This window comes from Harpegnathos saltator, unplaced genomic scaffold (assembly GCF_003227715.2).
Source record: "Harpegnathos saltator strain DR-91 unplaced genomic scaffold, Hsal_v8.6 scaffold267, whole genome shotgun sequence".
In the NCBI taxonomy this organism is placed as follows: domain Eukaryota; kingdom Metazoa; phylum Arthropoda; class Insecta; order Hymenoptera; family Formicidae; genus Harpegnathos; species Harpegnathos saltator.
This window is the reverse complement of record NW_020230058.1, coordinates 189194-261282: the sequence shown is the minus strand read 5'-3', so window position 1 is coordinate 261282 and position 72089 is coordinate 189194. Positions and strand designations below refer to the sequence as shown.

The 72089-nt window shown below is 41.6% G+C and overlaps 2 protein-coding genes and 2 pseudogenes across 2 annotated transcripts; 3 read left to right on the top strand and 1 right to left on the bottom strand.

Moving 5' to 3' along the window:
- The first annotated feature begins 39787 nt into the window (after window positions 1-39787).
- Window positions 39788-40309, top strand: LOC105192073 (uncharacterized). The gene has a single exon (XM_025299345.1). The coding sequence runs from the start codon at window positions 39788-39790 to the stop codon at window positions 40307-40309; it is 522 nt and encodes a 173-aa protein (XP_025155130.1).
- Window positions 40310-46539: 6230 nt separating this feature from the next.
- LOC105192072 (uncharacterized) lies at window positions 46540-47215 on the top strand (annotated as a pseudogene).
- Window positions 47216-48241: 1026 nt separating this feature from the next.
- On the bottom strand, window positions 48242-49760 carry LOC105192068 (uncharacterized). Its single transcript, XM_011155944.3, has 4 exons — window positions 49702-49760; window positions 49524-49619; window positions 49322-49435; window positions 48242-48655 (listed from the first exon to the last, which is right to left on the bottom strand). The coding sequence occupies exons 2-4, from the start codon at window positions 49614-49616 to the stop codon at window positions 48395-48397; spliced, it is 468 nt and encodes a 155-aa protein (XP_011154246.1). The 5' UTR covers window positions 49617-49619; window positions 49702-49760; the 3' UTR covers window positions 48242-48394.
- A 746-nt stretch (window positions 49761-50506) lies between these two features.
- LOC109504687 (uncharacterized) lies at window positions 50507-55965 on the top strand (annotated as a pseudogene).
- Window positions 55966-72089: the final 16124 nt, after the last annotated feature.

The following is a 72089-nucleotide window of genomic DNA, read 5'->3' as shown; positions in this document are numbered from 1 at the left end:
ATAAAAATTTCACAACTCAGCATTATATATCAGGTGTAGTAAAAAGAAATCCATTATTTTTGCATGAAATTGAAGGCTTTAATTACCATAGTTAGAATGATCCGATTTAGGTCAAATATGCGCCGTTTTGTTCGATAACTTGTTGCCATTTTGAAGGTAATTTCATTATGCCTCTCTCATAGAAGCCCTCGTCCCTATTGGCAAAAAATTGAGACAGTCGATTTTCACAAGCCTCTTTTGAAGCGAATTTTTCACCAGCAAAATTGTTCGCCATGGACAGGAACAGATGGTAATCACTTGGTACCAGGTCCGGACTATAAGGTGGATGCATAAGAACCTCCTAACCAAGCTCCCGGAGCTTCTGGCGAATCACTATCGATGTGTGTGGCCTGGCGTTGTCCTGATGGAACACAATTTCTCTCCTATTAGCCAAAGCTGGCCACTTCTGGGCGATTGTTTCCTTCAGACGGTCCAATTGTTGACAGTGCAGTTCCGAGTTAAGAGTTTTGCCGTTGGGGAGCAGCTCATAGTAGATAATTCCCTGCCAATCCCACCAAACACACAGCAAAACCTTCCTGGCCGTCAATCCTGGCTTGGCCACCGTTTCCGCCGGCTCACCGCGATTCGACCACGACCGTTTTCGCTTGACGTTGTCGTAAGTGATCCACTTTTCATCACCAGTGACCAACCGCTTCAGAAATGGGTCAATTTTGTTGCGATTCAGCAGCGATTCGCAGATGGAAATTCGGTCCATGAGGTTTTTTTTCGTTAACTCGTGTGGCACCCATACATCGAGCTTCTTTTTGTATCCAGCCTTATTCAAATGGTTCCAAACGGTTTTTTGTACAATCTTTAGCTCTTGGGCAATCGAAACAGTGCTTACATGACGGTCGGACTCGACAATGTCCATGATTTTATCGATATTTTCGACAATTGGCCTTCCAGTGCGTGGTGCATCTTTGACATCGAAATTACCGGAACGGAATCGACGAAACCAAAATTGCGTGTGATTGGCTGTTACAGTATCAGGACCATAAACACTATTCACATTTTCAGCCGCCTGGCTTGCGTTTTCGCCTTTATCGAAGAAAAACTGTAAAATATAGCGTATTTTCTCTTTGCTAGTGTCCATCTTTGACGCGCGCTCAAACAAAACTGAGTCAACTAATCACAAAACTGTGAAAAAAGTTTTTTTAGTACGAAATCTCATCTTTCTAACGCCATCTAGTGGAACCCGATCGGACTGATACAACGCGAGATACAGATAACTAAAGCCATCTATTGGAAAAATAATGGATTTCTTTTTACTACACCTGATATATCCCTCTAAATCTTCCAAAACATCATTTCTGTGGAATATTACTTATTGCATAAATTTTTCTGTATTTTGTTATACCATATATAGTCTGTAAAGTAAGAGCGTGTACGGGTTAATGTGTAGAAAAATTTATTTTTAATGATTTTTAAGTACATGGATTTGTTGTACTCCATGAGAAGAAAATGCTATACCATTAATAATGAGTTCAGTCACCACCGGCATTGATAATTGCCTGGCATCTCCGAGGTATACTTTCCACTAAGTTGACTGCGTATTCGTTCGATAAAGACCTTCAAATGAGACGGATTTGTCTTGTCAGTTGCTTCAAAGTGCACACTCTTTTTCCTCGAAGCTTGTGCTTGAGATATGCCCACACATTTTCAATGGGATTTGCATCTGGCGACTGCGATGGCCAATCAAGTGTACCGATGCCAAACTGCTCTTTATACTCAGTGCAAAGCTTGCTCCGGTGTTTTGGGTCGTTGTCTTCCTGTAAGATCCAATCTTCGTTTTTTTTATGAAGCATCGTTCAGCAGTCGGCAATAAACACTTCTCATAAATTTCAAGCATTAAGATCGGGTTCCACTTAAACAAATTCACAATTTTTTTTCCATATTCGGCGTCACTTTGCCTATCGAGCCACATTCTGGTAAGTCATCGACATTTTTATCTTATATTGCTGAACCCACATAGCGACGAACGCTTTTGACTTTCCCATGTATTTAGCAGCCACTGCATGACACTTTTGGTCCTTTGGGGTGGGAACAAAGGAACACAGCCTCGTAGCGCGATGCGTATGCGGCATTCATAGCGGTTAACGTGTTTCTCAGGTTAGAGTTCGACGCCAACTTAATCTTTTGTGACAAAGCATTCACGACAAAGATTTCATATATCGGCTCACAAAAAAACTAGGACGATATTTGAAGCCAACTGCCATTTATGCCGTACACGCTCTTACTTTACAGACTGTACCAACAAGTCGAAGAATCGGAGAAGCAGTAGCAAAAAGCATATTTCGGAGAAGAAGAAAATATTGGCAGCGCCGCATTCGCATTCATATAAGATCTATGTGTAGAAAAGAAGAATTGACAACGCAGCATACATACGTTTGTCTAAAGTCTATGAGAAAATATATATATGAAAAAATACGAAAAGGAGACAGTGCGTATATGTCGCCGTTTATTGAAAATCTTGACGATTGCTTAACCTCGCATATATATATAAATAGGGTGTACCAAAAGTCTGGAAACGGCCGAATATTTCATAAACTTTGCATTTTAGAAAAAAATATTTCTGACAAAAGTTATTTTGTTCGAGGGGGACATAAGACGGCATCATTGGATTGACCTTGAATGAACGTTCCAAGGTCATACTTTGTTCAACTTTGTTTTTTTAAATGGAACTCCCTATTTTTCATTGCATATTCTTGTAGCTCATCTCGAGAGCTTTCCAAAATATTATAAATAAGTTATGTTTTATTAAGTATTTTCCGAATTATGAGGCTTGAAAGTTACAATATCGCCGGCATTAGTCAAGGTGTTCCGCGTGAAGGTTGCACGATCGGATTTACACCTCTTGTGTATGTGTATACACTTACTGACTTTTGGAAATTTCAAAATCATCAAATTAACAAACATCAGGACGCTATTGTAACAATATATTCTTGAGACTAAATAAAGCAAGAAAATCTAATACCACTTTTTCTTCTGACAAATAGTTAGCGAGATATCGTAAGTTAAATATTGAAAAAGTTATCAAGTTTTCCTCAAATGTCTCAAAAATTATTAGACAAATTGAAAAATGTTTTAGACAAAAGTTATTCAAATTAACTAGTAGAAAAAAACTGTAATAAAAATAAGGGTTTCCATTTAAAAAACGCAAGTTGATCTTCAAATGGCCTTGAAAATAGAGGTCAAGGTAAAAATCAAGATCATCATAAGGTAGCTCACTTAAATCCCTACAACTTTTATTCATATCATTCTCCTTGAAACTTCAATACTAAAGAATTATTACGGTCGTCCGTTACTTTTGGGACACCCTGTATATATACTTATACAAGTATATATTTGTACAAGTTTGTCCGAAATATTATACATATAGTTGTATCGATACATTTATTTTTCAGCTTTTGAAGTGCGTTAAAGGAGCGCGCTGTCAATGCTAACACGTTATTCTATCTTTATCGCTCATTACATGTACAAGGATTGAATGCCGCGTTCCCCGAGCACATCTTTAGTAGGCACCACACAAATGCGCCTTATGATCTCAACGGTCCTGAGGTTGCGAGCCGCGACCGTCAGTTGCTGGATTCGCCGCACGGTAAGGGAAGATAGGAGACGTAGCTCCCGAGAATCGGCCAAAAGTTGTAAACTTTGCTGAGCTCTGAAATATAAGATGCAGAATATGAAATATCTCCTGCAAAGTGTACTACTAAATTTCAGTCCTTAAAAAAAATTTATAAGACTGTGACAGATCTTGACAAAAAATCTGGAAACAGTAGGAAACATTGGGAATATTATGAATTAAGTTATTAATTATTGTAGGACAATATTGAAAGCTTATAATTTACGGTATAACTATTATGTATGTATCTCTTTATTGTTCTCCTTTCGGAGTCACAATTCGTTTTTGCATTTTTTCCACCTCGCTTCTCCACCTCTGTATTACACTCTACGCCCCATGCATCTTTCTCCCCTCCTCCCTCCCTCCCACACACACCTTCCCCCTCACCTCTCTCTATCCCCTCCCTTCCCTTCCTTGGCTTAATTATATATTATACTATATATTATACTACTTAATTATATTTTATACAGGGTTCTCAAAAAGTCATCGAACGATAAAATATCTGGAAAACAATCAGTTTTTGGAAAAAATGTTTCAGGCAAAATTTTTAAGGTTTAAAATGGTCTATTTACTGATTTTATCAGTTTGACCTTGGCTAGCGTCAACAAGGTCAGGGCAAAGTCACCTTGAACTTTTCAAACGGAATGCCCTACTTTTTTTGGCATATTCTTATAACGTATTTCAAGAGCTTTCCAAAACACTACAACAAAGTATTTCTTTGTTAAGTACATCCCGTGTTATGACGCTTCAAAGTTACAGTACCGTCGGCATTAGCATTACCCAAGGTGTACCACGTGGAGGTTACACGATCGGATTTACACCTCTTGTGTGCGTATGCGAACACGCACGTGCGCGCGCGCACACACGCACACGCACACGCGCGCACACACACACACATACACACACACGCACACAAGAAGTGTAAATCCGATCGTGTAACCTCCACGCGGTACACCTTGGGTAATGCTAATGCCGAAGGTACTGTAACTTTGAAGCGTCATAACATGGGATGTACTTAACAAAGAAATACTTTGTTGTAGTGTTTTGGAAAGTTCTTGAAATACGTTATAAGAATATGTCATAAAAAGTAGGGCGTTCCGTTTGAAAAGTTCAAGGTGACTTTGCCCTAACCTTGTTAACGCTAGCCATGGTCAAACTGATAAGATCAGTAAACAGATCATTTAAACCTTACAACTTTTGCCTGAAACATTTTTTCCAAAAACTGATTGTTTTCGAAGATATTTTATCGTTCGAAGACCTTTTGAGAACCCTGTATATAGAGCAACGTACAACCGGCTTAGTCAACCAGCAACATCCGGCAAGTACCCAGGTAGAACATAAAAGTCATAATGACTTTATTTGTCACTTAAACGTCACTGACAATAAATGACACAAAAATGATATAAAAATGTCAAAAGTATACAGGGTGCACGATTTATCTGAAGACATTGAAATATATCGAGAACTATGCATTGGATAAAAAAAAGTAGTTAATAAAAGTTGTTAGTCTCGAAGGGGGACATCTAATGATACCAAACTCGACCTCCCACCCCACCCCCTGGGGGTGGGGGTTAGGGGCAACTTTGAAATCTTAAATGGAAACCCCCATTTTTTATTGCAGATACGGATTCTACGCCACAAAATACGTAAATTTTGTCCGAAACTTTTTTTTTGATTCGTGATAGATGGCGCTGTAATCACAAAAAATTATATTTTCCGCAATTCTCCAGAAATGATCATTGGATTGAGAAATAAAAAATACCTGTTTAATATTTTTAAAGAACATAATAAAAGTTATTCCCCCCATCCTCTCGGGGTAGGGTGGGTGGTAACGTTCAAATCTCAAATGGGAACCCGAATCGAAGAGGGAACTGCTAGACGCGCCACTGTGGGTGCATGGCAAACTACGGCTTATAAAAGGCAGTGCAATGCCTTATTATAAAAGGCAGTGCAATGCCTACGGCTTATTATAAAAGGCAGTGCAATTGAGATTTGAACGTTATTACCCACCCTACCCCGAGAGAATGGGGGGGAATAACTTTTATTATGTTCTTTAAAAATATTAAACAGGTATTTTTTATTTCTCAATCCAATGATCATTTCTGGAGAATTGCGGAAAATATAATTTTTTGCGATTACAGCGCCATCTATCACGAATCAAAAAAAAAGTTTCGGACAAAATTTACGTATTTTGTAGCGTAGAATCCGTATCTGCAATAAAAATGGGGGTTTCCATTTAAGATTTCAAAGTTGCCCCTAACCCCCACCCCCAGGGGGTGGGGTGGAAGGTCGAGTTTGGTATCATTGGATGTCTCCCTTCGAGACTAACAACTTTCATTAACCACTTTTTTTTATCCAATGCATAGTTCTCGAGATATTTCAATGTCTTCAGATAAATCGTGCACCCTGTATATATGCTGCATTATAAATATAAAACACTTTGAAATAATCACTTTAGTTTCTGAAATATTTATATCGCTTGACTATATCATTATAGTTGTGTTAACAATAGAATAAACAAGTATAACCCAGATAACACACGGACGTCCAACGGACGTTCAGTGGACGTTCGAATTTGGACTTCGGGACGTTCATAAGACGTCCAAAAAAATCCGACGGACGTGTTTATAGGACAGCCATAGGACGTCCGTTTTTAACAATTCTGGACATCCATAGAATATCCAAACCAAGGATCTAAAATGGACATCATTCTCAACTCTCCACTATTCGTAATTATTAGCAAAATAAACATTCAAAAATACGTAGAGGAAAGGTTTATCAACAACAATAAAATTCTGAAATGCAAAAAATATTTATTTTTATATCATTATATAAAACTTAATTACAAAATTTTATTTCTCTAATGCGTTTATCGACCTTTGATAATTTCAAAATTATTAAATTAACAAAAGTTAGGGCACTATTATAGTAATATGTTAGATGTTTAAATTAATTCAGTCCGCTTTTTTCTTCCAAAAACTTTAGTATGAAAAAACACGAAAAAATACACCAATCAAAGTATTTGCCATCGCTTGCTATTATTTCTTCCCATCTGTCTGGCAGTTGTTGCATTTCGTGACGGAAAAACGACTTGTTCTTCGAAGCGATCCATTCATTGAGCCATTTCTCTATTTTTTGATAATTGTTGAAGTGCTGGTCCGAAAGCTTGTGTGCCATCGATCTGAACAAGTGATAATCGGATGGAGCAATGTCAGGTGAATACGGCGGGTGAGATAAAATGTCCCAGCCAAGTGCCTCCAAGGTGGCCTTCACAATCTTTCCAACATGTGGCCGAGCGTTATCGTGCTGGAAAATCACTTTGTTGTGTCTCTTTGCATATTCCGGCCGCTTATTCTTCAATGCGTTGTTTAAACGGATCAATTGATGTTGGTTGTGATGGTTTGGCTCTGTTTTAATATCATGATACACTACACCTTTCTGGTCCCACCATATATATGTAGAGCATTACTTTCTTGCCGTGAATATTCCGCTTTGGTATCGATGTGGATGAATTTCCTGGGTCGCTAATGGATTTCCTTCGTTTGGGATTATCGAAATATATTTAATTTTTGGTCTCCAGTCACAATACGATGCAAAAGACTTTTTCTTTTTTGCCTGGCAAGCAAGATTTCAGACATGGCTTTTTGCCTCTTGATGTTTCTTTCTTTCAGTTTGTATAGTACCCATCTTCCTTCTTTGTAAATATTTCTCAAACTGGCTGCCAAACGCACAGAAATTGTTGGTCGATCAACATTCAACAATTGCGCGAGCTCATATTGTGATTAACACGGATCTTTATCGATTAGTGCCTGCAATTCCTCGTCCTCGAACTTTTTCGGCTAACCTGGACGAGGTTTGTCATCGATACTGAAATCATCACTTTTGAAACGTCAAAATCATTCTCTACATGATTTATCGGTAAGAGCACTTTCACCATAAGGTTCTACGAGCATTCGATGAGCTTCATCGGCTGTTTTCTTCAAATGAAAATAGAAAATGAGAACTTCCCGGAAATGATGCTATTTTGGCTCGAATTTCGACACTTTCGAATCAGATAAACACGATGTTATTGTTACAAACCCAAACGTTTATCAACTGAATATTATTGCCAGATATCAAAACTGAAAAAATAAAGCCTTTTGCAGACATTAGAGGTTAGAAAATTACATAGTACAGCAATTGACCGCCAGATGGACCGAATTAATACACACCTAATATTCTTGATAGTAAATAAAGTAAAAAATCTAATACTATTTTTTTTCGACGAATAGTTAGCGAGATATCGTAAGTTAAATATTAAAAGAGTTACCAAGTTTTCCTTCAACATTTAAAAAAGTATTAGGCAAATAAAAAATGTTTCAGACATAAGTTGTTAAAATTAATTTGTAGAAAAATAAGATATAATAACAAATTGGGCTTTCTATTTTAGAAAATTAAGTTGACTTTCAACTGACATTGAAAATGCCCTCCAAATAAAAAACTGACATTGCCATTCTCTTTCCTCTTTGAAATCATGGAACACGTGTTTTAGCTTTTTTAATATTTTTCATAGTTTTCGAGATTTTTTACCTATTATGTTTGAAATTTAGCACCCTGTATATATTTACAAACGAAATCTAAACCAGCCGTAAAGCACACTTAGTGCGCATTAGTGCAAACAATCAAATTCACTATAAAAATTTTTGGATAATGACTATTGACGTCCAACATTGAACATCCTATGGATGTCCTAATATGGACGTTTTGATAAGTCCAAAAACAGATATACGATAGACATCCATTTCACGTTCATGGACGTGTGGACGTAAAATGGACATAAAATGGACGTCTATAGGACATCTTGTGCTGTCTGGGAAGTAATGTGTAAGAAAGATGATGACGTTGTGACTAAATCTTGGAATTTCGTTTATCGTAATATTCTAGTGACATTCATACCCAGACAACACACAATATTCTATAAATATTCAATGCTGCATCCAATATACTGCTACAAGAATCTTCTCAACGAAATCATGTATAAATGTTAATAGAATATTTTTATTTTGTAGAATAGTCTATAAATCTACTTAAAATATGATAATAATCGTCGGTAGAAATATTATATTAATATTCCATAAATGTTCACTGAATGTAACAAAACTAGTCAGAGCAACGAATTCAAACGAGCACGCCACTCTTGGTCTGTCTTTCTCAGCTGCACTGTTACACTGGTGCGTGTAGCAGTGCAGCTGAAAAGAACAGACCAATAGAAAGCGTAGTACAAGGAACGGTATAATAAACAACACTTCACGGTCCGCTGTGACTAAAGTTAGTCTGATGTTATATTTATATCTTATGCATTTTCTTTGTTTTCCTGCAATCAAAATATACTTGTACGCTCAAACGCAAAAAACCCGGTACACTAAAAATTTGGGAAAAAATTACAAAATTTCAAATGATCATAACTTGGTAAATAATGAAGGTACAAATATGCGCAGAAATGCAAAATGAAGCTTGAAACGTCCTCTTTAAGAATATCTGAATGGCAATTATGCTCGGCCATTTTTTTCAAAATGGCGGATGATAAAGTGAGAGGATGCAAAATTGATAATCGAAGGTCCGTGTTTGCGATGGTGCATGGTGTGCATCAGGTATCGCAGCGTAATGGGACCAAATGCACATGAAAGTATAGAGTGTTATCTTTAAAATGCTACTTTACCGAGCTCGATGTGATCATTTTTCACTGAGTTGTTCCAAATTTTGCTAAAAATGCGGTTTTCTTGTTAAATTTGCATAATTCAGTGAATAAGTATCGCATCAAGCTCTATAACGAAGTATTTTAAAGAAAACATTCTATACTTTTAGGTACTTTTCGTCCCATTGAGCTGCGACACTTACTTTGCTCCATGCGCCGTCGCACGCTCGAACCTTTTTTTAGCAACTTTTCATGTTCTCCTTTTTATCACCCGCCATTTTGAAAAAATATCGCTGCGCACAATTTCGATAGATCTTTCGAAAAGTACGGTTTCAAAACTTTCAAACCGTTTTTGAAATTTGCTGCTAGGATATTTAGGTGTCTAGATATTCAATTTCGAATTTGCAACAAATGTCGATTCAGCGAGGCTTAAGGAGCTAAGAGGCTCTGCGGTTCGTTTGGCTCTTTCATAATTTCAATAGCTGTGTTCATGTTTCTCTATATAATAAATTACATAACCAGCACAATATATTCAATGATTTGCATTTATTATTTTGAAAGCCAGGGAAATGAAAGTAAAATTCAATTTAGGTTCTTCATTTTGCGTAATCGATATTACGTAATAAAGATGAATTGCGTTTTAAGATACCGCTGTCATTAGCTCAAATTATGGTTGTAAGTCTTCCCAATATAAACCGCATGGAGTTTTACTGGTAGGAAAAGTCCCATTATATGTGTGTGTGTGTGTGTGTGTGTATGTCTTTGTATACCACAAGGATAAGGACCCCGTGGTTCGTCAGCTCCACAGTATTTCAAGATTTCACACCCTCCTTGTGGTGTGTGTGTGTGTGTGTGTGTGTGTGGTGTTACAGCAGAGATAAGGACCCCGCAGTTCGTCACTCCTACAGTAATTAATGACTCCAAACCCTCTCTGCTGTGTGTGTGGTGTGTGTGTACTAATAGTGGGTATGACTGCCTCGTGCGCGTATTTCCTCATTCATACGATCAGGCATACTCCTTATTAGTCTTTTAATTTTATCCTGCGTAATTGTATTCCATTCGTTTTCGAGAATTATTCGCAGTTCTCGCAGTGACTGAGGAGCAGGTACGTGATTTCGTAATTTCCTGCCGAGGTTGTCCCATAAGTGTTCGATTGGATTTAAATCTGGACTATTTGCTGGCCAATCGAGTCAATTTATGTCAACTTCATCGGAGAAATCAAGCACTCTTCTCGCAGTGTGTGGTCGAGCATTGTCTTGCATAAACAATAAGTTCTCTCCGATGAAGGGTGCGTACGGAACAACATACGGAATGAGTATGTCTTCCACGTATACATCTGCGTTCATATTCTTGTCAAAAAAGTGCATATCTGTATGAGCATTAGCTGAAATTCCTGCCCATCATTACAGAGCCTCCATTGTAGCTATGCCTCTCACTTACCGTACAGTCTGCAAATCGTTCTCCACCGCGACGATAAACTCGTTGTCGTCCATCTGGAGAATAGACACAAAAACGAGATTCATCGCTAAAGAGTACTTTGCTCCAGTCTGCGTAAGTCCAGTCTCTATGCTCAACTGCAAAATTGAGTCGAGCTACGCGATGGTGACATTTAAGCAAAGGTACAGCTGCTGGCCTGCGCGAATGCAGATTTTGTTCCTTTAATCTTCTCCGAACGGTGTTAACGGATACATTAATGTTGCGGACATCCCTTAAATTATTTCTAATTTGAACAGATGTTCGATGTCTGTCTCTTAACGAATTTGAAACAATAAATCGGTCATCATTGTGATTGGTACATCGAGGACGTCCCGAACCAGGCCTTCTATGGAAAGACTTTGTAAGTACCTGGCATAAGCACGTTGCACAGTTGACACTGACAAATCAAGTGCCTGAGCAACGTATCTTCGACTTCTGCCATCTTCAATTAAAGCAATAACTTGAGCAGCCTTTTCAGGATTTATCGTCGCCATAATCGACGCAATAATTTCGATGCGAAACAATCAATTATGGTTTAAATTGATGAAGTTGCACGAAGCAACGCGCCTCGAAAGGAAAAGATCACGGAAAAAGAAAAGTCGCACGAGGCAGCGCTTATCGGAGTGAACACGTTCAGAAAAGGAAAATTGTTTGTCTTTGTTTATTGTCTTGGCACATACATTTAAGAAAAATCCAGTCAAGCCAGGCGTTAAAGCCCGGCGCACCGACAGAATCTCAGTCAAGCCAGAACGTAAGCCCGGCGTATTGACAAACTCGCGAAGTCCAGCGTACAAGAGATAGTGCCACTATCGGTGGTGGGCCGTACGAAGGCCAAAAGCTATACGAAGGCAATCTCTGATCGTCTCCGTGGGCACTCTTATATGCCCTGGGCAGCTCGAACTCGCGTGCGAGCCGAGGGGCTCGCGCGCGCGACAACCCAGATCGCCGCGTCGCGGCGGCTCCGTGGACTAGGAGCGCCAGAGAATTTCGACGTTCAGGTGGCGTCCAGCGTCTCGGCATCCCGCGCGCCGGGTCACCGCGAAGTCAGGTGCGATCCTGAACAGCATATTCAAGCTGTGTACCATAATGGCCAATCGTACGGAGAAGATAGAGAGCTAGGGACAGCTTCGCGAACTAAAGTGTATACCATAGTGATCATGCCTAACTGAAGGGTAAAGAATGATAACTTTTGATAAAAATTAAATTTCCAATTCGCAAAATTGTGTAAATTATTGTATAGAGAATAATGAACGCGGCTATTGAAATTATGAAAGAGCCAAACGAACCGCAGAGCCTCTTAGCCCCTTAAGCCTCGCTGAATCGACATTTGTTGCAAATTCGAAATTGAATATCTCGACACCTAAATATCCTAGCAGCAAATTTCAAAAACGGTTTGAAAGTTTTGAAACCGTACTTTTCGAAAGATCTATCGAAATTGTGCGCAGCGATATTTTTTCAAAATGGCGGGTGATAAAAAGGAGAACATGAAAAGTTGCTAAAAAAAGGTTCGAGCGTGCGACGGCGCATGGAGCAAAGTAAGTGTCGCAGCTCAATGGGACGAAAAGTACCTGAATGTATAGAATGTTTTCTTTAAAATACTTCGTTATAGAGCTTGATGCGATACTTATTCACTGAATTATGCAAATTTAACAAGAAAACCGCATTTTTAGCAAAATTTGTAACAACTCAGTGAAAAATGATCACATCGAGCTCGGTAAAGTAGCATTTTAAAGATAACACTTTATACTTTCATGTACATTTGGTCCCATTACGCTGCGATACCTGATGCACACCATGCACCATCGCAAACACGGACCTTCGATTATCAATTTTGCATCCTCTCACTTTATCATCCGCCATTTTGAAAAAAATGGCCGAGCATAATTGCCATTCAGATATTCTTAAAGAGGACGTTTCAAGCTTCATTTTGCATTTCTGCGCATATTTGTATCTTCATTATTTACCAAGTTATGATCATTTGAAATTTTGTAATTTTTTCCCAAATTTTTAGTGTACCGGGTTTTTTGCGTTTGAGTGTATTTTTTGTAGAATAATAAAGGCATGATTTGTGTATCACATTGTGTGAAAAATAACCAAGGCACCACCAACCACACACACACACTGCACAATCATTTTTAGAGGTTAAACAATATCATTTTTAAGATTATTATTATTAAACGTAGATTTTCTAGCAACATTATATAGAAAGAGAAAGAGAGGAACCGCAACATGTTTAGATTTATCACAAAAGTATTCAAGTGTTTCTGATAATGTATCAATATGTAATACTAAAAACAATATTTCAGAACCCAATGCAACAGTCATGGGAAATATAGAATTGCAATGTGATAATAGTGAAACAGACTGTTCCAATACTTCAGATTCCTTGGATAATTCTGATGATATTACAGAATGCAATGCTTCAATAGATGTAAGACTAAATGTAGTAAAAGATAATGAAAATAATTTTATCAAAAAATTACGATCATGGGCAATATTGCATAACATTTCACATTCAGCTTTATGAGATTTGCTACAATTATTAAAATCAGAAGCTATTGGGTGAGTGCAAAAGTTCGTGCGGAGTTTGTGAGTAAAAGTCACACAGTGATTAGGCAAACAAAAATCTTTATTCAATCAATGATATATTCTCCATCGTTTTCTATAATCTTTTCCTAACGTTCTGGCAGCATACGGATGCCTCGATCATAAAAACTGCGCGGTTTAGATTCGAAGAACGAAGAGACGCCGTTTTTTAAGGCCTCCAAAGAATCAAAGTTTTTTCCATTTAAATAATTTTGCAATGACCGGAACAAGTGATAGTCAGATGGTGCGATATCAGGAGAATACGGTGGATGCGTTAAGACATCCCATTTCAGGCTCTTCAGTTTGCGCAACGTCTTTTTCGAAACGTGTGGTCTGGCGTTGTCGTGATGAAAGACGACTCCCTTGCGATTTGACAAAATCGGACGTTTCTCTTTTATTTCTCGATTCAGATTGGTTAATTGGCGACAGTACTTGTCCGAATCAATCGTTTCGCCAGCGGGGAGAAGCTCGAAATAGATTATGCTCTTGCAATCCCACTAAACAGAGAGCATCACCTTCATTGGGTGCAAACTGGCCTTTGGCATTGCGTCACCATGCTCACCTGATTGTTTCCATGTCCGTTTGCGCTGAACATTGTTGTAGAGGACCCATTTCTCATCGCCCGTCACTAGTCGATCCAAAAACGACTCGTTATTGAGCCGCCCGAGTAAAGAAACGGCTGCAGAAATTCGCTTGATTTTGTTCTTCTCGGTCAGCAAATGGGGCACCCATATATCGATCTTCAAATCGAATCCTATCTTTTTTAAACGCCGAAAAGCGGTTGATCGGTCAACGTTTAGTGCTGTAGCAACTTCTTCTGTTGAAATTCGCGGATTATTGAGCACTAAAGTACGCAAAACATCGTCATCAATGTCAGAAGGTCGACCAGAGCGTGGCTCGTCTTCAAGGTTAAATTCTCCGCGCCGAAATTTAGCAAACCATTTTTCCACAGTTCGTTTAGCTGGTGCTTCATCCTGATAAACATCCTGAATGTTTTTTACGGCTGCGGCAACGTTTATTCCCTTCCGAAACTCGTAAAGCATAACATGCCGTAAATGCACCTTATCGATACTCATTTTTAAAGTGATATTTCTCGAAGCAGTTTGTATGAAAACAAATGATTTTTTTTTTAATAACAGCTGAAGACGTCACCTTTCCAACGTTATATAATATGTAGATGGAAGTATTAATGACAACACTTTACGACGCTTATAACTCCATCTATTGAAGCTCCGCACGAACTTTTGCACTCACCCAATAATATGTATGTCTCAGGATCCCAGAATTTTGCTCCATACTCCTCGACACATATTCAGCAAACCTGTAGGTTCTGGCACTTATTCACACATTGGAGTTTAATCTGCAGTTGAAAAGCTTATCAATTTGTTACAGGAACAACCATAAAAATTAAATTTATTAGTTAACATTGATGGTTTACCTCTTAGCAAAAGTTTTAACACTCAAATATATCCCATATTATGCTGAGGATACATGAATATCCTCAATATACAGAGTGTTATAAAAGTCCCGGAAGAGCAGAATAACTAGAAAAATATGAGTCCTAGAAAAAATGCAAAGTACTAAGTTTTTATTATTTTTTCCTGGCTATCTGACGGTGACCTTGGATTTGACTTTGACAATGACCTTGAAGGTTATTTCAAGGTCAGGTGAATTTTTTTAAATAGGGTCCCATACTTTTGACCCCAGAAATGGAAAGAGCGGAAAATTTTACGTTCGGATATGACCTTGAACACTGCCAAATTTGACCTCTGAAGGTCACATAAAGGTCTAAGCTTGTTTTAGGCTGAAAACGCGAATATCTTCGAAAATGCACCTGCTAAGGAGCAATGCTACACATAAGAATAAGAATGTAGAGGTCAACGAGGGACATTCAGCCGTGACCTTGCCCTTATTCTCAAGGTCATGAGTTAAGATTATTATTAAGGTCAAACCGGACCTTTTTTAGGACTGAAAATCCATACTTTTGACCTAAAAGTGTCAAGATTGAAAAATTTTACGTTCTGATATGACGTTTTCAACCTTGACCTTGTTCTCAAAATTATACGTTTTACGTTACTTCACTGATCGTGAAGTCTACTGAAAGTAAAGCGTCTCGGAACCCGACCACTGAAGGCAAGGTGTCCCAAACCCGACCACGGAAGGCAAGGTGTCTCAAACCCGACCACAGAAGGCAAGGTGTCTCAAACCCGACCACTGAAGGCAAGGTGTCTCAATCTCGACCACTGAAGGCAAGGTTCAGTTAGTCCCGGCCGCCGAAGGCAAAGCATCTTGTAACTCGGCCTGAGATTACAAGAGATGTTCAAAATGTTCCCCATTGACCGTTTGACAGTGTGCTAAGCGGACGTACAAATTGTCAGTCGCACACCTTATCATTTCTGGAGGTATTGCAGCACATTCGTCTATGATCCGTTGTTGAAGCTCACCCAGGTTACGAGGTTTAGTGAAATAAACTTAATTTTTTATGTAGCTGCTAAGAAAGAAATCAAGTGGTGCAATGTTGGGCGATCTCGGTGGCCATTCGATTGTTCCTCTTCTACCTATCCATCGATTAGGGAAAGTATCGTTTAAATAGTTCCGAACAATGCGTCCATAATGTGGCGGTGCCCCATCTTGCTGGAACCAAACATCATCAAAATCAAAATTATCACCAACAATCTCCTGTATAGATGGAACAATTTGGTCTGTTAGAAGCTGCAGATAGGTTTCTGAGTTCAAATTCCCATTATAAAAGGCCCATAAAAAAAGGCCCAACCACTTGATTATCATAAAGACTTGCCCAAACATTCAATTTTTGAGGTCGCTGCGTATGTGCTTCAAGCATTCAAGGAGGATTTTCGTTGTCCCAATATCTAAAATTATGACGGTTTACTTTACCAGTAATTTCAAAAGACGCTTCGTCTGCAAAAACGATATTATGCAAAAAGTTCGGTTGCTGATAAATTCTTTGGATCATAACTTCTGAAAATTGCACCCTGCGATCAAAATCATCCTCATTCAACTCATGGTGGAGATGAATTTTGTAGGGGTGGAACTTAGTGGTCTTTAGATTTTTGGAAATTGACAATACACTCATTTAAAGCTGTTGAAATGCTTTTCTAATTGACAACCTGGGATTTTCAACAAATGATTGGGCTACTTCAAATTGTCGCTTTTCTGTCGTTTGGGACCTTGGCCTCCCAGATTTTTAGCGGTTTTTATTACTCCCAGTTTCTACAAATCGTCTGATGGTGCGAGATACAGCCGATATTGAAATACCTTCTTCTTCATTACGAAAGTTTTCATTGAACAGCAATCTCACTTCACTGTGTGACCTTTGTCTATCCCCCCATTCTCTCATCATCAATAGCGAAACTCCCTCATGCTCTGTAAGAGAAGTCATTTGGAATTGAAAACAAAAAATTTGCAAAAATTTGGTATAAAAAATTCGGTTTCTTTACCTTTAAATAAAAATAATAAGTAATGTACCATTGATCGTTAATAACGATATGATAATAATTCAAAACGGACTAGAATGACATCAAAACTTGTTAAATCGATAAAAACTCAAAAACAATCTGTTATCTGTTTGATACTGATAGAATCGAGACAAATAAAAACCTTGAAGCATACATTTTATCGATGGCGAATAACTTTTTCGGATACCGACCTTGGGAATTTTGAGCTCGCTAAAACCGAATCCGACGTCGGATTTTGCAAATTCAAGATGGCCGATTCAAGATAACGGCCGATATTTAAGAATAACAAAAATTGAATCTCGTTTAAGGAGTTTTTGAAGTCGTTTCTGAAATCGAAGCGGACGTTGGATTTTACAAATTCAAGATGACCGATGCAAAATGGCGCCCAATATTGAGGAATTACCAACAATCGAAGTGTGATCTCGTATGTTACGTAAAATCTCACTCTTCACATTATGAGGGAGTAAAAGTATGTGTTTCCAGAAACATCTCGTTAAATCTGCTTGTTAAATCTTGTTAAAGCCTGAAAAGATTAATTGACCTTAATATAACTGATACATAACCTTAAGAACAAGGTCAAGGTTGAAAACGTCATATCCGAACGTAAAATTTTTCAATCTTGACACTTTTAGGTCAAAAGTATGGATTTTCAGTCCTAAAAAAAGTCCTGTTTGACCTTAATAATAATCTTAACTCATGACCTTGAGAATAAGGGCAAGGTCACGGCTGAATGTCCCTCGTTGACCTCTATATTCTTATTCTTATGTGTAGCATTGCTCCCTAGCAGGTGCATTTTCGAAGATATTCGCGTTTTCAGCCTAAAACAAGCTTAGATCTTTATGTGACCTTCAGAGGTCAAATTTTGCAGTGTTCAAGGTCATATTCGAACGTACGATTTTCCGCTCTTTCCATTTCTGGGGTCAAAAGTATAGGGTCCCATTTAAAAAAATTGACCTGACCTTGAAATGACCTTCGAGGTCATTGTCAAAATCAAATCCAAGGTCACTGTCAGATAGCCAGGAAAAATTATAAAAATCCTACACTTCGCATTTTTTTCTAGGACTCATATTTTTTGAGTCATTCTGCTCTTCCGGGGCTTTTATAACACCCTGTATAGGAGTGATAGGTGTACATCGTTATGAAAAGCCTAGTAACGTAAATAATTTCTTAGAAGACTTTATAGTAGAAGCTATAAAATTATCAGAAGAAGGTTTTATTTATAAAAACCATATACTATTTGCAATTAAAGCATTAATTTGTGATGCTCCAGCAAAATCACTTATTAGTTATTGTAAAGGCCATACTGGATTTTTTTCATGTACAAAATGTACGCAAAAAAGAAAATATATAAAGGGAAGAGTATATTACCCTAAAATTAATTGTGTTAAAAGAACGGATGAAAATTTTCGTAACAGAGTCCAACCAGAACATCATATAAGTAATTCAATTTTAAAAAGAATACCTTTAGTTGATATGATTAGCAGTTTTCATTTAGAATATTTGCGTTTAATTTACCTTGGTGTAATAAAAAAACCAATTTGCATATGGAACTTTCGATCCAAATTGGATATGGAACTTTCGATAAAATAAATTCTCCTGTTGGGCCATCGGCTATGATTCAAAATTACACTAAAAATAAATGGCAATACTGTTTTGCAAACGACATAGATAATTTGTCTTTCAAACATTCTATGAACATTCTATGAACATTTTTGACATGGTATCAATAATCTTCCTCGGATAATATTTGAATATATTACTGCATGTTCTCTTCACATATATAAAATATTAAAACTAGTTTCATTTTAACATTCTATATATATGCATAACATTTTTTTCATCTTATCGGTATATTGTGCGAATATTCTAATGTTCTCGAAAAATATTTATATAATATTTACAAAATATATTTGTGTTATCTGGGTAAAATAACATATGTGATACTTTTTAAGAATCTTTGAGGTTTGATGACGTTATTATCCTCAGGAATCTTATGTGTAACGGAAACTGTAGATTTTCGTACAAAAAATTGTTCATATATTGGGAGTACAAATTAGTTTAGTCCGTTTTTTATGTTAAAAGATGTATTTATTTCAAAATAAAATGAATGAATAGATCAATTAAAGTATTTTCCATCGCTGGCTACTACTTTCTCACATTTCTCAGGCAATTTTCGAATTCCATCTCAAAAAAATGACTCGTCTTTTGAGGCGATCCAAGTTTGGAGCCAATTTTCGATATCTGCGAAAGAAGTGAACCGGTGACCTACCAAATCGTGCTGTATCCTTCGGAACAACCAGTAATCAGAAGGAGCAATGTCCGGAGAATACGGCGGGTGCGGCAAAATATCCCATTTGAGCGTTTCTAAATATTTTTTTACGACTTTTGTGACATGAGGCCGAGCGTTGTCATGAAGAACGCCTTTCAACGTCTCTCGGTTTCAGTTCATAAGGCACCCACTTTCCTTGTTTTTAAATAATTCCTATATCTCTCAATCGTACGGAAATGGCTTGTTGAGTCACTCCCAATGATTCTGCAAGCTCCACTTGCGTTTGACTCTGATCCTCTTCGAGTAGTGCCTCTAATGCTTTGTCCTCGAACTTTTGGCTGTCCAGAGCGAGGCTTGTCTTCGACGCTGAAATCTCCATCCTTGAAACGTCGAAACAATTCCCTACATGATTTATCAGTTGGAGCAGCGTCATAAACTTCAACAAGCATTCGACCCAAGCAAGCCTACCCTCCGTCGCGCCGGGCCCGGGTGTACTCCCTCCTGGCCTGGACCTGCGTCCAGGCCAGGCCTGGAACAAGTACGGGGAAGGGCTTTGACTGCGTTTCGCCCGACGCGGTCAACCCGCCGCTCGTCGTCTCCAACTTTCTCTTCGCAGCACTGGTGGCCCAGGTGATGGTGGCCCTGTTGTTGTTGCTGCTGCTATTGGCGGCCTTCGAATCAGTGGCCATTACCGTTGCCCTGGAAAGAAATCTTCCACTACTGTCCGTGATAACAGGGATTCGCGAGCCCTGAGAGAGGACAATATCGGAGCGGACCACCGGTTTGCTGGTGGTACCTTTTTCCCCGTTATCCCTGTTCGCGCTCGTGCTACCCCCCATTCCCCGGGTACCCCTCTTACCACAAAGGGGTCCCGGCTTGACAGAACACAGCGTCGGGGCTGTTGTCTCTGACCTGTCTCCTGTGGCCATTACTCCCTCGTCGGGCGACGGCTTCCCGCGCGTCGAGCCCACCTCATAATTCCTCCGGTGAGGGGAGTGCTTCCCGCCGTCAAGCGGGGGTTCTGTTCCCCCGTTGGGTGGCCGCCCCGTTTCTCGGGAGCTCACCTTGCGAGTCTCCCGGTGGGGACCGCACTTCCGGCCGGTGTTCGCCGGGGTTTTGCCTTCCTCAGTGCGCATCCGCCCTGATATTTTCCCGACAGGGCCGACGACTCGCTCCCCGGCGGGAGCGGTCCCTCCGGCGCTCATGTTCGAAGGAGGACCCACGGTAATCCGGGTCCTGGTCGGAAGACGGAGAGAAGCTAGAGCTACTCCCGTCTGCGCTCGGACTCCTGCTCCTGATGGAGCAATCTTGCTTTAATGGCCTGTCGTCTGTTGACGACATGTCAGGAGTCAGGCCTGAGCTCTTGCCACGACACATCGCAGTCGCCATATCAGTGCAGTCGCCTGCGGAGCACTCCTGCACCAACCCGTCGCTCGATGATGACATAGGGAGAGCCGGGAGCTACTCTCCCTACGTCGGTTCTCGGTTCGAGTGCCGACAGGTTTTTCGCTAGGGTTATCATATTGTCCATCCAGTGTCGGATTGTTACGAGCCAGACCCACTCGGGTTTGAATTCGGGGTTTTCCTTCCCCTAGACCGGCTGCCTTCACCAGGCTAACGAGCCCGCTCTACCCGCGCTGTAAGAACCTTTGGGCCGCACGAGTGTGACCCACCAGTCCTTGGTTAAAACCTGGAGGCAGCTGCCCATCCAGGAGTATTATGGACGCTCTTAGTCTGGTCCCTCCGTACAGGCCACCCCGGCATGATACAACCTGCCAGGGGTCAAAACCCCTGCCGGTACAGTTCTGTACGTCATTGGGACACGCAAGCTCCCCCACCACGGCAAGGTGGCGTCCACGGGGGAGCAGCCGGAGCCATTTTTTGAAAACGGACCGAACTAATTTGTACACCCAATAACATACGAATTTGTTCGTATGTTCATATAACATGTACATTAGCCTTTATGAAAAAACCCTCAATTTTGATTAATACTTAAAAAACGCTTAACTTTGGACATCGATAAAAAACGCTTCATTTTGACTGTTATGCACCGAATAAATGTTCAATTTTGGATGTTATACTGAACAAACACTCAAATTGGGTGTGATTTCGGACCGTCAATTGAAGGTTACACCCAAATGAGGGTTAACGCTCAAGGAAAACCCTCAAAATAACATCCAAATATTCACATTCACATTTTTTACCATATATTTCTTATCCATACATACACAAATACATGTACAAATACATACATAAATACATTTACATGTCTAAAAAACATTTAAGAAATATGATATCTTTAAAATGTTTTTCGGATATTGTATACAGGGTGGGGGTTATAAGTTTACAACCCGCAGTGTGAAGGTAGATTGGGTTAAGACAAACATTAAAGTCCCATATCGTTTTACGAGATTCGCAATAATTATCGAGTTATTAATGACAAAAATCTAAGGAGTGGGAGTACACCGGCATAGATGATTGGAGAAGCGTTGCAGCTGCTTAGGCCGCAGCGCGGCCCAGTTGACCCAGTAACTGTTGCCGGTGTGCGGCGATGGGAAAGACAATGCGCTGCTATTCGTTATTTTATCTTGCCGGACCTACGTCTTGCCGCAAGTCGCTAACAGTTGCTAGGTCGAGTGGGCCGCGCTGTGGCCTAAGTAGCTGCAACGCTTCTCCAATCATCTATGTCGGTGCGCTCCCATTCCTCAGATTTCTGTCATTAATAACTTGATAATTATTGCGAATCTCGCAAAACGGTATGGGACTTTTATGTTTGTCTTAACCCAATCTACCTTTACACTTCGGGTTGTAAACTTGTAACCCCCCACTCTGTATGTATGAGTATAGCTATATTATCATTTAAACAAAAAATCACGCTATATTATCATTTAAACAAAAAATCACAATGACTTCGAAATGAGTAATAAAGACTATAAAACTCACTTTGTAATCATGATTAGATAATTTTTTGTCATTTTGACGTCACGTTGATGTTATTGTGACTTTCTATTTTAATGTACGGTTCTAAAAGTCACCATAACATCATTTTAATAGCAAAAGAATATCACCAAACCATCAATCACGAAAACTATATCGAATGACATCATCCTGAGTTGTCTTGAAATGACTTATTTTTTTATCATAATTATGTTATTATGATTCTTTGCTGTACCTGGGTAGGGATACTATAAAGTCTGCTCTTTTCATATTGTATTTTTTACTTTTAAAGTAAAATATTTAAATAATGGTGAAGAAAAAAAAATGAAGTCGCAATGTAGCATTAATTCAACTAAAAAGAATAGGTCCATAGTTTATGTTTATATGAATAATGTTAACTTATTCAATTTAAATGTATCATTCTCGAAATGTTAACTATTAATATTATATTTAATATAGTATATTTACAATATAATTACAATATAATTACAATATAATTACATGACACATGATATCGATAATCAACAATGTTGAATTATTAAATCATTTTTAAGCTCTTGATATAAATGTAGATTAAGATGTTATTACACTTGTTTTAAATTGCTGTGTAAACGTAGTTAATTAATACACTTAAACAGTTTTATTAAACTTAAACAGATAATATATAACATAGAGAAATGAAACAAAATTCTTCATTTTATATTAGGTGTACAAATGAATAATCCAAATTGTATTAAGCAGTTATGAAATCAATTTTAAATTGAATAGATTTTCCCGCTCTTTTGTGATTATGCAATGTTGACATGTAGCTATTAAAAAGAACACATAGTTTGGCGAAAGACCTAACATAACCTTCAAAAGCATTCAGTTCAGTACAGTAAAAAATGGCAACAAATAAGGTGCATATCCGACACTGCATTCTTTACGAATTCCAACAAGGAAAAAATGCTGCAAGAGCGTGCGAATCGATTTATCCCTTTCTTGGCGAAAGTGTTGTATTGTACGATGTGTGCGCATTTTGGTTTAAGCGGTTTAAAAGCGGTAATTTCAGTCTAATCGACAAACAATGCCCTGGAGGCCCTCCGAAGTGCGATAATGATGATTTGGAATAACTGCTCGCTGAGAATTCGGCACAAACACAAAAGGAGCTTGCAAAACAGTTGGGAGTAACACAGCAAACGATTTTCAAACGCCTACATGAGATGGGAAAGATCCAGAAAGAAGGAAAATGGGTTCCGCATGAACTCACTAAAATCAACAAAAATCAACGAGTGGCAGCGTGTCTTTCTTCTCTCGATAAGCAGCGTCGAAAGTCTTTTTTGTGGAAAATCGTTACGGGCGATGAAATGGATATTCTATGACAATCCGAAACGCAGAAAGTCATGGGTAAATCCCGGCGAATTATCAAAATCGGTCGCAAAACCCAATCGCTTCGGAAAGAAGGTTCTTCTCTGCATTTGGTGGGATATTAAGGGCGTGTTTTATTGTGAGTTGTTGGAACCGGGTGAAACAGTTACTGCGGACTGCTACCATCGTCAATTAATCTGCTTGAGTCAAGAATTGGAATGAAAACGCCCGTATACTGGCAAAAGAGAACGTCCCGTGAAATTGTTGCATGACAACGCCAGGCCACACATTGCTTCCAATACAAAAGATACCATAATGAGTCTTGGCTGGGACGTCTTGCAGCACCCGGCATATTCACCAGACATTGCTCCATCCAATTATCACTTGTTCCGGTCGATGCAACACGCCTTGTCCGATATGCACTTCCAATCAGTGGATGAGATCCGAAAATGGCTTGACGACTTTATCGTGTCCAAAGACGTTTTTCCGAGATGGAATTCATCAGCTGCCTGAAAGATGGCTTAAAGTTATAGAAAGTAACGGCGAATACTTTGATTGAACAATTTAATTTACCTCCTTTTAAAATAAACCTTGAATGTAGCTGAAAAAATTGGATTATTCATTTGTACACCTAATAGAAACAAAAGATTATTATTGATTTATTTCGTTATGCATTATTATGGCATTATTATGATTAATGGCTAATTGTAAAAAGCCTTACCTGTATAAATTAGACGTTACCGTCATCCATATTGCTAATAATAATGTTTTTTCATCTGATATCGTATGTCTGCTACGTCCTTAAGATTGCTTTACCAATTGGTGACTCAGTAGTTCTAATAAAAATTTAAAGGTTGGTCGACTAGGCTATACCAAACATATAAATACATATTAATATTATATTTATTCTATATTTAAATTGTATACATTAAAATTTTTATTTTCCAAAATAATTTTTGCATTATCGCAGATAGCACAACGCATTCTAAGGTTAGTATTCATAGTTAAATCTTATATTTAATACTATCTTAAATTCAGGTACTTTTTACAGCCAATGAAATAGTCCATGTAGCATCTAAAAATAAACTGAAACACTCTTAAATATAAGATCTGACTATAAATAAAAACCACCTAATATTCTTTAATTTCTCAAAACTTAGGATAGTTCCTAAGATATTATAAGGATATTATAACCATGTCTAGGATGATTTAGGAACATTGTGCCATTGAGGTTAATGATATACATAAATATTATAATTTATTGTAAGATATTTCTTTATTTTCAGCTCTAAGGTATTGGATAATGTAGAATGGCCTTCTCTTGGTAAAGGGAGAGTATATATAACTGATAAGTGTCTATTGTAACAAACAGCACAAACTTCATTGTAACGAACGTAAAGCTGCATGAACCAGAGATCGCCTGTAAGTAGGACGACCGTTATACACGGATCTTTCACCCGCGTTGTATTATGTCCAAATGTTCCTTCGATTCCGGGCTCACAAATATCCTGATCTTAGTAACTCGCGCAGACCTGGTGACTCTTAACACTCGTTCACGACTACGAACTTATAACTCACGTGCGAAACGTTCTCTTACCGTCCCTCTCAGATCTCTACGGTTCTTTCTCGGATAACTCCCCTTTTTCACATAACGCAGGGTTACCATCTACGCTTGGTAAAGCTTGACTTACAACAACGCGTCAGCCAGTACCAACCGTTTACTACGTTTAATAATCGCTTAAAAATACTTCTTACAGCTCGGCCAGTCTGACTTTGCATTCGTCCTCGAATAACCGAACTAATCTAAAGAATCAAAAGCTAATAAACCTCAAAGAAATCACTCTTCCTAATCTACTCGGTATCACACTATTCGTTTATCACAGTACATCAGTATCAGTAATCACAGTATATTCCGTCTTAACGGACGAAATTAATTTTAGTCCCATCTTGAACATAAACTAATTAACGAGGAGATCAAAATAAATATACTATCGAGAAATAAATCGAGAAATAAATAGAATAATTCATTCTAGAAAGAAACTTAAATCTATCCTTTCTTATACTATATAGAAAAATCGCAACGCATATCATACAAAATTATCGAGATCTTCGGGTTTATCTCAAACCCTATATACTAATCATTAATTGGATTATGGTAATACTACCGGTTTCACCTATGGTTTGAACTTGTCTGACGATAAAATTGTATTATATGGCTTAGCCGTAATATTGAAACCAGGGATGTCTGTCACTACATACCGATTATTACTCAGTACTTTTGCAATCATGTACGGGCCTTTGGTTTGAGTTTCTTACTTTTGCCTACTCTAGATTGTAGATCTCTGACTAAGACATATTCTCCCTCGCTATATTTCGTCGGAGTTTTGTGTCGACCATCATAATACAGTTTGTTATATTTCTTAAGCTTGTCCGTAGTTTCCATGACTACATCTCTAAGTCTTTAGCGTTCTACCATTATATCTTTGTCTAACGACGCTAAATGGTGAATTAATTGTGTCAGATTAGTGTCCCGATGATTCCTCTGATCATATCCTAATAAAAGCTTAGAAGGTGTCGTTTTAATAGACGAATGGCATGTGTTATTAACCACGTACTGAATCTCGTCCAAACGAGATTTCCACTCGTTTGCTTCATCAGTTAATTTGGTTAGGGACGATCTTAAGAATCGGTTCGACTTTTCGACAAGACCATTAGCCCATGATGAAGCTACTACCATCATTCGATGAGTAATATGATAGCCTTGCACAAACTCAACAAACTGACGCGATATAAAAGATGTATCTCGATCGGTAACTATTTTTTTCGAATTTCTGAAGATATTGAACAAAAATCGCAAAACATTATAAGTTTCCTTAGACTTAGTGGAATGAATTCCCATGAACTAGGTAAAACGAGTTAGCTTGTCGATTGTAGTTAGTACAAATTTAGACCTGTCAATTGCCTGAAGTAATGGTCCATAATGATCTAGATACACGATATCAAACGGCTTCGAAACAGTCGTGGTAATCTGCATCTCACCCTCATGAACATTGCTTGCGGAGTTAGTTACTAAGCAAGTGGACGTTATTTATTTAGGCGTGGATGAGAATTCGCTGGCAGGCGCCCTCTCTTCCGCCCCCCAGGAGAGTTGAGAGGTAGACCTCCGCGGACTAGCCGCGGAGGGGCCATCATCTAGGGACAGTCCACCGTCCCTCCCGGTCCTACGGGACCGGAAGTACGGCCTTGACCGCGGGGCTTGTGAGGTGAGCCCTCGAGATAGGTCGGATAGGGCGGCCACCCATCGAGGGATCAATCTCGGTGAACTAGCACCGGAAGAGGCATCCCTACCGGGGGGTAGCCTTGGTGAGCCTCTGGTCAACAATAGGCAGCCACACATCGAGGGAAACACTTCCTCGGGCTCAGGATGCGTCCGGTCCCGAAGCCCGAGGAACAGAGAAAAGGGCCCTACATCCACTAAGGGGCCCAAGACTAAGAGTAATAAGACTAAGAGTGGTAAACCAGTGGTGGTCTCCGATATTTGTTTGTCGCAGGGGTTCAGGATCCCGATGGTGAGCCTCGGCAGAAAGCCAGGAAAGTCACCGAAGCCAGGGGGACCAGAGGAACCGGGACCACGGCCACGGTCACGAACATTAGGACGGCGGCAAAGAGAGAGAGAGAGAGAGAGAGAGAGAGAGAGAGAGAGAGAGAGAGAGAGAGAGAGAGAGAGAGAGAGAGAGAGAGAGAGAGGTGACTCTTAGTAGCGGGAGCTCAAGCCCAAAGGTGGTAGAACCTAGGCAGGAATCTAGGTTGGTACACAAATTGGTGCCGATAAAAAGGCCCAGGGGGAGGCCAGCTACAACCGGTGAAAGTGTGGGAATCAGGGAAAGGAGAGAGAGAGAAAGAGAGAGAGAGAGGGAGGAGAGGAGAAAGAAAGAGCTAGAGGAGCTAGAGTAGGAGGCCGAGGACCTCCTCAGCAGGAGCCTTCTCCGAACGGAGAAGGATGGCCGTCCTACTGAGGAGGTCTTCAAGGACCCTGCATCCAGGGCCTTGCTCCGCTAAGCCGGGGCGCCAGAGCTGGCCTCTGAGGTTGGTCGCGCACTCGGCGCGGTCCGATTGGTGACACGAAGGTCCAAGACGCTAAAAGGGACCTTCGCGTCACTATTGAGCCGGGCCGTCGCGACCTCTGAGGCCGCTCTGGCAACTCTGTTAGCAAGGGTGGCAGCTCAGGACCAGAGCAAGGACCTCCTTCTCGAGGTCAGGCGGGAGATGAGGGAGGGAGATGAGGGAGCTCTGCGAGGAGCTTAGGGGCATAAGGGTAGAGAATCGGCGGCTCCAGGAGGAGCTTGCCGCCATGAAGGCCGCCACTGACTCCATCCTCGTGTCCGCACCCCTGTCTCCCGGGAGCCTCGGGAGGAGGACCTATGCCCAGGTGGTGGGTTCATCGTCCGAGGAGGGAGTGAGGCCACTGTTGCCACTGCTGGGTTCGCAACCGGCTAAGATGCAGAGGACCAGGAGGAAGAAGATGACGAAGAGGAGAGTCGTTGCTGACTGGTCTACATTCTCGGAAGAGGAAAGGAAGGAGGAGGATGTCGAAAACCTGAAGGTTCTTGACGACAACTTGCCGGAATACGCACCCTCTCCTGTATGAAGGCCAGCGATCCAGGGTGTTATGGAGGAGCTGGACGACACATATGCCAGCAAGGGGGTCGACAAGGACGATGAGGCCGAATACTATCGGTATACGGCCCAAATTAACGATCTCGTTGACAGGAGGGCAAGGTTTCAGATCGATGGGAGGGCGAAGGCCTTAGGACAGGGCCCAACCCCGAACCAGGTGCCAACCATCGCTCTAGGCCCAAAGGCTTCCACCTCCACTGTCCGGGAGCCTCTGTTTGGGGGAGAGGCAGAGGCTAGGGAAAATGGAGGGAGGAGGACAAGGACACAGGCCAAAAAGGAACAGAGAAGTAGGAAAAAGGAAAGGAAAAGGAAAGCCCTTCAGAATGGAACAGGTACCAGGAACAACAGCTGCAACTGGTCACCGGGAGACAGCCCTCAACACCAGACCAGGGGGGATCCAGACCGGTCACGACGAAGCCGAAGCAGGCTGAGGCGGGAAACCGGGGAAGGGAAATGGGGAAGGACAGGAAGCCAGGTCGGGAGAAGCTAGGTCTGGACACAACGCAGAAGCAGAGAGAAGAATGAAAGCGGCCACCGGCCGTATTTCGGGGGATACGGCTAGGCGCATTTCAGATACGCCATCTGACCAAAATGCGCCTAGGTTCGTGTCCGTACTACTTCCATGCAATGGATAGTAGATTAGAAAAAGACAGACGACAGACAATCGTTCCGTCTTTGTCTCACTACTGAGCGGCGCGCGGCAGTAAACACGAGGCGAGGTAGCGGCGATCTTATCGCTAAGCGAACATCTCTCCGCTTTTCTTTCATCTTTCACGCTCCAGAGACATCAAAAGACGCGGTAGCGTCTCGTGTCAAGGGAACGTGCGAAGCGAGGAATTATTTTTCACGCACGCGAGGTAGCACATGGGAGACTAGACGATCGTCGACATATTATCTGTTTCTTTCCTGCTCGTCTAGCTTATTGACTGCGTGAACCGCGAGATTCTTCTCGCTACTCCTATACCTCGCTCATTCTCTCTCTCGCTCGTTCTTTCTCTCTCTCGCGCACTTGCTCGCTCTTCCTCTCTTCTCATGTTCTTACGGCTTGATTAAATATATTAATTACATGACAATATATATATAAATAAATGATACATATATAATGTATATGTATATAAAGAATATTTAGTATTAATGCACAAATAAAGAAGAGAGAATTATAATGAGAGACGAAAAGTTAATAGAAATCCACTCTTAGCCAATATATACATCTTTTGAAAATGATTTGTTATTAAAGTACACTCAAACGCAAAAAACCCGGTACACTAAAAATTTGGGAAAAAATTACAAAATTTCAAATGATCATAACTTGGTAAATAATAAAGATACAAATATGCGCAGAAATGCAAAATGAAGCTTGAAACGTCCTCTTTAAGAATATCTGAATGGCAATTATGCTCGGCCATTTTTTTCAAAATGGCGGATGATAAAGTGAGAGGATGCAAAATTGATAATCAAAGGTCCGTGTTTGCGATGATGCATGGTGTGCATCAGGTATCGCAGCGTAATGGGACCAAATGCACATGAAAGTATAGAGTGTTATCTTTAAAATGCTACTTTACCGAGCTCGATGTGATCATTTTTCACTGAGTTGTTCCAAATTTTGCTGAAAATGCGGTTTTCTTGTTAAATTTGCATAATTCAGTGAATAAGTATCGCATCAAGCTCTATAACGAAGTATTTTAAAGAAAACATTCTATACTTTCAGGTACTTTTCGTCCCATTGAGCTGCGACACTTACTTTGCTCCATGCGCCGTCGCACGCTCGAACCTTTTTTTAGCAACTTTTCATGTTCTCCTTTTTATCACCCGCCATTTTGAAAAAATATCGCTGCGCACAATTTCGATAGATCTTTCGAAAAGTACGGTTTCAAAACTTTCAAACCATTTTTGAAATTTGCTGCTAGGATATTTAGGTGTCTAGATATTCAATTTCGAATTTGCAACAAATGTCGATTCAGCGAGGCTTAAGGAGCTAAGAGGCTCTGCGGTTCGTTTGGCTCTTTCATAATTTCAGTAGCCGCGTTCATTATTCTCTATACAATAATTTACACAATTTTGCGTAATTTTTATCATTCTTTACCCTTCAGTTACGCATGATCACTGTGGTATACACTTTAGTTCGCGAAGCTGTCCCTAGCTCTCTACCTTCTCCGTACGATTGGCCATTATGGTACACAGCTTGAATATGCTGTTCAGGATCGCGCCTGAGTTCGCGGTGACCCGGCGCGCGGGATGCCGAGTCGCTGGACGCCACCTGAACGTCGAAATTCCCTGGCGCTCCTAGTCCATGGAGCCGCCGCGACGCGGCGATCTGGGTTATCGCGCGCGCGAGCCCCTCGGCTCGCACACGAGTTCGAGCTGCCCAGGGCATATAAGAGTGCCCGCAGAGACGATCAGAGATTGCCTTCGTACAGCTTTTGGCCTTCGTACGGTCCACCGCCGATAGTGGCACTATCTCTTGTACGGTGGACTTCGCGAGTTTGTCAGTACGCCGGGCTTACGTTCTGGCTTGACTGAGATTCTGTCGGTGCGCCGGGCTTTAACGCCTGGCTTGACTGGATTTTTCTTAAATGTATGTGCCAAGACAATAAACAAAGACAAACAATTTTCCTTTTCCGAACGTGTTCACTCCGATAAGCGCTGCCTCGTGCGACTTTTCTTTTTCCGTGATCTTTTCCTTTCGAGGCGCGGTGCTTCGTGCAACTTCATTAATTTAAACCATAATTGATTGTTTCGCATCGAAATTATTGCGTCGATTATCCTGAACGATAAATCCTGAAAAGGCTACTCAAGTTATTGCTTTAATTGAAGATGGCAGAAGTCGAAGATACGTTGCTCAGGCACTTGATTTGTCAGTGTCAACTGTGCAACGTGCTTATGCCAGGTACTTACAAACCAATTCTTTCCATAGAAGGCCTGGTTCGGGACGTTCTCGATGTACCAATCACAATGATGACCGATTTATTGTTTCAAATTCGTTAAGAGACAGATATCGAACATCTGTTCAAATTAGAAATAATTTAAGGGATGTCCGCAACATTAATGTATCCGTTAACACCGTTCAGAGAAGATTAAAGGAACAAAATCTGCTTTCGCGCAGGCCAGCAGCTGTACCTTTGCTTAAATGTCACCATCGCGTAGCTCGACTCAATTTTGCAGTCGAGCATAGAGACTGGACTTACGCAGACTGGAGCAAAGTACTCTTTAGCGATGAATCTCGTTTTTGTGTCTATTCTCCAGATGAACGAGAACGAGTTTATCGTCGCGGTGGAGAACGATTTGCAGACTGTACGGTAAGTGAGAGGCATAGCTACAATGGAGGCTCTGTAATGATTTGGGCAGGAATTTCAGCTAATGCTCATATAGATCTGCACTTTTTTGACAAGAATATGAACGCAGATGTATACGTGGAAGACATACTCATTCCGTATGTTGTTCCGTACGCACACTTCATCGGAGAGAACTTCTTGTTTATGCAAGACAATGCTCGACCACACACTGCGAGAAGAGTGCTTGATTTCTTCGATGAAGTTGGCATAAATCGACTCGGTTGGCCAGCAAATAATGCAGATTTAAATCCAATCTAACACTTATGGGACAACCTCGGCAGGAAAGTACGAAATCGCGTACCTGCTCCTCAGTCACTGCGAGAACTGCGAATAATTCTCGAAAACGAATAGAATACAGTTACGCAGGATGAAATTAAAAGACTAATAAGGAGTATGCCTGATCGTATGAATGAGGTAATACGCGCACGAGGCAGTCATACCCACTATTAGTACACACACACCACACATACAGCAGAGAGGGTTTTGAGTCATTAATTACTGCAGGAGTGACGAACTGCGGGGTCCTTATCTCTGCTGTAACACCACACACACACACACACACACACACACACACCACAAGGAGGGTGTGAAATCTTGAAATACTGTGGAGCTGACGAACCACGGGGTCCTTATCCTTGTGGTATACAAACACACACACACACATACAGCAGAGAGGGTTTTGAGTCATTAATTACTGCAAGAGTGACGAACTGCGGGATCCTTATCTCTGCTGTAACACCATACACACACACACACACACACCACAAGGAGGGTGTGAAATCTTGAAATACTGTGGAGCTGACGAAACACGGGGTCCTTATCCTTGTGGTATACAAACACACACACACACACACACACACATACTACATACAATGGGACTTTTCCTACCAGTAAAACTCCATGCGGTTTATATTAGGAAGACTTACAACCATAATTTGAGCTAATGACAGCGGTATCTTAAAACGCAATTCATCTTTATTACGTAATATCGATTACGCAAAATGAAGAACCTAAATTGAATTTTACTTTCATTTCCCTGGCTTTCAAAATAATAAATGCAAATCATTGAATATATTGTGCTGGTTATGTAATTTATTATATAGAGAAACATGAACACAGCTATTGAAATTATGAAAGAGCCAAACGAACCGCAGAGCCTCTTAGCTCCTTAAGCCTCGCTGAATCGACATTTGTTGCAAATTCGAAATTGAATATCTAGACACCTAAATATCCTAGCAGCAAATTTCAAAAACGGTTTGAAAGCTTTGAAACCGTACTTTTCGAAAGATCTATCGAAATTGTGCGCAACGATATTTTTTCAAAATGGCGGGTGATAAAAAGGAGAACATGAAAAGTTGCTAAAAATAGGTTCGAGCGTGCGACGGCGCATGGAGCAAAGTAAGTGTCGCAGCTCAATGGGATGAAAAGTACCTAAAAGTATAGAATGTTTTCTTTAAAATACTTCGTTATAGAGCTTGATGCGATACTTATTCATTGAATTATGCAAATTTAACAAGAAAACCGCATTTTTAGCAAAATTTGGAACAGCTCAGTGAAAAATGATCACATCGAGTAAATGATCACACGGTAAAGTAGCATTTTAAAGATAACACTCTATACTTTCATGTACATTTGGTCCCATTACGCTGCGACACCTGATGCACACCATGCACCATCGCAAACACGGACCTTTGATTATCAATTTTGCATCCTCTCACTTTATCATCCGCCATTTTGAAAAAAATGGCCGAGCATAATTGCCATTCAGATATTCTTAAAGAGGACGTTTCAACCTTCATTTTGCATTTCTGCGCATATTTGTATCTTCATTATTTACCAAGTTATCATTTGAAATTTTGTAATTTTTTCCCAAATTTTTAGTGTACCGGGTTTTTTGCGTTTGAGTGTATATGACAGAATAATTTATTTATGCTAATAAATTTAAATTAAAAATTAAATGAAATGTTATTTGTTTTGTAAAAGATATTCCATTGTTACATTTTTCTTTTCGTAGCAAAAATAAATTTAGTCTAGTAAAAAAAGAAATTAGTTTTATTATCATATTTCAGTTACGACTTTATTATTTAATTTTACGAATAGATAACGTGCATATTGTTGCTCAACGGAAACCGCGAGAAAATGGTGATCTCCGTCAAAAAATAAATGCAAACTTTTTAATAATATAAATTTTTTTTACGTAAATGTTTGTTTTTATAGTATAACCTGTTGAATTTTATTAATTATTAATTCAGCATGTTATAGTATAAAAAATATATTTTAATATAAAAATTTATGTAATATTAATTGTTTGCATTTGCAAGAAATATGGATAGAACAGGATAGGTTGCAATGATACATAGGAAGAAAAAAGATAGATGGATAAATAGATAGATAGATAGATAGATATAGAGATAGATATAGATGGATAAATAGATAGACAGATAGATAGATAGACATATAAATAGGTAGATGGATAGATAGGTATAGAGAAATAGATAGATAGATAGTTAGATAGTATAGAAAAAAAGATAAATAGAAATATATTTATCATTATTATTATTATTAACGTTTTCAGTTTCAAGAGAACATTCGCTTAAACGTAAGTCTTACTTAGGTCCAGTTACGAGTGTTAACACTCGTAAAATCAGCCGAATTTTAAACATCTCGTAGAAACAAGTGCTTCAACTCATCAATATAAATGTAGAGGAAAGTAACCGTAACAGCCAAAAACCTCCTACAGGAAGGAAGAGATTTGAGCAGAAATTCATATTCAGTAGCTTCGAGACATTAAGTCAATTAGACATTCTATGTTAATGTAAGTTGCATATTAAATAATAATCATTCATTGTTAATCTCTTCTCTGCTTCGCATTTATTTTCGATCTTTTTGCATTATGTTTCAAATCAGCATGTTAATCTTTGACTTGTGAAAGTGAATTTGGTTAATTGTAATTAAAACGGTAAAGAGAAGTTTATTTTATAATGCTGCCAAGTTGCAAGTCGATTGGTTAAATAGTTATTAAGATTTCGTGCGCACCGTGGAACCTCCTTGCTTTCACTGCAATATTTTTCATATTTTTAATCTTATATGTAGAAATTTATATACATTCTTTACAAACATCACATTAAACAAACCCTCAAAACAAAAATCCTGTAATCTTAAAGAAAAGGATATTAATCTAAAAAATAGAAACGATCAGAAATAACCGCTCGGTACTTCTAATATTAACGAATTATATTTCGGTTAAAATAATATAAATCGTATAATATATTCCGGTTAATATAATATAAGTCGTATAATATATTCCGGTTAATATAATATAAGTCGTGAAACTGGACCTAAGTAAGACTTACGTTTAAGCGAATGTTCTCTTGAAACTGAAAACGTTAATAATAATAATAATGATAAATATATTTCTATTTATCTTTTTTTCTATACTATCTAACTATCTATCTATCTATTTCTCTATACCTATCTATCCATCTACCTATTTATATGTCTATCTATCTATCTGTCTATCTATTTATCCATCTATATCTATCTCTATATCTATCTATCTATCTATCTATTTATCCATCTATCTTTTTTCTTCCTATGTATCATTGCAACCTATCCTGTTCTATCCATATTTCTTGCAAATGCAAACAATTAATATTACATAAATTTTTATATTAAAATATATTTTTTATACTATAACATGCTGAATTAATAATTAATAAAATTCAACAGGTTATACTATAAAAACAAACATTTACGTAAAAAAAATTTATATTATTAAAAAGTTTGCATTTATTTTTTGACGGAGATCACCATTTTCTCGCGGTTTCCGTTGAGCAACAATATGCACGTTATCTATTCGTAAAATTAAATAATAAAGTCGTAACTGAAATATGATAATAAAACTAATTTCTTTTTTTACTAGACTAAATTTATTTTTGCTACGAAAAGAAAAATGTAACAATGGAATATCTTTTACAAAACAAATAACATTTCATTTAATTTTTAATTTAAATTTATTAGCATAAATAAATTATTCTGTCATATACTTTAATAACAAATCATTTTTAAAAGATGTATATATTGGCTAAGAGTGGATTTCTATTAACTTTTCGTCTCTCATTATAATTCTCTCTTCTTTATTTGTGCATTAATACTAAATATTCTTTATATACATATACACTATATATTTGTCATTCATTTATATATATATTGTCATGTAATTAATATATTTAATCAAGCCGTAAGAACATGAGAAGAGAGGAAGAGCGAGCAAGTGCGCGAGAGAGAGAAAGAACGAGCGAGAGAGAGAAAGAGCGAGGTATAGGAGTAGCGAGAAAAATCTCGTGGCTCACGCAGTCAATAAGCTAGACGAGCGGGAAGGAAACAGATAATATGTCGACGATCGTCTAGTCTCCCATGTGCTACCTCGCGTGCGTGAAAAATAATTCCTCGCTTCGCACGTTCCCTTGACACGAGACGCTACCGCGTCTTTTGATGTCTCTGGAGCGTGAAAGATGAAAGAAAAGCGGAGAGATGTTCGCTTAGCGATAAGATCGCCGCTACCTCGCCTCGTGTTTACTGCCGCGCGCCGCTCAGTAGTGAGACAAAGACGGAACGATTGTCTGTCGTCTGTCTTTTTCTAATCTACTATCCATTGCATGGAAGTAGTACGGACACGAACCTAGGCGCATTTTGGTCAGATGGCGTATCTGAAATGCGCCTAGCCGTATCCCCCGAAATACGGCCGGTGGCCGCTTTCATTCTTCTCTCTGGCAGAAGGCCTTGCTGGGTGCCCTAAAGGGTAGTCAGCAGCAGCCATCAGCAGCAGCACCTCAGCCCCAGGAGAAATGGTCGGAAGTACTGGGGAGGAAAGGGAGGAGGAAGGTGAAGGATGAGGAGAAGAAGGAGAAGGGAACACCTTCCCTTCCCCCTCCAAAAGGTATGAGGAACAAGAAGAAGGGGGATATGGCGACACGAGCGTGGAAGCCGAGGCCGCCAAAATCCGCGGCCGTCACCGTACTATGTCCCCCGGATAGATACCAAGAATTTATGGTGGAGGCCAGGCGCCGCATTAAGCCAGCGAACCTAGAAATTGACGACTCCCTCCGGATTCGCCAGTCCCTGAATAAAGCTCTGCTGGTGGAGGTGCTTGGCCTCAATTCGGGGGCATTCGCCGACCGGCTTGCGGAAGAGCTCCGCAAGCTGACGGCGGAGAAGGGCCACGGTTTCAGGATTCAGAGACCGGTCAAAATTGCATCGATGCGAATGGCCGGCCTGAATCTGACAACCAGGACCGACGAGGTAGCGGCCGCGGTATCCCTCGCTGAGAGCTGCTCGCCCGCGGAAGTTTCCATGGGCGAGCTTAGCCTATCCCAGCGAGGGACAGCCGCGGTAGTGGTGTGGTGTCCGCTGGCGGCAGCCGCGAAGGTAGCCGCCGCGGAGCGGGTTCAGGTGGGCTGGACCCGCGCCAGGGTGACGGCGCTGCCCGCTCGCGCATCGCTTTACTTCAGGTGCCTGGAGCGAGGCCATGTGCGCGAGCGGTGTACGAGCGCCGTCGAACGCAACGATTTATGTTACCGCTGCGGTAACCCCGGCTACGGCGCCAAAGATTGTAAGGCGGTCGCGGTGCATTCCGCCGTGTGCGCCGAGGCGGGCAGGTCCACCGGTCATAAGATCGGCGGGGCTGCCTGCAAACTCTCCTCAAAGAAGAGCCCAAAAAGGGGGAAGAGGAAGGGTAAGGCGCAGGGGGGGCCGGGCCAGCCCCTCTTCAACGGAGGTAATGGAGACTGAGCGGACGCCTCTACCCCAGAGGAAGAGGAAGGGAGAGGCGAAGGAGACAACGAGGGACAATGGAGAGGACCTCCGTGAAGCCAGGCCGGACAAGAGTGTAAGGAGGGTGGAGTCCGAGGACGCACCCCCAACTGCCGCAGCTGAAGGGGAGCCGGTGGGCGTGCCACCCCCAACTCCCCCAATGGGCGACACCCCATCGTACTCACGAGAGGTGGAAGCCGTTGAGGTAGGGACCCCCTGTAGCTCCGCGGAGGCACCTAGGAATGAGGCCACCACAACCGAAATCTCCTCGGGGGAGGAGACGGTTGATGTTGAGCGACTCACTCGGGCAGACCCTGACCCCTTGACGGGGGGGGATCAGTCTGAGATTGAGGAGTTCACTCCAACGTCCAACTCCGAGGAGGAAGAAGTAGAACGCCTGGAAGAGGCGCAAAGGCCTAGCCTTCACGCTACTTCGGGCGCTACAGGCTAACCTCGACCGCGGTACCCAGGCCCAAAACTTCTGGATACAAAGGATCAAGGAACTGGGTGCCGGGCTGGGGGTGGCCAGTGAGCCGCATTGGGTGCCGCCCAGCAATCCATGCTGGTGCGGCAGCCCGGATAGCTCGGTGGCCACGGTGGCAGAACCCGCAACGGGGTCTCCCTGCACACTCAGGAGGAAGGGGAGCTCGTACGTGGCAGTTGACTGAGGACCTACAGTGGTGGGGGTGTATCTCCCTCACCGCAAAAATAGAATCGGCCTCGGTGACTTTGCCCGCATAACGGGGATCTTCGACGAAGTCGGGGGCAGTGCCACCCCCGACCTGTAATAATTAACGGAGACTTCAACGCCCACTCTGAGGAGTAGGGTTGCGGTCTCCGGCAGGAGGATCCCCGAAGGGGCAGGGCCATGGTCGACTGGGCGGCGGGGTTAGACCTCCTGTTAATGAACAGGGGGTCAACTAGCACCTGCATGCGGCCGAGGGGGAGTCGGTCATATATTTGACCTGGGCTTCCCTCTCGGCCGCCCGAATGTTCCAGGAGTGGGCGGTGGAGGCGAAGGGCGAAACAGTGTCGGATCACCGACATATAGTGTGGGCCTTCCGTCTCTCCACCCCCACGCGCGTGCTGGACCGCCGCCCAGGGGAGAGGGATTTCCCTCTCCCCAAGAGATGGACTCTTGATCGACTAGACGCAGACATCGGGCGGCCGTCCTCGTGGCCACCTGGAACCTGGATGAAGGGCCAAGTGAATGGGACCCTAGTCCCCAGGAGGTGGCTAGGGAATTAGTAGACATCGTGGCGTCGGCGTGTGACGTCGCAATGCCTCAGTCCCACCCCCGCCGGCGCTGGGCCGCTTACTGGCGGATCTTCGCGAGGCCTCCGTCCAAGCCAGAAGGGTGTATGCCCGGGCTCGGCGACGAGGCGGGGATGCCGCGAGGGCGTGGGAGGCATACCTCGTCGCGACGAAAGCCCTCAAAGCCGCCATCGCTGAGGCAAAGCGAAGAGCCTGGGAGCAACTGGTGTGCTCCCTGGATGAGGATCCGTGGGGGAGCCCCTACAAACGGACGGTGGGTAAACTCCGTCCGCGGGCGCGCTCGCCTACGGAAACTCTAGACCACCAGGCTCTCGTGGGGCTCCTGTACACCCTTTTTCCGAGAGTGGAAGGGCGCGCCTCAGATCCCCTTCCCGAGTTACGGGACGGGAACTGGGACGAGAGCCCGGAAGTCGATCCAGAAGAGCTCGCCAGGGTCAGAAAAAGACTCGGGGCCAAGGGGAAAGCCCCTGGCCCCGATGGCATTCCTAGCCGCGCCTAGACTCTCGCCCTAGGCGAGAGAAGCCTGTCCGAGGCCATGCGGGCTCTCATGAGCAGGTGCCTCAGGGAGGGGGCATTCCCCCAGAGTGGAGGAGGGTCAGGTTGGTCCTCCTCCCGAAGGAGAGCAAAGCGCCCGGCGGCGCGCCGACCTTTAGACCGACATGCCTGCTGGATGAGGCGGGCAAGATGCTCGAGCGTATCATTGCCGACCGCATCATCCAGCATCTGTCCTCGGAGGGGCCGAAACTCTACGACAATCAATACGGGTTTAGGTCTAGAGGATTCACGCTGGATGCCATCCAGCACGTCCGGGTCCTGACCCGTAGGGGCGTGAAGAAGGAGGGCGGGTTGTTGATAGCGGTGTCGTTGGACATCATCAACGCATTCAACACCCTGCCCTGGCCGGAGATTGGACGGGCGCTCGAGTATCATAGGTGTCCGTCTATCTCCGGCGCATCCTATCGGCCTACTTCGGGGGCAGGGACCTCGCCTACTCGTACAGAGGCGAGGTCCAAGGTCAGCGCGCCATGAAGCGTGGTGTCCCGCAGGGGTCGGTTCTCGGCCCCATGCTGTAGAATATCAGGTTCGACCGGGTGCTTCGCTCTCCTCTCCCCCCTGGCTGCCAGGTTATCTGCTATGCAGATGACACGTTAGTGGTAGCCGGGGGAAAGGTTGGAGGGAAACTTGCCTCCGAGTGGAAGCGGTGCTGGAGTCCGTGGTGGGCATCATCAAGGGCCTGGGACTGTGGAGCCTCAGAAGACGGAGACCATGTATTTTCATGGTTCCCGTCGAGGGGCGCCACTGGAGTCCCGGGTCCTGGTGGATGGAGTCCGCGTCCGCGTCGGGCCTACGATCAAGTGTCTGGGCCTGACGTTGGACGGCCGCTGGAATTTCGAGGCCCATTTCAGGAGCCTGGTCCCCCGCGTCTGTAAAGCAGGCCTGGCATTGGCCAGCCTGATGAGGACCCAGGGGGGCCCTGGATGGCACGCTCGCCGCCTGTATATCGGTGTGGTGCTTTCGATCACCCTCTACGGTGCGCCCATATGGGCGCCCCGACTTATAGACACCGGCCGCAACAAGAGTTGCCTGCAACAGGCGATGCGGTCAGTGGTCGTGAGGGCGATTCGTGGGTACCGCACCATTTCGTATAGGGCGGCGACGGCCGTGGCTGTCTCCCCCCCCGTGGAGCTTCTTGTCGAATCAAGGCACACCCTCTATTGGAGGGTGAAGAAGCTCCGCGAGAAAGGGGAAGGTCCATCGGCCAGGGACCTGAGGGCCTTGGAATCCTAGGCCAGATCCCGAGTCCTGGAACGGTGGTCAGCCATATTGGCTGACTACAAAGAATTCGGGATCCGAACGGCCGAGGCCGTCCGCCTCTGTCTACCAAAAATGGCAGACAGGTGGGGACGCGGGCTCAGCTTCCATATGGTGTGTACTGTCCGGACACGGGTGCTTCGGTCGGTACCTGCACCGGATTGGAAGGGAATGATGCCCACCACGGGCTGTCACCATTGCCCGGAGCCGCAGGACATGGCGGAGCACACTCTGGCCGTGTGCCAGGCTTGGGCTCCGCAACGCAGTGTCCTCGCTCGGGCAGTGGGGTGCCAAGAGGGGGCCCCCTCGCTCTCGCACTTGCTCAAAACAATGTGCGGGAGCGAGGATGTTTGGGGAGCAGCGGCCTCTTTTTGCCGGGACGTCATGTCCCGCAAGGTCGCCGAGCGGGAGCGCCGCCCAGGAGTCCGTCGCAGGGAGCGACGGAGGGGGTGGCGCTCCCCAGGGGGAAGCGGGCCCGAGGTGGCGCCGGCCGAGGAAGAGAGGCCACCGGCTAGTCGGATGCCGCTTCTTCGGCCGCCTCGGGCCCGCCTTCAATGTACCGACGGGGGTGGGTGGGAGAGGAGGTAATCCCTCTCGCCCACTCCGGGCGTCGGTGATGGCAGGGAGAAGGGGAGCGAGGACCGGTTGGGGCCAGGCCTCGCTCCCCTGCCTCTCTACCCACCCAGTTGGCAAGGGGGAAAGCGGGGACGAGGAGAGAGGGCACGTGTCCTCTCTCTCCTAATTAACACCGGGAGGCCAACCCGGCCGGACAACCGGGCAGGGCACCGCGTCCTTGACTCCCAATCTGGGAAGGGCGCGGTACTTAGGCGTCGGGCTCCATGACAGCCCTGGGGCCGGGGTGTCGGGGAGGGGATGCAGGCGTAGTTCCCCTGACTTTCCCCACCACGGTCTGAACGGTAGGCACCCCGCAGGAGTTTTAGTCGGTAGAAGTCCGACATAACCCCCGCTGTCCCCATGGGAGGTATCCATGAGGATTTCCCCTGCGTGACAAGGAAAACAAAAAAAAAGTTACTAAGGAAGTGACGCAATTGTCAATATAATCGCGAATCTTTTTCCGCATAGGAGGAAACCAATATAGAAGAAAATATCCCTTCAAAATTTTTCTCTAATCTGTAATGAGCCATGTCATCGTGATGACGTTTAATTACAGAATATACCATTGAATCCGGGACGGCAAATCTATCATGATAGTTGGAATCAATATGTCATCCATGTAAATAATGATTTTATTCTCTTTTATTAGAGACAGCAAAAATTGTATCAATATTTTTTGAAATTCAGCTGGTGCCTCGCTAAAACCAAATGGAAAGCGAACATTTTCAAACTGACCTTCTGTGGGTGCAAAGGCAAAATGTTGTATCCGAGCCACAAGATTTGTGGCAGCGTCCGTTGTCCGTATGCCTTAGGCATCTGATGCTGATTTTGACAATTGAACGAAGATTGTCTGGACGACGGAAAATCGATAAGAAGGAAACAACAACAGCTGACTGAGAGTCTCCGACAAGCTGTCATCGAGGACAGACGCGAGAATTGTAAAATAGAGAATTATTCCTGTAAGAATCTTGAGCGAGCTGCGTTGTGTACAGTAAAGTTTCATATTTGTTGCGCGAATGTTTTCATTTACCTGAGTGCAAGCGCGATTGCGAGAGTGAGCGCAACAATATTTAGTAACAGATGGATGCACTTTAATCTGATGAAAACCATTACGGAGATCCAATAAGGTAAAAAACTGGCTGTTGCTCAAACGAGGTACACAATCCTCGATAAATGGAAAAGGAAACTTTTGTTTAGCCACTCTTGCGTTTAACGGGCGCAAATCCAAAGCCTTAGCCTACCATCTTTCCGGTGCACCGGTACAACTCGAGCGCAATACGGAGACGTGCTAGGTTTAATAATACCTCACTCTAACAGATCATCTGTAATTTCTTTTATCTGTTTCCGCTCTTTAAATGCGAATTTTCTCGAAGCATACGCGAAAACCAATTTATCAATGATATTAACTCGAACCGTATACCCGTCGTCTACTACCGGAATTGCATTATTCCCTACTTCACCGATCATTTCTTCGAATCTGTATTTTTACAGTCGAATCAAAATCAATATCGTAATCTTTAAATAGAGAATTGCTTGATATCGCGCTTGAGCGCCAACATCCAAGGCTCCGAATTCCGTCACAAAATTGTTTGAAGTAAAATCAGAATCTAAACGAAAAGATAAGGATAACTTGCTCGTTAGAAAGTTTCTACCGAGAACAATATCATGTTCGAACTCGTCGTTCGCGAATACATTCAAATTTATGTCTAACAACAAATCTAGGCGTACCTCTAATCGTATCTTAGAGTGTACAACATCAAGAACTTCAATAGCCTGACTCGAAAGAGTATTATAACGACGAGGTAAACAATGTCGGTATCTATTTTCTCGTCGCTTAGGTCTTGGACAAATATGACCTTTAACAAAAGAAACTGGACTACTTGTGTTCACAAGAGCTCTCAATTTACAAACTTTACCGTTAATTTCGAGAATTTATAATGATGGGTTACTAAACGGAATGTTCCAGCTCGGTGATGCATTAAAAACCAATGAAGACGACGATGGCGTCGACTCACGGCTGTCAGAGGCTGAGCTTTCTTCTTCCGCCGTTACTGCTGCTGATGAACTCCAGCTGCCGGATACTCCTTGGCCCTTCTCCTCGAGCACTCATAACTACAATGACCTTTGTCTTTGCAGAAACAAATATTCTTGCTTGCCCGACACTCCTTGTGGTGGTGTCCCTTCTTGCCACAGTTTTTGCAGGTCTCTGTACGACGGTCGCCTTGCTTTTGACCATGGTGTTTCCAGTTCGTGGTATGAGCCTCTTTATCTCCTTGATATACGGCAGCTGAAAGTAGACCCATGTGTTCAACGAAATTTTCTATGGGGTCTACTTGGATTGTAGCTACTATCGCTCTCAATGCTTCGTTTGGAATTCCTCCAATGAGCAGGTTGATGGTATCCTAAACGGACAATTCCAAGCCACCAAGAATAACCAGCTTGTCAATAGCATACTCATGAAAGAGTTCCTTGGCCGTCGCCCATTTATGTGCTTTCATCCTCTGTATCGTTACTGGGAATGGTACACGACGGTCGAACATCCGTTGCAAACTACGACTCAAATTCACCCATGAATCTAATACCGAAACAGACAGAGAATCATGCCATTTTTTCGCTGCCTGGTTAGCTTGCTTGTAGCTGCCAGTATTTTAGCATCATCAGGGGCCTTATGTATGCGAACGACTTAATCTATCCTTTGTATCCATTGTCTCGCATTATCAGACAATTCACCAGAAAATTCTGGAATCTGAAGCGTTAGTAGAGTAACTGCACTAACTGGTGCGACCACACTCGATGAGGAGCCGTCATTTATCACAAGAGAAGTTCGCACTGGTGACATTTCACTTTGCGTCCTGGGTGGAGGTATCACGTTGGTGGAGGTATTGTTCCTATTCACCGCTTCTAGTAGCTGTTGCATCTGTATCATCATCTGAGCCAGCATCACTGTCAGATCTGATGTCGAGGTATTAACTGATATCTCACTCTGCATTTCTTGTTCCTGAGGAGGATCAGAACCATTTAGAAAATCTCGAACTGGGCCATGCCTTTCCAGATGCGTCATAATGCTATCTAGTAAACGTACTGTTCTGTAAGTCACGAGCAGTCCGTATCTTGAAGCTTCTTCGCGCGGTTGATCCAACATTAGTTTTTCCAATCGAGCTCGTTTCATCTTTGTTTTTCCGCATGTCCTTAACATACGCACAGCAAAGCACGTGTTGTTTTTCTCAGCACCGTTGCCGATCACATGTGCTGTTGCCCACGACCGCGTAGCAAAACAAGAAGCGTTCAGTCACTAGAGCCTTTCTTCTGACTCGAAATAACACTCACTGAACAGGCGCACATTTCGTGTATAATGTGACCTTGACCTGATGATCACACATCAATAACGGAATGTCTTGTTCACAATTTCGAATCCGATCGTAATTCCGATTCGAATCCCACTTCAGAGAAATTTTTTAAGCTGTAAGATATTTCTTTAGCTTCTTCAGCTCTGAGAGATTGAATAATGTATTCAATAGAATGGCCTTCCCTTGGTGAAGGGAGAGTATGTATAACTAATAAGTGTCTATTGTAACAAACAGCACAAATTTTATTGTAACGAACGTAAAGCTACATGAACCAGAGGTCGCCCACAAATAGGACGACCGTTATACACGGATCCTTCGCCCGCATCGTATTACGTCTATATGTCCCTTCGATTCCGTGTTCACAAATATCCCGATCTTATAAATTCGTGCAGACCTGGTGACTTAACATTCACTCGGTCACGACTACAAGCTTGTAACTCAAGTGTCTTGGCGAAACGTCTTCTTAAGCCCAAGACACAATGCTAGGTGATAGCGATAGGAACAAGGGAATAGCGATAGAATAGAAATAGTAATAAAAATTATCGCTACCCATTGCACAATAGCGCGACAGGAATAGAAGCCAACCAATCAGAAATCTTGTAGTCTGCTCTTCCATGTTTATGATACATAGCACATAACCTGTAATTGTTAAATTGTCGTATTAATTCATCTTCAACTGTGCGATTTTTAATCAAATTTAGGAATATATACTTTGTTTTAAGTTAAAGATTACTTGGTATGTACTTGTGAAACGTATTTAAGAGTATTTATATCAGGTGTAGTAAAAAGAAATCCATTATTCTTGCATGAAATTGAAGGCTTTAATTACCATAGTTAGAATGATCCGATTTAGGTCAAATATGCGCCGTTTTGTTCGATAACTTGTTGCCATTTTGAAGGTAATTTCATTATGCCTCTCTCATAGAAGCCCTCGTCCCTATTGGCAAAAAATTGAGACAGTCGATTTTCACAAGCCTCTCTTGAAGCGAATTTTTCACCAGCAAAATTGTTCGCCATGGACAGGAACAGATGGTAATCACTTGGTGCCAGGTCCGGACTATAAGGTGGATGCATAAAAACCTCCCAACCAAGCTCCCGGAGCTTCTGGCGAGTCACTATCGATGTGTGTGGCCTGGCGTTGTCCTGATGGAACACAATTCCTCTCCTATTGGCCAAAGCTGGCCGCTTCTGGGCGATTGCTTCCTTCAGACGGTCCAATTGTTGATAGTACAGTTCCGAGTTAAGAGTTTTGCCATAGGGGAGCAGCTCATAGTACATAATTCCCTGCCAATCCCACCAAACACACAGCAAAACCTTCCTGGCCGTCAATCCTGGCTTGGCCACCGTTTCCGCCGGCTCACCGCGATTCGACCACGACCGTTTTCGCTTGACGTTGTCGTAAGTGATCCACTTTTCATCACCAGTGACCAACCGCTTCAGAAATGGGTCGATTTTGTTGCGATTCAGCAGCGATTCGCAGATGGAAATTCGGTCCATGAGGTTTATTTTCGTTAACTCGTGTGGCACCCATACATCGAGCTTCTTTTTGTATCCAGCCTTATTCAAATGGTTCCAAACGGTTTTTTGTGCAATCTTTAACTCTTGGGCAATCGAAACAGTGCTTACATGACGGTCGGACTCGACAATGTCCATGATTTTATCGATTTTTTCGACAATTGGCCTTCCAGTGCATGGTGCATCTTTGACATCGAAATTACCGGAACGGAATCGACGAAACCAAAATTGCGCGTGATTGGCTGTTACAGTATTAGGACCATAAACTCTATTCACATTTTCAGCCGCCTGGCTTGCGTTTTCGCCTTTATCGAAGAAAAACTGTAAAATATAGCGTATTTTCTCTTTGCTAGTGTCCATCTTTGACGCGCGCTCAAACAAAACTGAGTCAACTAATCACAAAACTGTCAGAAAAGTTTTTTTAGTACGAAATCTCATCTTTCTAACGCCATCTAGTGGAACCCGATCGGACTTATACAACGCGAGATACAGGTAACTAAAGCCATCTATTGGAAAAATAATGGATTTCTTTTTACTACACCTGATATTAGCCCATATTCTGAACCATCTTTTACCGATAAAAATGCATCTAAAAGAAAATTACGAGCCACCTAATTGACTGAGAAGCCACATTTAAAGCATTTTTATCGATAAAAGTCCGTATTCAAAATACGGACCATTGTCTTGTATGTTACATTTTAGCGAATATTCGTTTCAGGTTAACTTGCGATGGAAGATGAAGAGTTAATATTATTTATCTGTACGGTGCACATAGCTGTGCTTACATTATACACCGCATGGAAGGCAAAAAGAACAAGCGTTGGAAAAATTGTCGATGGTGGGTACGTCCCATAAACAGAAAACGAGTGGAGTATGGCGACTTCGCAACTTTATTTTCAGAGTTGAAAGAAGATCCGGATCTCTTCTTCAGGTACACGAGAATGGATGTGTCTACATTTTATGAACTGCTCCGACTAGTGAGCCCGTACATGCAAAAAAGGAGTATAAGACCATCAATATATCCAAAACAGCGTCTCGCAATAACATTGAGGTAAATCATGTTTATTTGAAGAATGATAGACTATCTTTTACTTCATAATTATATTTTTAATAATCAATATAATCCCCCCCCTTGTATACATACGAGACAATGAAACGTTGCAGAAATGAGCTATAACCTGTAAAATTAGAGTATGATAAAAAAATGTTTTATTTAATAAATAAATATATTATAAAATATTAATTTTGTAACAGATATTTGGCAACAGGAGATCAAATGCTGTCTGTGGCTCTAGCATACAGGGTAGGAGAGTCCACGGCTCATATGATCGTGAAAGAAACATACTCTATTATAGCAAATATTTTAATGCCAATCTGCATGAAACCTCCAATAGAAGAAAAATAGAACGAGATATGCACAGATTTTTTAGCTTTGTGGAATTTGCCTAATTGTATCGGAGCGATCGATGGGAAACATATCATCATTCAGGCACCTCCGAACTCTGGATCTATATATTTCAATTATAAGAAAACATTTAGCATCGTGCTGATGGCCGCTTGTGATGCCAGATATCAATTTACGTTGTTTGACTTGGGCCACGTATGGCAGCGATAATGATGGAGGAATTCTGTCAAGATCAGTCTTCGGAAAAGCTTTATATGGAGGTACACTCAACTTGCCAAGAGGAACAGCTTATCTACCAGGAAGCGATAAGGAAACGCCTTGCTATTTTGTTACCGACGAAGCCTTCCAAATGTCGACAAACTTGATGCGATCTTATCCGAGCAGAAATTTAAATGACCAGAAAAGAATTTTCAACTATCGACTATCAAGAGCTAGAAGAACAATAGAAAATACATTTTGTATCCTTGCAGTCAGATGGAGAATATTTCGAAGACCAATTTCCGCAGGGCCAGAAGTTGTCGAGAAATTTGTGCTAGCAGCAATGTGTTTGCATAATTTTTTAAAAGCAAAAAACGACGAGACCACCACAGCAGCAAAGATATTGCCCTCCTCAATTCGCGGATAGAGAGGTTGAAGGGCAAGTAATTGAAGGAGAATGGCGAGAACTATCAGGAGATGACTATTTAAGAACCATCGGAAAATGTGGAGCACATAGAAATACGAGAGAGGCTTATTCGATCCGGGATACTCTCTCGTCGTATTTTGACAGTTGCTGGCGAAGTTCCATGGCAATACGAATATATACATCAAGGACTACATCGTGATGCGAATTGAAATTCTGTCTTTTCTGCATATTTATTTTTTATAAAAGAAAATAAAGTACAATGTTTTTATTGTTATTAATTACAAAATAAATATTGAATTGCTATAGAAAGTAATAATAATAGTAATAATATGTATTTTGATATTTTAATAAATAACCTTAAGAATTTTTATATGGAAGTCACAAGTTCTAGTTGTCAACTATACAAAATGTTCATAAATTTTTTCTCAAAATATTTTTCCTTGGTTCAGGAGTCTTTTTTAATTCTGCGGTGACCAGCTTTCCAATGAGGATATCGGGATCGTTGTTGTCCGATGTCCGATTGTTATTGGAACATATCTGCATTGCCATCATACTTAGAGTAGTATTAATTTGGGAGAACGCACTTTCCATCGGATCGATCTTTCGTTTCTTCCCTGGTTTCTTATAAAACAAGCAGACGGAGGATTTAATATTGCATAATCTAAATCTGATTGCTCTGATGTTGAAGCAGTTGATCGCTGTGGTGATGATGAAGCAGTTGATCGCTGTGGTGAAGCAGATAATCGCTGTAATGGTGAAATAGTTGATCGCTGTGTTAAAGCAATCGATTCCTCTGACGGTGGAGATGTTAATACCTGCAGGTAATTAAACAAATTATAAAAATTTTTATAATATGAATTAATTACTCGATCGTTTCATAAATAAGGATTAAAAACAGGATCGATATCCGAGTATTTTCTTGGTTTTTGTACAATATTATAAATAACATCGAATACATTAAATAAATTATAGATTCTGATGATGATGAATTAGCCCATCAAAACGTTATAAAATTTTGACTCATTATTTAAATTTGACTCGGATATCGATCTTGTTTTTAATCCTTCATTAAATTATTTACAATTACAACAATAATAGAGACACTCAATATATGTATTTATTTCTAATTCATTATTAAGATTCAATCAATTATTTTAAATAAATGTTATTTTAATTGTTAATACTTTTTTGAAAGTTGAGAATAGTTGATAATTAAGATAATTGATTGAAATGGCTATTATTGTTCTGTTCTAACATTATTTCTTTCTTGCCCAACGTTTTAACTCATCTGTTAGGTCTTCATCGGGTTACTTATGAGAAAGTACTTTGTTACGATATATTTTGTTGAAATATTGGCTAAGAAATAAACAACATTACTATCGTAAAGGCCATTTCAATTAATTATTTCAATTACATTTGTGGTTCATACTCAAAAACCTACAAATAGTTGATAATGTTAATATTATTAGAAAATTACTCACTAGTGCAGGTTTCGTGTCAGGGATAGGTGTCGGAGCGGGTATGAAGTTATCGACTTGTTTAATCGCTGAATCCGGTAGCTGCGACTGATGCTGCAACGGCGAAGGCGTCCATGGCTATAAGCACAATTAATTATATTTTATTACATGTAGTATGTACATTTTTTGTACATGTGTTATTATTGCAAGTATATATTATATTTACCCGTTTAAGTTCCAATGCAGATATGTTGTTCCTGGAAATCTTAGATATATTCTGAGAAAACAATCTCTGGCTGGTCACTTGTGGTAAAGTCATTTCCTGTAACAAACAAAATTAGTTTTGTAAACATGTTGCAGTAGAATACTATGATATTATTTTAGAAAAAAATTACTTCTCGTACCCTAAAGTCTTCATTTTGATTTATCTCCTTATTCGCTTAATGCATTATTGAAGTGGGTGACTGAGACAAACTCATATTTGTAATACTTCTAAAATAATGAAGTTATGACAAGAATGTTTATATATAATACCATACATATTCATAATAACTCAAACAAAAGTTAACAAACTTTCTATAAACCATATGTTTTTCTAAAAATATGAGGCTTTCAAAGAGAAGCCATTTTAGTTGTGTAGACTTTCCAGCACCACTTCTCGTTTCTTGTTCATACAACTTTCGTTCTTTGCTATAAAGTTGACGGAGGCGTATCCATCGTGTTTGGCAATCTGATACTGAAAATACAAATACACATTATTTAACCACATGAAAGAAAATGCATGAAGATAGTGACTGGTGGTTTCATACATACATAAAGCACAGTTAAATGTGTTTAGCAAACAATTTACATAAAATAAGTTGTGAAATATAGATTATTAATAAACAAATATTTTAAATCATAATTAACTTACTTGTAATATTCAAAATGTCAGCCATTTCTTTCCATGCATTTTCTTTCATTTTCTCTCATAATGTCCTTATATTCTCTCTGCGTTTTATCGTAGAAATAAGGACGAGATCGTACAAGATCGAAAAGTTCATCACCGTATTTTTGATTATTGTTCACAATGTTGTTAGAACATTCGCCCGATGCGTCGAATTGTTCTTCTTCTTTTTCTTCAAAGGGAGTTGCATACTCAAAATGTTCCATTTTCGAGGCGTTTTCGATGTCTTTCGTTGATCACAGTCTGTCAAATAACCTAAAAATATGGTAGACTCGAAATATGTTGACTGGAAAAACGGCAAAAATCTGAACGCTATGATTGGTAAGCTACAAGACAATAGATACAGAATTCCAACTCGTCGGAAATTTTGTCGCTGTTGCCTGTTCTCTGTTCCATTCTGCATTGGCATATGCATTCCCTAGTGTCGGAATTTATTGTTTCTATTGATATGCTATCGCTATCGTTATTGCCTTTCGCTATTGCTATCTCCTAGCATTGTGTCTTGGGCTTTACCGTCCCTCTCAAATCTCTACAGTTCTCTCTCGAATAACCTCTTTCTTCACATAACGCAGGTTTACCATCTATGCTTGGTAAAGCCTGACTTACAACAACGCGTTGGTCAGTACGAATCGTTTACTACGTTTAATGACCGCTTAAAAATATTTCTTACAATATATTGAAATTAACAAGCTCATCTCTAATGACATTAGTCTTACAGTATATAAAGATGAATTTACGTAAAACAGTAAAACTCGTAAAACAGTTTTAAATATAAGATCTGATTATGAATACCAATTATAGAATAGATTACATATTCATATAAAACAGCTAAGACAAAAAATAAACCTAGACAGCACAAGATTTCCTGGGAACGATTTGGGGACGAAGAAACGTCCCCAGGTCGCCCTGGGAAGAACGTATTTTGGGCATTCCCTGGACATCTGTGCTGTTAGGGAATGATAAAGGTATATAAACTTAGATTTCTCTACCTTTTTGTTTATAAAACTTTGTAATAAATAATGAGCAACAATTAATATCTTTTAAATGTCACTATAATCATCCTGACAATAGATATAAAGGTCAAAGTGATCCGAGCTGAGTTCACTAATCTAATTACCAAATTTAATAAATAACTTACCGAAACGATTCTTAAAATCAATATTAGTATACAGGTTGCGTGAAAAATTCGTGGAGCGGCATCTATAAGTAAACGATAGAATTTTAAATTGTAATCGGTTATATAGAATCACTCTTCACATGAACCTAGGTTAGGTTTCATTTCTATCTGTCAATTCTTTCTGTGTTTACAAGCCAATTGAAGTTGACGTGTCAGTATATGTGTTTGCAATGGAAAGTTTGAAACAGCGTGCAGTGATTGAGTTCTTTGTTAAAAAAGGTTTAAAGGCAATGTAAATTCATTTCGAGATGGTAAATGTGTTAGGGGAATCTGCTCCTTCGAAAACAATGGTTTGTAAATGGGCACTTGAGTTTCAACGTGGTCGTACAAGCATTGAAAATGATCCACGCAGTGGACGTCCAAAAAGCGCATCAACACCAGAAATCATTGAGCAAATACATGTTATTGTTTCTGAAGACCCAGGTGTGACTACGCGTGAAATTGCTCATACCATAAGCATTTCAGATGAACGGGTACGGTATATTTTGCATAAAGAATTACAAATGGAAAAGGTGTTTGGAAAAGTGGTGCCGCATACGTTAACAATTCAACAAAAACTCGCTCGAAAGTAAATTTCTCAGCGTCATTTGGATCGTTTTAAGGAGAATAAAACCAATGTTGTGCGTCGTTTTATAACTATGGATGAGATTTGGATCTATCACCATGATCCTAAATTGAAACAGGAACGTTTATAGTGGACTGAAGCTGCATGTTCAGCTACAAAGCAAACAAAGCATGAAAAATCGGCAAAAAAGGTTTTGGCATCAGTTTTTGGGATGCTAAAGGGATTTTATTAATTTACTATCTGGAAAAAGATAAAACAATTAACTCTGAACATTATTGTAACCTTTTGGATCAATTGGACGCAAAAATTCGTGAGAAAAGACCTGGTTTGCAGCACAAACAAATCATATTTCACCAAGACAACGCACCTGCTCACACAAGTGTTTTGTCAATGTCTAAATTCAATGAATTGAAGTACAAATTGCTTGATCATCCACCGTATTCGCCAGATTTGGCACCCAGCGACTTCTATCTGTTCCGAAACCTGAAACAATTCCTCCGTGGAAAGCATTTTTTGTCGAATGAAGAAGCTATAGCAGCCGTAGAGGCATATTCCGCAGACCTTCCAGAAACACACTTCCGCGATGGAATAAAATTATTAGAGAGCCAAGTGGGCCAAGTGTATTGAAGTTAATGGAGACTATATTGAAGAATAAAATCATTTTTAGAATTTGGTATTCTTTATTTCAATTTCGCTCTGCGAACTTTTCACGCAACCTGTACTGCCAAACTATATCTTCGACATAATTCTTACAACGTATTTTAGGTATACGTGTAAAATAATTATTTATTATTTCAGCTGAGTCTGAGTCACTAGATTCCTCACTCAAATCTTCAACTATTAATTTTAAAGCTTCGTTAAATATAAATTTTTTCTGCCTGTTTTCTTTCATATTTAGAGGTTAACTTGTTTATTTTCACTTCTTTCTTCGTTTTCTTGCTGTGAGCACTGAAATCAGCGTTCCAATTTGAAAGTCGTATTCGCACTACCAGCATGCTTACTAAAATTGAAACGTTGTTGGCAATATGCTTTTATGACGTTATACTTGCAGCGCTGGCAGCAATTTTGAAAAACAGCCAGTAACAGTTGGTGACAGTTGTTGACAGTGTTTATGTTGATTAGAGGTGAGGTTGTAAACGTTCATAGCGTTGATAGCGTTCTTAGTTTGTTGCGAACGATTATTGTATCGTTTAATTAAATGTACGTGTTACTCATTTACGTTCAGTTGTCTTTAATATTTTTTAAAAATGGATATGCAACGCGCAAGTTTGGACGACGCGGAGACTTAATTTATACGAGTCTTTCTGTAAGTGATACGCAAGAAGTAGAAACTGGTAAGTAATGTTATATTTCCGTGTTATAGTATTATATTCTTAATTCACTTTTATCAATGAATGTGTCTCTTAAAAGTAGCTTAAAAATCACCGAATTAGTTCAAAAGCCATATTTAAAGTACTTTCATCGATAAAAGTGAGTTGAGAATATGGGCTATAGTTATTAAAATTTTATTTTTATAATGTGAATTCAATATTAAGCATCTAAATTCATTTAATTACATTTTCATTTATAGATTATTGAGAATAACGTTATGAGAAACAATTTATTAAAATGATATTCCATTTTGTTTCAATGAATTCTTTGTCACTAGATTATTCCTACAACAGATCATTAGATTGTCTCAGTAGAAAAAAATCTTATTAAACAATATTATGGCTGCATTCCAATATTTACTGCCAGTATTGAAAATTAATAGTTCATGTTACATATACTAAAAATTTTTAGTACTGACAGTGAACATCGAAACGCAGCCTGTATTATATAATCATTCTAATTAGAAACCATTCTACTTACCAGGTATGTAAATATGAAACCAGAATTTTTGTATAGAAAATACACGTTTATTGTATGAAAATATATTTAATTCGAAGTATTGTCCATCGCTAGCTATATATTTTTCCCACCTGTCTGACAATTTGTGGATGCCACGCCAAAAATACTGTTGCTCTTTTGAGGCAAATCAGTTATTGAGCCACTTCCGTACATTTTCGTAAGAAGTGAAGCGCTGCTCAGCAACTGCGTGTCCCATCGATTCAAGTTTCAGTAGTAATCGGATGAAGCCAAGTCTGGCCAAGTGAGTCACCCGCATGCGAAAGTATTTGCCAACTAAACGCCTCAATCGTTTCCTTGACCAGTTTTGCTGTGCGTGATAGTGCATTATCATAAAGCAAAATCACTTTGTATTGCCTTTTTTGATATTCTGGTCGTTTTTCACGCAAAGCTTGATTTAAATTGATCATTTATTGTTGGTAGCGTTCAGTATGAATGGTTTCGCCAGGTTTTAGCAGCTCATAATAGATCACATCCTTCTGATCCCACCAAACACAGAGCATTGTCTTCCGTCCATAGCGATTTGGCCTTGCAGTCGATGTCGATGGTTCGCTTGGAGTTACCCATGATCTTTTACGCTTAGGATTCTGAAAATATATCCACTTTTCATCGCCAGTCACAATTCGATGGAGAAATGACTTTCTTTTGTACCTGGCGAGCAGCATTTCGCAAGTGGTTTTTCGGTTTTCCTGCTGTCTTTCATTCAGTTCACGTGGAACCCATTTTCCCATCTTCTGGATCTTTCCCATGGCTTTCAAACGTATGGAGACGGCTTTTCGTGTCACATTTAATCCGCGAGTTGTTGTTGCGTTTGAGCGTCATCCTTATCCAACAATGCTTGCAATTCGCTGTCTTCAAACTTTTTTGATGGTCTTCCACGTTCTTCGTTTCTCACGTCAAAATCGCCACGTTTGAATTTTTTAAACCACTCAAAGCACTGTGATTTATCAAGAGCATGCTCACCGTAAGCTTCGACAAGCATTCGATACGATTCTGCAAGTTTTCTTCAAATGGTAACAGAAAATCAATGCTGTCCGCAAATCATAGCTTCCAGGCACAAAATTCGACATGTTCAACGTTATTACAAACTATGCTGTTGTATGAAACTTGTATTGTTGTGAGTTGAATATCTTTGTCAGATGTCAACAAATCGAAATGGCGCCAATGACGCGGTTTGACGGTAATTACATTGACAGCTAGGGCTATTTATGGGCAAATTCCGGTTTCATATTTACAGACCTGGTACATGGTGTGAATAAAGTTATAATTTCTTGAAAGATTTTCATTCTTGCAATGTTACTATTTATAGATGATTCTTTATATTCCTCAGACATAGTTTATGCTTTTCAAGTTCTGGATTCATTAAGGAGGAGCCAAGGAAATTTACATTTATCAGACTCCGCGGTTTCAACGGCATCAACTTCGGGTGCTGAAACCTTTTCATTAGAACAATATAATATAGAAGTATTGGCCTTTAAATAGTCACATCAGGCTATTCTTCTCCTTATTGAAGAATATCGAAAACGAGAGAAAGACATCACATCTGGTAAGATCATCTTATAATATTAAATTTAATGACTTTTTTATTCTTTTTTTCATAATCTCATAGATTCCATTTTTTTCTGTAGGCAAAATATCATAAAAGCGAGTCGATCAGTAAAGTTCTTTGTAATCATCAATATAACGTTACTGGTCCACAGTGCCTAAGCAAATTCAATGGAATGAAGAAAACATTTAAATCCATCAAAGACCATAATTCAAAATCAGGAAATGCTCCACGATCTTGGCCTTACATTGAAGTAATGGAATCTTTGTTGGGGGAGAAACCTTTTATGAATCCTGTTGCTCTAGCTTCTTCCACAGGTCAAATTATGTTATAAAATGCATGTACTATCGTCTCAGTCAACAACAATGAAATCTCTCTAAACTTTCAGTCTTCAATCTGACACAAGAAGAAGAGCTCTGACATTGCAGAGGCTATTTTAAAAAGTAGACGAATTGCCGAAGAAAGTAAGCTAAAACGACATCAGGAAACAATGAATCAGCGAAACAAATTCCTGAATGCTTTAAATAAACTTATTGATGAATTATAAGTAATATTTTTTTGATGAAGTTGTTTCTCTTCAATTTCTAATTTTATGTGATCTTCCTAAATTTATATGTTGTGTAGTAATTTTAGTTTTACTTTTGTTTTTACATTTAGGCAAGACAGGTGTTGCGTTGGCATCGGTGGTAGGTGCCATTAAGGACCTGGGGCTAAAGGTGTCGCCCCAAAAAGCGGAAGCCGTTTTCTTTCATGACGACAGCCGTGGGGTGCCACCGGAGTCCCGAGTCCTTGTAGACGGAGTCCGTGTCCGCATCGGGCCCACGATAAAATATCTGGGCCTAATACTGGATGGCCTGTGGGGTTTCGGGCTATATTCCCGCTGGTTAGTCCCCCGGGTTCGCAAAGCCGGCCTGGCTCTGGCTGGGCTCATGAGGACCCAAGGGGGCCCCGGGTGGCATGCTCGCCGCCTGTACGTCTGTAGACGTGGTACTCTCGATCGCCCTCTATGGGGCGCTTATATGGGCGCCCCAGCTCATGGCCACCGGCCGTAGTAAGCGCCTGATGCATCAGGCACTTCGGTCGGTGGTGGTGAAGGTAATTCGGGAGTACCGCACAGTCTCGTACATGGTGGCGACGACTATGGCCGGTTCCCTTCTTGCCGAGGAGCGATGCATCCTCTATTGAAGGGTACGGGAGTTCCGCGAGGAGAGGGAGGAGGTGACGGCCAGGGGCCTGGCGGCCCTGAAGTCTCAGGCCAGAGTCCGGGTTATGGAGCGGTGGGATGCCATTCTGGCAGATCCCCACGAACCCGGGTTCCGAACGGCCGAGGCCGTCCGCCCCTGTCTGTCCGACGTGGACTTTTGTTCCATCTAGTGCAAGTACTGACGGGCCATGGGTGTTTTGGCGGTACCTGCGCCAGATACAAAAGGAGTCCACCACTTGGTGCCAGCACTGCCTGGTGCTGGAGGTCACGGGGCACCATATGCTGGTCTCATGCGAAGCGTAGGATCAGCAGCGTCGTGTCCTCGCCCGGGCAGTGGGATGCGCAGAGGACGCATGGGAGGCAGCGGCCTCTTTCGCGAGGGACGTAATGTCCTGGAAGGAGGCCGTCGAATGGGAGTGCCGCCCCGGTACTCGTCGTAGGGAGCGACGGAGAAGGCGGCGCTCCCCGGGTCTAGGGAGCGGGCCCCGAAATGGCGCCGGCCGAGGAGCCGCCCCCGACGAATCGAGGCGGCTCCTCGGCCGCCTCGGGTCCATCTCCGTTTGCGCGAGGGGAGGGCGATGGGCGTAATGCCTGCCTCCTCCTACGCGACGGTAAGGGTAGGTAAAGGGGGAGTGGTGGCCTGTTTGGAAAGGGGCTAGGAGAGAGGGTGGGTGTCCCTTTTCTACAGATAGAACCAGGGGGCCAATCCGATCGGGCAACCGGTCGGGGTGCCGCGCTCCCAACTCCCTTTCTGGGAGGGAGCGCGGCATTTAGGCGAGGGGCTCCCTTCGAGCACCAGGGCCAGGGTGTCGAGGAGGGAGTGCGAGTGCAGTTCCCCCGACTTCCCACACTCCGGCCCGCCTAGCAGACGAGTTTTTGTTTTCACTATATAGATGAGGGTTCAGTTAGTCTTCTGTCAACTGTTTTGTGTGATGCACGTTACATTAAACTGTTTTTCTTAACCTCTGGAATGGAGAGTCAAAAAGTGCATATTCGTCATGTAATGCTTTGGGAATTTAAACAAGGCAATAGTGCTAAGGCGACAGCTGAAAAAATATGCAATGTATACGGTGAAGGACTAATAACTGATCGGGCAGTTAGAAATTGGTTTGTAAAATTCCGTTCTGAAGATACGATCTTAAAAGACGAACCGAGGGCGGGACGTTCTTCTGACTTTGACGACAACTTTTTAAAGGCAATATCGGAGCAAAATCCACGTCAATCAACAAGAGGTATAGCAGAAAGGTTGAATACATCACAATCAACTGTTAACCGCCATCTGGAGAAATTAGTGAGAGTCAGTAAGTTAGGAGTATGGGTACCTCACAATCTCAGTGAACGGAATAAAAAAGATCGCATGTCAATCGCTACAATCTACTCTCACGGGTAAAAATCGAGCTGCCTTTTTTAAACAGGATTATAACAGGCGATGAAAAATTGGTTACCCATGACAATATCATCCGCAAAAGACAGTGGCTTGATAAGGATCAACCACCCCTATCAGATCCGAAAGCAAACATCCATGGCGAAAAGATTTTATTGTGTGTATGGTGGGGTTGTCGAGACATAATTCATTACGAGTTGTTGAAGTCAAATTTAACGATTACTGCGGATAGATATGTTCAGCAGCTGCAAAGAGTGCAAGAGAAACTCCATGAAAAGCGTCCTGCACTCATCAATCGCAAAAACGTCATTCTTTTACACGACAATGCGCGACCACATACAGCAAGGGTGACTCAAGAAAAAATTCTTGAGCTTAGATGGTCTGTTTTACCACACCCATCTTACTCCCCGGACCTTGCCCCGACAGACTACCACCTATTCTGTTCCTTACAAAACTTTTTGAATGGAGAAACCTTCCATTCTGAAGAGCAAGTCAGTTAGGCAGTCGAAAATTTTTTCCAGTCCAAACCAACCACATTTTATAAGGAAGGAATTGATAAACTGCCAGGAAGATGGGAGAAGGTCATACATAATAGTGGCGAATACATAATAAATTAATATAATTTTGTTATTTAATGAAAGTAAAATAAATGTCTGATAAAAAAACGGAAGTTACTTATGACTCGACCTAATATTAAAACAGAGCTAAACCATCACTTCCGAACTTTACTAATAACAATTGATCCGTTTAAACAACGCATTGAAGAATAAGCGGTCGGAATATGCAAAGAGATATGACAAAGTGATCTTCCAGCACGATAACGCTCGGCCACATGTTGGAAAGATTGTGAAGGCCACCTTGGAGGCACGTGGCTGGGACATTTTATCTCACCCGCCGTATTCATCTGACATTGCTCCATCCGATTATCACTTGTTCAGATCGATGGCACACGGACTTTCGGACCAGCATTTCAACAATTATGAAGAAATAGAGAAATGGTTATTATGAAGAAATAATGGTATTATGAAGAAATAGAGAATGACTCAATGAGTGGATCGCTTCGAAGAACGAGTCGTTTTCCGTCACGGAATGCACAACTGCCAGACTGATGAGAGAAAATAATATCAAGCGATGGCAAATACTTTGATTAGTGTACTTTTTCATGTTTTTTCATATTAAAGTCTTTTTTTAGAAGAAAGAAACGGACGGAATTAATTCACACACCTAATATGTAATATAAAATAATATACAGAGTGATTGGAAATAACTTTGAATTCTGTAAAATGCTTAATCTTGACTAGATTCTGACATGACTTTTTTTCCTAAACTTCGTCCAAAATCCACTTTTTAATGAAAAAGAGTTATTTTTTTTATTACAAGACGGATATAGCCCACACAGTACAAAATAACCAAAATATGTATTTAGGACAGAGGGACGTCCTTAACATATTTTTAAGACGTTCTTTCGATATCTGTGCTATGTGAAAGAAGTAATGACGCTGAAATCCATCATCCACAGCAGCTTCACGTAAGCACTCATATCCAATCATCCTGTATAACTAAAATTTAATGTTTATCTTTAATTCTAATAATACTGTCGTAATAGAAACTTAATTTTGTTTTTGACACATATATACAACTATTATATTAATTTTTAAAACATACGAGGTGTCCCATTTTAAAGGACTCACTCAAATATCTCAAAAAGACTGCGTTACATCGAAAAATGTTTCAGACAAAAGTTGTTTGGCTTGAAAGGGGATATAAGACAGTGATAGCACTTTGTTTATAGATGACTCCACTTTCGAGATATTCACTAATCATCAATTTTCTTGAACAGAAATTCCAATCTTTTATTATATCATCCTTTTCTACCAACTAATCTGAACAACTTTTGACTGAAACATTTTTTTATTTGCTTAATATTTTTTGAAATATTTAAGGAAAACGTGGTTACTTTTTCAACATTTAATTTACAATATCTCGCTAACTATTCGTCGAGAAAAAAAATAATATTAGACTTTTTTACTTTATTTACTATCAAGAATATATTATTATAATAGTACCCTAACTTTTGTTAATTTAATAATTTTGAAATTTCCAAAGGTCATAAGTTAACAATAGTTAACTTAGATAAGTTAACAAAAGTTAAGGCACTATCATCGCGGTCACACGCGGTTCCACTGCACTCGCCCACCACGCAAATTTTGCTCACAGTGTAGGAAGGACGGCGTTCTGACCCAACAATGTCATCCCCGTGCGGGAAACGGGGGATGGGCCGAGTAGACGGTGGCCGCATCTCGGTCCGACCCTGTAAAATTTATTATAATCCACGGCCCCACACCACGGTGCATCTGAGGGATGCGTCGGTCGAAGCACTAATCGACTCAGGCTCGGAGATTTCCTGCATCAATTCCGTTACTGCCGAGCTTGCCCGCAACCACGGATTCCGACCCGAGCCCGGCCCAGGAGAGGTGCTATTGGCCGACGGGGCCGTATGCGCTACGCCAGGGGACATCTAGCTTCCCGTACGATTCGGGACGACATTTTATCGGCATAAATTCCGCAATTTGCCGGAATTGAATAGCGCCATGCTCATCGGGGTCGATTTGTGACGAAAGACAAAGTTCTGGCTTCCGCCGCCGCCTTGCACCGGAGAATCGACACCCGTATGCGAATTACAAGCCGGATTGCGACCTCGCACCCCGACCGAGGATCGCCGCCTGGACCAGTTCCTCCGCAGGGAGCTAGCAAAATTCCAGCATATTCAGGGACCCACACCCGTCCTCGAGCACCGTATTCATCTAAAAAAAGAGCAACCGATCAAGCAACAATACCGGCCGCGGAATCCTGCGATGCAGCAGATCATCGACCAGGAAGTGGAAACCATGTTACGAGATGGGGTAATCGAGCCGGCAAGGAGCGCGTGGAGCTCCCCAGTGGTCGTATTGCGGAAAAAGGATGGCGGTCACCGCTTCTGCATAGACTTTCGGAAGGTCAACGAGGTTTCCGAAGAGGATGCCTATCCGCTTCCACAAATCCTCGCCACTCTCGATAAGTTGAGGGGAGCCACGTATTTATCGACAATCGACTTTAAGAATGGATATTAGCAGGTCCCGCTACACCCTGCCAGCCGGCCAATTACCTCCTTTACAGTACCGGGGAAAGGACTATTTCAACTTAAGGTCATGCCTTTCGGTTTTCATTCGACACCCGCGACGTTTCAACGATTCCTGGATGACGTCCTGGGCCCAGAACTCGAGCCGTCCGTTCTAGTGTATCTCGATGACATTATCGTCATTAGCCGAACTTTTGAAGAGCATCTTCGAACGCTTGCGGAGGTATTCCGCCGGCTGAGGATCGCTAAACTTCGTCCTAACCCCGATAAATGTCGATTCTGCGGGGACCAACTTAAATACCTGGGGCATGTAGTAAAGCAGAAGGGTATCCACACCGATCCAGAGGAAACCCGCGCTATCACCGAGTGGCCTACACCGACCACCGTTCGGAAAGTGCGGCAGTTTCTAGGACTGGCCTTCTGATACAGGCGTTTCATCCCGGACTTCGCCACAATCGCGGCATCACTAACGTGTTTAACACGGAAGAACGTCCCATGGAGATGGGGGACACAGAGGAGGAGAACGCCTTCCAGACTCTGAAGCGCACCCTAAGTTCTGTTCCGATTTTGGCTTGTCCCGATTTCACACGGCGGTTTATCTTGCAAACCGACGCCAGCACGCAGGGTCTGGGGGCGGTGCTATACCAGAAACTTCCGGAGGGCGAACGAATAATTGCCTATGCCAGCCGCACTTTGAACCAGGCCGAGAAAAATTATAGCGCCACTGAAATCGAGTGCCTGGGGGTCCTTTGGGGAGTGCGACGCATGCGGGCCTACTTGGAGGGATATCAGTTCACTGTCGTTACCGACTATCAATCCCTCCAATGGCTACAGAAATTAGACTCATCCACCGGAAGGCTGGGGCGATGGGCTTTCGAATTGCAATTATACGATTTCGACATTCAATACCGCAAGGGGAAATTGAACAGTCGCAGATGCGTTATCCAGGCGTCCGATGATAAATGAAATAGAGACCGGGACCACGTGCTCGTGGTATCACCGTCTGCGGAAAAACGTGCAGGCTCATCCCGAGGAATATCCCGATTTCGTGATCCGACGTGATAAGTTGTATCAGCACATTCTGCATGACTTGGATTTCAAGAACACGCCGGCGGACGCTCAGTGAAAATTGTGCATACCGAAAGATCAACGTGAAAACCTTCTCGCCCAATATCACGATGCTTCCACCGCCGGTCACCTGGGAATTATTAAGACGATTGCTCGCATGGCTCCCAAATAATATTGGCCGGAGATGTTTAAGGACATCGACCGATACGTGCGCAAATGCTCGAGCTGTCTATTGTACAAGGTCTCGCAAAACAGACCAGCTGGTCGCATGCATGCCACCAGTGTCCAGGGACCATGGGAGCAAGTCACCATAGATCTGGCGGGGCCACTCCCACGCTCCTCCAATGGCCACCAATGGCTATTGGTGATGCAGGATTGGTTGACGAAATGGGTCGAGTTGAGACCCTTGCAAAGGGCCACAGCGGAGGCCGTCATCACGGTTCTGCGGACCGATATCTTGTACCGACACGGATGTCCGAAAAGCATCATATCCGACAGCGGGACGCAATTCAGGTCCCAACAGGTCGCTCGACTGCTGCAGGAACACGGGGTGCACCATCAGACCCCCCAGTGCATGCACCTCACTGCAATCCCGTGGAACGGACTAACCGCACCATCAAGACCATGATTGTCCAATATGTCAGTCAAAATCAACGTCGATGGGATGATAACATCCCCGCACTACGATTCGCGTACAATTCCGCCTGGCATGAGGCAACCGGCTCTACGCCCGCTTACCTCAATTACGGACGCGAACCCGAACCGACCCGCCGCGAATGAAAGCAGGAAACCGCGATACCGACCGGCGACAAACTGTCACGACAATTACACGCGGCGTTTGATGTTGTCAAAATAAATATGGCACGCGCGTTCCAGAAACAGGAAAAATATTATAATCTCCGTCGGCGGGACTGGCGGCCATGAATCGGGGAAACCGTCTGGAAAAAAGAATACCCTCTGTCGGAGAAAGCCGACGCGTTTAATGCTAAACTCGCCCGGCGTTACTCGGGGCCATATACGGTCCAGATACTTATATCCCCGGTAATCGTTGATCTGAAGGATGCGCGGGGCCTAGGGTGGTCCTTATTTTTCAACTTTCGAATATTTTCCGCGGCACCCTCCAAAAAGTTTCCATTTGACAAAAAAATAATTCTTGCCAAATTTCAGCTCGATCAGATAACGGGAACCCGTGCCCCCGGGTCATTAAACATTGGAATATATTTATATTAGGCTGTCCACGTTATCCCTATTGATTTTCCAAGATTTTGTTTACCATAAAAATCGCCTAGAGGACTTTTCTTTTTTTCCTGCATCGTTTGAGACCTTATACGTCTCATTTAACAATTACATAAATTATTAATAATTAAAAAGTAAAAATAAATAGTCATTGCATTTATTGTTTGAGCTGGAAAAATCATATATGGGCTACAGATGTAGTAATATGCTTAGAATCAAAAGAACGACAAAAATTAAAAGATTTCATGTTTTTATTAAAAAATCTTTTGTGGAGAACGTTATGTAATAATTATGTTATTAAGGTTTCCTTAGTCGAATTCGGAAAGCGACGACGATAATCTTGTATAATTTGTAATAAATACTGTTTTTGACCTTCGTCTTTGGTTATTAGTTTGTTATAGTCCTCCATTAATTTAACCCCTCTTTCCGCTGTATCGTTTATTACTTTTAATTTAGAGACTATTTGAAAACCTTTTTTAAAGGTATCGTTTTCCGACCAGATTGATGGGTCAGTCTGCATAAAATCTCGACTTATATTAAACCTGTCGAAAAAATTAACTGTTTTTGCAGTTACAAAATTTTCGATGCCTTTTTCTAGAACTTGAGGAATTTCGTCTGCTTTTATAATTATGCGCTTAATACTTTCATTCGTCGTTTGTTCTACATTCATAGCATTAATCATCTTTCTTTTCGTATCTGCGGACACTTTCTGATCGAAGAACGCAAGCGCAACAGCTTCAGGACTTAAATACCATAAATGATTAACAAACTTTTTCAAAGCAACGCGAGATATAGTAGAATCAACGGTTTGATAGCGAACAAGCTTTTTTAAAAATTGCAAATCGTGATTCGGTGCTTCAACAGCACGAGGTGCACAAAACCAAGCTTGAATATAAGTGCTAACGATAAATAAACATATATCAGAAAAACCACTTTTTTCATTCGCTGTTAATTTGAACTCATCACGGAACAAGAATATCTTTAAGCTATAAATAGCTTTTGCCATCCACCTCGCATGATGAATGGCTCCTGGAACGCGAAAGAATATTCCTCGAGGGGGAATATCACCAAGAAAAATTACTATTAACTCAAGAAGTTCTCTGTAATCTTCTCGAGGCTGCTGTTCTGTTAAATTACTTTTCACGAAATCAAGAATCTCCACTAAATCGTTTTTCAAGCTTTTATTAATTCTTGCATCTTTAATTCCGGCTTTAAATTTTTTTTTATCAATCTGAGACCAGGATTCTTGAAAGCGTTTAAAAATCGTTATGTTCGGAGTTGATACAAGATTAAGTTTTTCATCGAAAATGCTTCTGAGAATAATTTCGAAAATATGGTGCCTGCATGGTAAATACAAGAGATCCTTTTCTAACATGTGTTCTAACATAATGCAAGCACCTTTTAGATGGCCAGTATTTGACGCCGTTGTGTCACAACACAACGCCTTTATCTTGTCTGCCACAGCCTAATCATTAAGTAACTTGAAAATTTCGACGGCTTGTTGGCGTCCCGTACCGGCTTCTATTAATGGTATTCCAAGCAATTCTTCAATATCTCCGCTTGTAACGATTACGGGGAGTCTGTCAACAGTTACATTATGTTGTGTGACATTTGTCATACAAGGAAGAAGTTTTCCATCCCAATGAACTACTATTGCGTTTAAATCGGATTCTTTGAATATTTTTTTCAGAGCTTCTGCTGCTTCTTTACGGGAATGTTCGCGATACCGACGAATTGACGATCTGTTTATAACTAAATTTTCTATATCTAGTTCAAAGGCTTCAACCGCCGCTATTAAAATATGCACCGCATCTCTATCACTAATTTTAAATTTATCGAATACTGCTGCGAGTTTAGCGGTCATTATTTCACGTCTTCCTCTTCTTTTCTTTGGTTTTGATGGTTCAAAGTCCATCTCTAAATTAGAATGTTTTACTTCCTGCTCTTGAAAATTGATGTCAACTCTGACATCATTGGATGTGTTGCTGCTCGATGATGTCTCCATTAGTACGCTTTCCCCTTCAATAAAAAAATAAATATTCATATTAACTATGACGTCAGTTATCAGTTGAAAATTTTTAAAACTTACGTGCTTTTGCAAGTTGATTATTATTGCTCTGTTTTCTTGCCACTGCTTTTGCTTCCCGTTCTTCTCTTCTTTTCTCCTTTCTAGTATATTTAAAATCGATGCCACCCATGTATCCCGGTCGACCTTTCTGCCTTTGAGAAATTAAGAACTGCTTATCTTCTTCAATGGTTATCATATCAAGTGCACTTGCATGCGCGATATCGAAGAGATCATTGAATTTCGAAACAAACTCTGTTTCTTTCTGCTTATGAGATTCAGTCGCTCTTCCGGCGTGTTTTTGTAAAGTCCTCCATTCTCCGTACAAAATTTCGAATTTAGCGATGCAATGCTTTATTTCTTTAGTCGGGATTCGCGCTTTGTCCCAGAAAATTTGCACTTCTTGTATCATCAATCTCGCACTATCTCGTAAATTCAATTTTACTAATCGTAAATTGTAAAACAACACACTCAAAACTTGTTTGTTAGATGGCAATTTGCTCCCAATAATCTGCTGCGAATAATTTCCAATAATATATATCTTATCACGCAAATTATTTCCCGAAGTCATTGTCAAAAATCTTACATATATCAAACAGGAAAAATTACACTGTTCACTTTTCAAGAGCGAAACTGGAATTATGGTAAACATACGCCTGATCACTGAAGCCAGTTTTGATACTTTACGTGTAGACTAGACGTGTAGAGAGAATACGCACACAAGCAAATAGCTATGTACGTGTATGCGCCGCACTGTGCATGTCAAAACAGGCACCACTACGCCTGACGTAGGCTCTGCACGCTGAGCTCTGAGTTAGATAAGAAGTCTGTCTCTTTCTAACGAAGGCTGCTTTATTTCCGCCACATAACCACGAATAAAACAGCCTTCGATAGAAAGAAAGACTTCTTACCGAAAGTATGCTATTTCTTTTTTGGGATTAGGAGCCTCCAGATTATTAATTATTATGTAACGTTTAATTTTTAAAATCGCTTTATTAATGAAAACATTAAATTTATCATGTTCTAACCTCATTTTATCCTCTAAATATACTATTACAACTTTGTAGCCCATATATAATTTTTTCAGCTCAAATATGCAATAATTATTTTTTTAATTCATTAACAATTTATGTAATTGTTTAAATAAAACTTATAAGATTTCAAACGACGCAAGAAAAAAAGAAAAATCCTCTAGGCCGATTTTTGTGGAGAATATGCTTTAAAAACCAACACTGATAACGTAGAAAGCTTAATACAAGGGTCCTCCAATGTTTAACGATCCGGGGGCACGGGTTCCCGTTATCCGATCAAACTGAAATTTGGCAGGAATTATTTTTTTGTCAAATGGAAACTTTTTGGAGGGTGCCGCGGAAAAAATTCGGAAAAAAATTTTTGATCAATAGTAAATAAGGACCACCCTAGCGGGGCCGTTGGTATAGGCAAATACATATACAAGATTTAAAAAACGTAAAAACACCCGACACGAAGCAACGGCATGATCATCCGAAAAACGCGAGGCGAACAATAGCACGAACGGGTATATAAGTTACCGCAATTCCGCGCTCATTCCTTTCGATCGACATGGATCTCCACACCATCAAGGATCTCCTGCGCGAAATCTCGGCCAGCGCCCCGTTCCAACGCATATGGAGGACGGTGGGAACCGGCATGACGCTCCGGACCTCGGCGACCGAGAGCAACCCGCAGCCGACCACGCAGCAGGCCAGCCAGCAGATCGCGTGGACTGCGCGGGGACAGCCCCACACGACGCTCCGGACCTCGGCAACCGTGAGCCGCCCGCAGCCGACTGTACCACCCACCGACCAACAGATCGCAGTGACGTCGAGGGAGCCGCCACTTGCGATGCCCCGGGACTCGGCCACCGTGGACAAAGGAAAACCGCCGAAAGAAACAACAGCCAGGAACGTACGACTGACGATTGGGCCGAGCACCCGAATCGAGCTGATCGACTTGTTCGGCGATGACTTGGCCGACATTGACCACGAGGCTGACAAGCCGGACAACAGTCAGAAGGGCGCCGTAGCGGCCAGAGGGGCCCAAGCAGCCTCGGCTACCCAGCGCCAACCAACACGCCCTAGACCGCCACCGACAACACCGAGACCAACAATCACGAGCATCCAGATTTTGAAATCCGGTCACCCGGCCATCGCCTTTGCTCAAGCCACCCGCACCTCGCCAGCCCTGCGCCGCAAACGCCCAGCCAAACATCCAGCCGGGACGTTCCGTGATCCCACCGCCGAAGGAGTCGACCGGCAACAGGAACACGACCACACCACCGTCACACGCCACACCGACTAACCGGAAGACGGTGCAGGAGGCCGAGCGCTGCCCTCCGACCCGAGCCGACCTGACCGCGGCAGTGTCTCGCACCCCCTGCACTCCACCATCGAGCCTGGTCGCCTTGGCCTCACCGTCGACATGCCCTATTACGCCCGTTACCGATTACGCCGTTACAAGGCCCGTGTCGGCGGAGGGCAATGGATTATACGCTACAACATCGATTTCTCTCTGCGCTCTGTCAAACAAATAAAGTAAGCTTATCTCTCAGCAAACACCGTGTCTACCGGTTTCTTTCTTTCCCGAGCGAACTGGGGGGGGGGAGAGATGTAACGATACGCCGATCGTTACGAGTCGGGCCGTGCAAAATGCATTCCGCGGGTAAGCACCCTGCACGGGATGCAAGCGAGCGGACGAACGAGCGAGTGACAGGAGCGGAAGAGCGAGCGAGCGAGAGGAGCGAAGAGAACGGGCGAGCGACAGGAACGAGAGAGCGAGCGAGCGAGAAGAACAAAAGAGCGAGCAAGCACGCGGCGCGCGCGTGGAGGCAAGGACCGCCCCGGCGCGCGCGGCATGCGACCATCACGTGACCTCCACGTCGCACGATACAGAAGGGGAACGAGCTAGAATCGCACGGGCGGCCAATATAAGGCGCCGTGCGACTGGCAAGAGGCACCTATTTCCCGACGCCTCGAGACGAGGCACCGACCAGCCTGAGAGTTCTCCGGCATTTTCTAAAGCGAGCTTACTCGCCATCTCCAAGAGCGAGTATACTCGCTGGCATTCTAGGGCGAGCGTACTTGCCATCCTCTCGAGCGAGCGTACTCGCCATTTTCCTAGGACGAGCGTACTCGCCATCCCCAAGAGCGAGTGTACTCGCCGGCATCCTCGAGAGCGAGCGTACTCGTTCTCCTCCACGAGCGAGTGTACTCGCCGGCTTCCTCGAGAGCGAACGTACTCGCCCTCCTCTAAAGCGAGCGTACTCGCCACCCTTTGGAACGAGCGTACTCGCCGTCTCCAAGAGCGAGCGTACTCGCTAACTGCCAGGGGCGAGTGTCCTCGCCATACCCAAAGCGAGTATGCTCGCCAGCCTTATACGATCCAAAGATCCTCGCGGATAGCCTCAACCGCGTCCCGGCGTGCGAAAGAGTGGCCCGAAGAGCCGCGGGCATCTCGACGGCCCACGAAATTACACGCTCGACAAGCGACCGCCCATCGGTCGCACGCACCACCTATTATATCACAGTAATTTTCGCTTCTAAATAAAGCTATTTAATCGTTTTTGGAGCAAATAAATTGAGCGCGATTCCTTCCCGCTGCTGGGTTCCAGCAAGCCGTGCCTCGCCAAGACCCCTCGAGAGAATTCCTTTGCGGGAAGAACCCGCTCGGACGCACACCAGGCGTCACACATTTGAGTAGGTCCTTTAAAATGGGACACCCTGTGTAGCAATTATATAAATTACAAATGAATGAGTATAATGAATATTATATTTTTTTCAAAGTAATAGGACATTCTGTATAATTAGTGTAAAGTATTGTTTCTTAACTTGAAACAGAAAAAACTTTTTAATATAATGTCAATATATTTTATTAACTTCATTTTTAAATAAAATATAAAGTTATTACTTCCTTCTATATATTCTGTAATAATATTAGGAACTATTTTTAGAAATACAAATGTGTTAATAATAACATAATAAATGTATCTGCTTACCCTAAAATTCGTATATTAACAGAAGACCAAAAAGTTTGAGGTTCAGTGCAAAATATTTAATATTTCTTCAAAACTGGCGGAGTCACGCCTTTGGGCCAAAATGCTGTTTCATTATCAGAAGAAGGCCAGAAGGAAGGAATAATTTTAATAGTATTTTTTTCAAGAAACTCTATACAATACTATACAATAAGTCAATATCTGTATATAAAAATATCGATATGATACAAACTGATTATATTTCGTAAAAGAGACAAAATCTCTCGTGACAAAACAGTATCTTTGCAATATTTATGTATTTTATGTTATACATTGTGTTACCAAGGATAATAAGTATAATTTTATTGCAGAAATACTTGTGTCATGAAGAAAGTAGGCAATAAACATAAAACAACAATAACATTACTGTTAGCTATAATTTCCCATTAATGTAACATATTATATTGCATTAACATTGTTCGGTAGGAAATTATAACATTGTTATATCATTATTATGTCATTGTTATTTGATATTGAATTCAATATTAACAACTTGTGTTTACTTATTAAAACCTACACACTAATTATATGTAACAAAGGATATGTAATGTACGAAATATTATCTTGATATACAATATATTTAGCCTCAACTTTTAATATAGAAGTAACTTTATATTCATTTTCTAACTCACTAATTCTAAATATTTTTAATTTTTCAGAATATATTTTAAAAATTGTTTATAAATTAAATGGGAACAATGTATTTTTTGTAAATTATTTATGACAATATTGAAAATTTGTAAAATATTTCCGTTTTTAACAACACATAACGATCAGATGTACGACTAGTGACGAAGTGAAAATTTTTTTAAATAATCTCTTCATACTGATTTACAGATTTTTCCCATTCAACTAAGAATGGTCCACGTTTGTTTCCGTTTCAAATCTCATATATAAGTATATTGTACAGGAGTTACAATATTTTCAGAAAGCCGTCTAGATAATTGTAACAATGATTTTTCCCCACATAATAATCTTTTTATTTTCTCAAGCAAATTTTCAAAACCAAATGCACTTGTATCATCCAATAGTTTGCCAAAATGTCTAACATCGTCGGAAGATGAATGAGGTTATGGATATTATAAACTTTGGAACTTGGTCCAAAGAAATCATCAAAATTGTTGACAAATATTATCAATAATGATTGTGCTACATAATTGAACTGCTATTTTCGGATGTGAAAGAATGAATATGGTTGTATGAAAAATTTGAAAATGTTCAACAAGTTTATTCGGAATAATTCCGTTGAAAACGGTAAGTCCAATATATAAAAGAAATTGGCGTAGCTCAGTAGCTTTCCAGCATTTAATTTTGTTCAAACTTTGCGGTTTTCTTGCAAAATTCAAAGAAATATGTTCATATAACAATTCTAATCTTTCTGATAACAGATTAACTTTCCTTGCGTCAATTTTATAGAAATAATTATTTCCCTGTACTATTTGAAGAAGTATTCTTTTCATAACTACTAAATAAATTAAATACATTGGATCTAATATAAATCTTGTGACCATAGGAAAATTATTGCTGCTAAAGGGGAAATATCATTATGATGTTCTAATTGCATTTGAGACAGGAAACTTATATCAGTTCTATTCTGTGCATTAACTTCGTTAAATGTTGTTGCACCAAATGGATATATTCCACTTTGTGTGCATCTTTCACGATCGTAAAAAGCTGTATGTCCTTTTATTACTTTAACTAAAGCTCTAACCGGTGCGTCACAAATAAATCCTGTAATTATAACTGTATATAATTTATCATCAATGACTATTCCAACATCATGAAGGATTTTATATTCTTCAATGAACTCTTTTAAAAATAATTTTAAATATTTAAATATTTAAAGTATATTAGAAAGTTTTGATTGGCCGCAATAAATAGCAATAATAAAAAGTTCAAGTTTACATAAGGATTGATCTATTTTACAAAGTATTAGCCAGAATTGAATAGTCGAACTATTACTTAATGGTAGTCCATCAATATTAACAAATAAGCTTATTTTTTGTAGGAACTCTAATGTGGGTATTTCTGAAAATAAAGTTCTCAGACTCTTGGTAATTCCGAAATAGCAATATGCTCCGTCAGATATATTATAAACGATACTAGTAGTATGTGGGAAGGTCTCCCCCGTGGACGCCACCTTGCCGTGGTGGAGGAGCTTGCGTGTCCCGATGATGTACAGAGCTGTGCCGGCTGGGGTTTCGGCCCCTGGCAGGTTCTATCATGCCGAAGTGGTCTGTATAGAGGAGCCAGACTAAGATCGTTCATAATACTTCTGGATGGGCAGCTGCCTCCAGGTTTTACCCAGGGAATGGAGGGTCGCAGCACTAGGGCGGCCCAAAGGTCCCTACAGCGCGGGCAGAGCGGGCTCGTTAGCCTGGTGAAGGCAACCGGTCTAGGGGAAGGAAAACCCCGAAATCAAATCCGTGTATGCGGGGGCACGTAAAACCCCCACATTAATAGAGATATGTCTAAGAAGGAGGTAAAGCCCCAGTACTCGGAGCTGGAGAACGGCGGGAGGGGTCGCATTGTCCCGGCGCCCCTTCGT

Excerpts from the sequence above, each read along its gene's own strand:
- LOC105192073 (XM_025299345.1), top strand. The coding sequence starts at position 39,788 with ATGTATTTTCATGGTTCCCGTCGAGGGGCGCCACTGGAGTCCCGGGTC.
- LOC105192068 (XM_011155944.3), bottom strand. The coding sequence starts at position 49,616 with ATGACTTTACCACAAGTGACCAGCCAGAGATTGTTTTCTCAGAATATA. Across the intron at positions 49,436-49,523 it reads CTGCATTGGAACTTAAACGG|CCATGGACGCCTTCGCCGTT; the intron begins GTAAATATAATA and ends TTGTGCTTATAG. Across the intron at positions 48,656-49,321 it reads CTGACACGAAACCTGCACTA|GTATTAACATCTCCACCGTC; the intron begins GTGAGTAATTTT and ends AATTACCTGCAG.